This window comes from Panicum virgatum, chromosome 9K, assembly GCF_016808335.1.
Source record: "Panicum virgatum strain AP13 chromosome 9K, P.virgatum_v5, whole genome shotgun sequence".
Lineage (NCBI taxonomy): Eukaryota > Viridiplantae > Streptophyta > Magnoliopsida > Poales > Poaceae > Panicum > Panicum virgatum.
The window spans coordinates 32,108,939-32,179,569 of record NC_053144.1 but is presented as its reverse complement, the minus strand read 5'-3'; the positions used below and the strand labels follow the sequence as shown (position 1 = coordinate 32,179,569).

The 70,631-nt window shown below is 45.6% G+C and overlaps 3 protein-coding genes across 10 annotated transcripts; 2 read left to right on the top strand and 1 right to left on the bottom strand.

Annotated features, from left to right (window-relative positions):
* The first annotated feature begins 33,921 nt into the window (after positions 1-33,921).
* LOC120651268 (zinc finger protein-like 1 homolog) lies at positions 33,922-39,578 on the top strand. Of its 2 annotated transcripts, none has more exons than XM_039928728.1 (9): positions 33,922-34,076; positions 34,486-34,566; positions 35,411-35,528; positions 35,626-35,720; positions 35,830-35,901; positions 36,469-36,798; positions 36,885-36,993; positions 38,085-38,256; positions 39,178-39,578. In XM_039928728.1, exons 1-9 carry the CDS (start codon positions 34,053-34,055, stop codon positions 39,263-39,265), a joined length of 1,089 nt encoding a protein of 362 aa, XP_039784662.1. In that variant the 5' UTR covers positions 33,922-34,052; the 3' UTR covers positions 39,266-39,578. The 2 variants fall into 2 exon arrangements, with proteins under 2 accessions (XP_039784662.1, XP_039784661.1); XM_039928727.1 differs by lacking the exon at positions 33,922-34,076 and adding an exon at positions 34,264-34,398.
* Positions 39,579-42,181: 2,603 nt separating this feature from the next.
* LOC120651264 (vacuolar-sorting receptor 3-like) lies at positions 42,182-51,472 on the bottom strand. Its single transcript, XM_039928718.1, has 12 exons — positions 51,009-51,472; positions 49,172-49,864; positions 48,856-48,944; positions 48,586-48,655; positions 48,430-48,513; positions 48,263-48,339; positions 48,093-48,174; positions 46,096-46,178; positions 45,591-45,657; positions 44,863-44,991; positions 44,675-44,784; positions 42,182-42,704 (listed from the first exon to the last, which is right to left on the bottom strand). The coding sequence occupies exons 1-12, from the start codon at positions 51,304-51,306 to the stop codon at positions 42,603-42,605; spliced, it is 1,884 nt and encodes a 627-aa protein (XP_039784652.1). The 5' UTR covers positions 51,307-51,472; the 3' UTR covers positions 42,182-42,602.
* A 237-nt stretch (positions 51,473-51,709) lies between these two features.
* Positions 51,710-62,745, top strand: LOC120651265 (protein VAC14 homolog). Of its 7 annotated transcripts, none has more exons than XM_039928725.1 (6): positions 51,710-52,476; positions 52,566-52,679; positions 52,764-52,839; positions 53,152-53,354; positions 54,145-54,255; positions 62,547-62,745. In XM_039928725.1, exons 1-4 carry the CDS (start codon positions 52,384-52,386, stop codon positions 53,202-53,204), a joined length of 336 nt encoding a protein of 111 aa, XP_039784659.1. In that variant the 5' UTR covers positions 51,710-52,383; the 3' UTR covers positions 53,205-53,354; positions 54,145-54,255; positions 62,547-62,745. The 7 variants fall into 7 exon arrangements, with proteins under 7 accessions (XP_039784659.1, XP_039784657.1, XP_039784655.1 ...); XM_039928721.1 differs by having other exon boundaries at positions 51,778-52,476; positions 52,761-52,839; positions 53,241-53,354; XM_039928719.1 differs by having other exon boundaries at positions 51,778-52,476; positions 52,761-52,839; positions 53,241-53,354; positions 54,145-54,586; positions 62,547-62,743.
* The last annotated feature ends 7,886 nt before the right edge of the window (positions 62,746-70,631 follow it).

The following is a 70,631-nucleotide window of genomic DNA, read 5'->3' as shown; positions in this document are numbered from 1 at the left end:
CACACATCCTCCAGATTCCGTTCTTTTTCTTCACTAATACAGGATTAGCTAGCCACTCGGGATGGAATACCTCCTTGATGAACCCGGCCACCAGGAGTTTCTGCAACTCCTCGCCGATTGCCCGGCGCTTGAGCTCGTCGAAGCGTCGTAGGCGCTGTTTCACCGGCTTGGAGTTGGGTCGGATATCAAGGGAGTGCTCGGCGACCTCCCTCGGTATGCCAGGCATGTCCGAGGGGCTCCATGCAAAGATGTCAGCATTGGCGCGGAGAAAGTCGATGAGCACCACTTCCTATTTGCTGTCGAGGGTGGCGCTGATCTGCAATGCCTTGTCGTCGGGGTGGCTCGGGTCGAGGGGCACTTTCTTGATACCCTCGGCGGGTTCAAAACTCCCTGCATATCGGTGCGTGGAGTCCAAGGCCTCGCTTGCCATCTTGTCGAGGGTGGCTGTGAGGGCCTCATCCTCCGCTTGAGCCTTCGCGTGCTCAACGCACTCGACGTCACATTCGTAGGTGTACTCGAACGAAGAGCCGACGGTGATGACGCCCTTCGGACCCGGCATCGTCAGCTTGAGGTAGGTGTAGTTGGGGATGGCCATGAACTTGGCGTAGCAAGGATGGCATGATAGGATCCTCGAAACCCCACCACCTCAAAGATGAGTACTCTCTTGCGGAAGTTGGCTGCCGTGCCGAAGCAGACAGGCAGATCAATCTGGCCGAGGGGTTGGACGCGCTTCCCCGGTGCAACGCCATGAAATGGCGACTTGCTGGGGCGGAGCTTGCTCAATCCAATCCCCATTAGCTCCAAGGTGTGGGCGTACATGATGTTTAGGCTGCTGCCTCCATCCATGAGCACTTTGGAGAAGCGGGTATTGCCGATGATGGGGTCGACAACAAGCGGATAGCGTCCCGGGTGCGGGACGTAGTCGGGGTGGTCCTCGCGGCCAAAGGAAATGGTATCCTTCGACCAATCGAGGTAGGATGACATGGCCTTGGTGACGGAGAAAACTTCCTGGCGCTCACGCTTGCGCTGCCGAGAGGTCATGTTCGTCATTGGTCCTCCAAAGATGAAGAAGGCGTTCTCCACTGGGGGGAACTCGTCGTCTCCACCTTTGTCGCCAGCATCCTTTTTCCTGTCTTTGTCGCGATGCGCGATGCGGTTGTAGTATTTCTTGAGCATTTCGCACTGCTAGAGGGTATGATTGACCGAACCCTTGTGATAAGGACACGGCTTCTTAAGCATGTCGTTGAACAGGCCACCACCGCCTCGAGGGGGGCCTCGAGGTCCTTTGCGGTCCGGGGCGGCAGCGAAGGCCTCCTCGGAGTCCTCTGCCCACTCCGATCCACGCTGGTTCGGTGGGATCAGCTTCTTTCCCTTCCTCCCCCGCTTTTGTTTCTTGGTGGGGGCATTGGGCTTGGCGTTGTTGCCCTCCGCGGACGCATCGTCCGTGCGCTTGTTCGGCTTGTCGTCGAAGATGGCACCAACAGCCTCCTCGCCGGCGGCGTAGTTGGTGGCAGCATCGAACAACTCGTTGGTGTTGGCTGGTCGGCTTTTCACAAGCTTGTGCACCAAGTTCCTACACGTCGTACCCTCGAGGAAGGCGTTGATGACCTCGACGTGGGTGACGCTAGGGAGCTCAGTGCATTGCTTGGAGAAGCGCCTCACGTAGTCGCGCAGGGACTCGTTGGGCTTCTGGCGACACCCTTTGAGGTCCCAAGAGTTCCCAGGGCGAACGTATGTGCCTTGGAAGTTGCCCACGAAGATCTTGACTAAGTCATCCCAGTTGTGGATCTGGTCCGCGGGCAAGTGCTCGAGCCACGTTCGTGTGGCATCAGCAAGGTGAAGAGGAAGGTTGTGGATGATGACCGCGTCTTCCGTCGCACCGCCTAGCTAACACGCTAGGCAGTAATCGTTGAGCCAGGCTGCAGGATCGGTCTCGCCCGAGTACTTGACGAGAGTGGTGGGTTGTCGAAAGCGCGGGGGAAAAGAAGTGGCACGAATCTCCCGACTGAACACACTGGTGCCCGGAGGCTCCGGTGATTCACCCCTGTCGTGCTCGGGGTCGAAGCGTCCACCCCGTCGAGGGGTGTACTTCCTGCCGCCGACGATGTAGCGGGCATCGCCGTCTTCGGCGTGCCCGCGTGTGTCATAGAGCCGTTCCCTCACGGGAGGCCTTCCGATGCGGTCGTGCACCGAGGGGGCCTTCGCACCGGGTGCTACGGCTGCCTTGCCCTTCTCTGCCGGTGGAGTGTGCACCGAAGCCTCGCGGTCCTGGTGTGCAGTCCCACCGGGCTGCTCCAGGGCTTTCGAGCGCATTCGAGACGCAGAGCTCTCGGCCTGCTGCACGGCAGCTTGCTCGATGAGCGCCTGTGCCTCGCGGCGCAGGTTACGGCCCGAAGGCGTCGATGGCTCGGGCATGGCTTGGAGTAGGTAGGCCGCAGCGATGAGTTTTTTGCCGGCCGTCTTCAGTTCCGGAGGTTTGTCGACATTGTCGTCCGCCAGGATGCGCTCCCGGGCAACGCGTCCCGCTGCCTGGGCATGTGCACCACGCGCGGTGCGCTGCTGCTCGAGTGCGGTGCGCAACTCCTGTGTCTGCCGATGTTGCTCGTCGAGCTTGGCTTGGAGCTCCTTGAGCTGCGCTAGCTGTGCTTGTCGCGCCGCCGAGCTTGACGAAGAACAAGGGGCTGCAGGCGGCTCCACCGGTTGGTTCGCCTGCGCGCCCGCCTCAATGTTCCCGTCATCACCCGGAGCGTTGTCGCCTTGCCCGTCTGCAATCTGGACCATGAAGCACTCCCAGGCGGGATCGTAATCCCCGTCACTGGAGTCTTCGGAGCAGGTGAGGCAATAAGCCGTCGCCAGCTGGAACGAGCGGAAAGAGTTGGCGTCACGGACCCCAGTGTAGTCCTCGGCCTCCTCGGCCTGAAGTTGTTCATGAAGAAGTTGATGTCATCGGCGATTGAACTCGCCGTCTCGGGGTAGGATTCGTCAGTAGACGACGCGATGAGGTTGCGGATCGACAGAAGATGATGACCTGGCAAATCCTCATATTCGGCGAAGTTGGCACTGGACGAAGAAGCGTAGGATGCAGCGCTGCGCATCCCGAAGGGGAAGGGCGACGGCGAGGTCAAGCCCCCCTAGGAGACACTGGTGCTGCAACAGGTGATGATGCCGGCGCAGACGACGCCGAGGCGTGTGATGACGAGGCGGTGGCTGCGACACTGAGCCGTGACATGGCAAGCTCAATCCACGTAGGGTGGGTGAGCCGTGGTGCCCGGCGCCGCTCTGCGCGTGCTTGTCGCGAATGCTGGCCCGAGCGCCTGTTGCGCTGGGCTGGTGAAGTCGGAGTGACGGGGTTGCGTCTAGGCGAGAGGAGCTGCATGAGGTAACCATTGCCAGTTGCTCTGAACTCGAGACTCCCGAACCAGATCACGTATCCTGCTGGGAGCGGATCCGAGATGCCCATGGGGTATGGGTTGGATCTGTCCGCCATTCCCGGAGATCAAATGGGAGCAAGAGAGAAAATGTCACGCAGCCGAGCCCCTACCTGGCGCGCCAACTGTCGGTGTCCCGACCCGGGGGTCCGGATCCCAACTTGTAAATGCTGCGCGTTTCCTCGCCCCAGATGATGATGCAAGAGGCAACACAGTAACGCACGGGTGTACCCTGGTTCCGGCCGCGGGGCCGCATGTCCAGCAAAGAGGATGTGCGAGGGCACTGTATTATCTTGCACCCGGAGTGCTTGTAGTAGGGGGTACAAGCAAGGCGAGAGAGGGAGGAAGGCTCCCAAGTCTCTGCTAGAAGTGGAGTCGGTTGAGGCGAGTGCTCAGTGGTGCTAAGAGTGTGATGACGATCGCGAGTGTGGGTGACCGTGGTTGCTGATGTCCAGAACATCCGAACCCCGCTTAAAGGAAGCACGCCTCCTCCTTTTATAGTCACAAGGAGGGGTGGGGTACATGTGCAGGGGAACGTGGAAGTCGTCGTATTCCCCCGAATCGAAGGGGGGGCAGTGGTCGAACACTGTAGGAAGTACACTATGGGGCATGACGTCAGGCGTGGCGGTCGTCCTGGATATCTACCTTGGTCTTGCAGAGAATGCGCCGGCGTCCTGCCAGCTCCAGCAGGCGGCGTGGTCGTCGCTGTAGGGTGTACTGTCCTCCAGACGTGGCGTGATGGCATTCCGTGGGCCCCGTAGGCCAAGGTCTTACATGCCCCAGCGGTGGCGGGGCACGCGGCGGTCCCGGACCCCCCTGGATAATGTGCTGGTGCGCGCACTAAGGGGGTCCGAGGGTTGCGTGGAGGTCCCGAACCCCTCGAAGGGGGAGGTCCGGGACTCCAGCTACGTGTGCTGTGCGCCCATCTTGGAAGGGCACGTGGCATCACCGGACCCCTTCCCAGGCAGGAGGTGGGTCCGGGGCCATACGTGTGATGAAGTGGAGTCCGGACGGCCGGAGTTGGCAGAATAGTACGGGGGTAGTGCCGGGCATGCTTCGTCCCGCGTCATAGGTCCCACAGTGCGCCACAGTGCCCGGGATGGTGGAGCAGTGACCAGAGTTGGCGGATGGGACTCCGGTCACAGCCACTATGGGGGATGGCTTCCTGACGCCGTCTGTCCTGAGCACTGTGGAGGAGTAGTTGGCATTCAATGCCTCCGTACGACAGGCGGTTGAGCAGCGGGGCCGTTTGTCCCTTACGCCGAGGGGTGGCCTCGAGCGAGGCGGAGACGAGTTACCTGCTCGAGGGAGGTTCGCTGCCCTCGAGCGAGGCGGAGCTGAGTTGCCCGCTCGAGGGTAAATTCGCTACCCTCGAGCGAGGCGGAGATGAGTTGCCCGCTCGAGGGTAGATTCGCTACCCTCGAGCGAGGCGGAGGTCGTCCCGAAGGCCCGAGAGGGGTGCGAATGGACCACACGCTGGGCTTCATTGAGTCCTTTGCTTTCTTCCAGATTGGAAGGAGGCCGTGGGCCCTCACAGGCCCAGTTGCCCAATGGGTGTTTTGTGTTTTTTAGGGTGATCTTAGTACCCCGATTAGGGTGTCCCTAATCGCGGTACCCGACAAATTTGAAGTTGGAGATCACGTATATTTACGAGTATCTCCAACCAAAGGTGTTCAGCGGTTCAGCTTAAAGGGAAAGTTAGCGCCTCGCTATATTGGACCCTTTGAGATCCTTGAAATATGTGGACCAGTGGCTTATCGAATTTGACTTCCTTCTCGGTAAGCAGTTGTCCATGACGTCTTTCACATCTCCCAGCTTAAGAAATGTTTTAAAGTCCCTGAAGAAATTATTGAGCAACAAGACCTAGAAGTAGAACTAGATTTATCCTACGCAGAATATCCAATGAAAATCCTTGACAGTAAGGAAAGAAGTACCCGAAGGGAAAAGGTTAGAATGTACAAGATCCAATGGAACCATCACACCGAGGAAGAAGCTACTTGGGAAACTGAGCACTATCTCCAACGAAATTTTCCCGACTTCCTTAGGACGAATCCAGGTACCTAACTTCCCAGTCCATTTCTAATCTGGAATCTCGGGGTGAGATTCTTTTTAGGGGGGGGATGTTGTGACACTTCAGGTGTCTAGTTTTTAAAACATAAGATAATGTGTGAACGTGGTGTTTATCCTTGTTTGATAGTTAAAAATTTTCAGTGCAAAATCAAGGGTATATTTGTAATTATGAAAAATTATCAGTCCAGGGCTTTCTTGTAAATGTGCTAGTAATCATTACTTTCGTAGCTTTATTGCAATTTAGTCCAAAATTGTTGTGATTTTGCTATCAAAAAGTGTTTTTCTTTTATTAATTAGAGTTCATTTGAATTTTTGAAATTATCTTCAAATCCTTTGATCTAGTGAAACTTTTCACAACATGAAAGTTGTAGATCTTGAAAAACTGAACAACTTTTATTTTGGGCACTTTTTCATTTGAGCCCTAGTTCAGTGGCAAATTTTACTTTACTTCTAGGCCCCTAGACTTTTCCCAATTTACAACCAGATCCTCCACAACCTTCTTCAAGCTCCAGCTTCTCCGGAGCCTCTGTAGCGCCGTCGCCACTGGTTTTCCCTGCCCACCTGCCGCCCTTGCCGCCGTTTGGAGCGTCAACCGACCTCCCCGGCTCCCCCTAGCCCCACTCCTCTCCTCGCTAGCGCCTCTCCCTCCCTCCACACCGCACCGTAGCTCGCCGCCTCTGTTTCTTTTTCCGGCGAGCTCGACCGCCACTGGAACCGCCTCCCCGAACTGCCTCACCGCCCCCACACGTCAAGTACAAGGCCCCTGCCGCCCTAGAACCACCTCTGCCTGGCGCCAATGGCCTGCGCCACGCTGCCCAGGGAGATCCCCTCATGCCACTTCGCCGGCCACCCATGGAGAAGCTGCTCCGCCGCCGCCTCTTGCCCACAGCTCGGCGTAGCTTATCTCTCGCATCTTCCCTTCGCTTATCCCGTCTTCTTGCGCCTATATATAGCCCCGGCCGAGCCCTATCGCCAGCATTCTCCACCACCGCTCACCGCCACCACAGTGCCACCCCAGCCACCACGACCCCCTAATTAGCTTCACCTTGATCCCGTGAAGCTAACCAGCCCCTCAATTATGCCATTTCTCTATCGGAGCACCCTCCCTGTCATTCACCTTCGCTGTTGATCCACCCCTTCAAGCACCCCAATAGGCTCGCCATGGCCCACTGATCCTCCCTGGCCCCTTAGCCCTCGCCGCCGGCGACTCCCCTCATCGAAATCTGGCCGACCCCCTCCCCTGTCTTCTTCTTCCTTGAGCCAAGGACCTGATTGTAATGATTGCAATCTTTCTAGGGTCCTTTCTGCAAAAAGTTCAACCCCCTTTCAATTCTTTTTCAGTGAAATTCAAAAATTCCTAGGAAATTGTGGAAAAATCAGAAAAAATGTCAAACCAAATTTGTTGTTTTCCTTGTTATTAGCCCTACAAGTTTGATGTTGTGAGGTTGAGTTGAATTCTTGTGTAACTAGCTCCAAAAATAAGATTAAATTTAATCCTTTTTAATTGTATCTCAAGTTCTAAAGTTATTTTGCTTGTGAGCTTTGAATCATGTATAGTATAGGGTATGAGTACCCTTGTATAATTTTTTGTAGGCCTTTTAAACTTGTACTTTTGCACATTTTTGCTATGTGTGGCTTATGTCCTTAAATATTTATTTAAATCCTTTCTATGGATTGTTTATATGAAATAAAAACCTTTCTCCATGTTATTTCATGAAGTTAGTGAAGAGAGTACTTGACATAATTAACCTAGATTGTTTGATTAGTTGAATTACAACTTTATAGTGAAGGAAAGCTATACTCAAGCACCTCACTATTTCCAACTATTGCATTTCATATAGACACAACCTCGCTAGCAGACGGAACATACGAACTCATCCAGGAACCAAACGGGAATTTTTCTGAAGCCTAGGCTAATATTATTGAATTAACTGAAGTCCCAAACTCCGATTCGGAAGAGCCAAAGCCTACTGACCCTATAGACGCCATTGAAGGCATGCCCCGGTGCATAATCCTATTATTTTAAATTATGCAAATTATTGTTACTATTTATTTATGCATTTAAGTTATTGGAGTTGAATGAAAACCTTAGATGGATAATTCTAGGTTCCTATTGATTGAATACTAGAAATTTGAGTCTGAATAGATGCTATGCTAATAGGACCGGTAAAAGTCGAGTGATTGCCTGTAACTCGCGAGCTTTATAGGAGTTGACTGTTTACATTCTTTCAATCACTATAAGGATCATGGAAGAATTTGGTTACTAGATTCATGGTTGAAATCCGTCTGTGTTGATGAATTGTTAAGGCTGCAGTGTGTGGTAGCGGTGGTTAGGCGTTTGAAAGTAGCCACATGCCATAAATATGGTACGCGGTAAGCCTAGTAACTGATCGGCCCGGCAAATGGACATAACTCCCACTCTCTCTTAGAGATAGGAAGTTAAATTATGTTGCAACACCATGGGTGCAGGGATGTGGTCTGTTCCCTGTAGTCGGGGAGAGTGGCACTGATCCATGAACCGGAATGAAAAGCCAACGGTTGCTTGGAAGTGACTCGACAGTACTCCAAGCATGTGTGTTAGGTTTACCCTTGCAAGGTTGGAAATTCAATTCAGAATTGTCTGTTTCTCGCGGAAATTGAGACTGCTTGATCCCTTTGCCACATAGAGTAAGAAGTGGAACACTTATGATACTCAATCATGTTGGATGCAATTAATTTCCTCTACCATGTTTGTATAGATAGGTGCTTACCTAGAATGGTTAATAAAGCTAGAATCTGAAAGCTAAAACTTGAAATTAAGGACCTACTCTTTGTTGCTTTTCAGCTAAAGAAACCCCAGAGCCTTCACAAGCCTTGCATGTCTAGTTAAAGGGCTACTACATACCCTTAGTCGGATCAATCTTGCTGAGTATTAGTATACTCAGTCTTGTTGGTAACATTGTTTTCAGGAATGACTTTGGAAGACCAAAACACTAGTTTGAGTTGGCCTAGTGTTTTACCTCCTGGCTGGTCTATGGAGTGGGAATCATCTCTGACCAGCAATGACGTGGCTGAATGATGTCATGCTCGGGCTTACCATGGCATCTACCCTACGACGTTTGTGTATAGTCGTGTTTTTAAATTTCCACTGCAGAACTTCTAAAGTAAGCGTAACTTACTTTTAACTCTTTTAGAATCTTCTAAATAAGTTTGTAAAATGTAGAACTTCAGTCTACTAGCTTCAAAAACTCTGATGTAAAATATTTTGTTATCTATGTGATGTAAAATATTATGGAATGTTGTATCTCTGACTCGTCTTCGTGCGGGACCTATACTTGTGTTACGATCGGATATTCAGTGGTTACATCGGGATGCTACCCGACAGATCAATGATTATACCGATTGAGGTACGCTTAGATGTTTCGTGCACTCGAACTGGTGTAATTCAAATTGGTTCTGCCACAATAAAGTTCACAAGTACAAGGTATGGTTTGGAATATCTGTTATGCTTGCTTCATACCTTTGGAAGTTATATTTCACCTTAGTCCTTTCTCCTTCACTCGAGGACGAGAAAATTCTAAGTGTGGGGGTGTTGTTGACGGCCCTTAAGTCCTAAAATCAGCCATCAACTCCTGCAGCTTTTCATAACATTTCGTCACCAAACTTAGTTGTAGGGCTTCTATCTAATCAAGTTCCACGAGTTTTGGTGAATCATGGTCTGCAGGCACTCACAGTTGAAATGCAATGGAAAACACAAGTGAACGCAGAAGAAAAGAACACATGATCTAGTCCTGTGTTGCACATACAAGAAGGGCCCACAAACCATAGGAAACGAGCGCCAAGCAAGATGCACCCAAGGGATAAGGTTAGGGCCCACCTGCCAGCCAGCCAGAGGAAGGAAGACTCGGGGGAGTGCCACTAGGGTCGCCCGAACCTAGACTGGCTCTCATCCAGGTGCGGCTAGGCGGGAGATTTTATCTTATCCTCTAGAAGTCGGTGCCCAGGTATTTCCTTATTAAAAATGGCGGGAACCAACATCCTTGGGCTATAAAAGGGCACCTCCCTCACCCCTCATTTCACACATCATCCAAGGGAGTAGAGTAGTGCCACATTGCAAAGGTGATGGGCTAGTTCGCTAGTGTTTAGAATAAAGGAGGAGAGTGAGGAGTAGTTCAGGGAAGCGTCGGGCCTGTCGGTGTTCTTCTCCAAGCTTGTACCTCTATAGATACTGGCTTCTTTCGGAGTAAAGTAAGTTAGTATTTGTGATTTCCTGTTCTTGCATATTACTAATCTTTGAGTGAGATCAGTTCTCTTACTCGCGGGTTCATCGCTTTGTTTTATACAGAGTGCCGTAGTTTGCTATGGGGTACCAAACGTAGTTAGATTGCGGTAGTAATTAGTAGCATAGACGTGGTGTCTAGGCTAAGGGTTACCTTCGTTTGCCTTATATCTCACAGTCTATGAGGTAGTCCACAGGTGGTGATAGCTCTGTTGGTCCTTAGTAGCCCTCCACGTTCGGATATAGCGTAGAGCCGTTGGCCGGAGTCTCCTGACCATTTCAGGGGTAAGCTGGAGTCTCCTGACCATTTTAGGGATAAGCCGGTGCCCGAAGCGAGTATCTAACCCGAGAGATCGACCTTAACTCATCATTAGTACTACCTCAAGAATCCTCTCTATCCCCTCCACTTATCTTGGTGTGTCCTTGGACCGACTTAGTAAGAAATTAGTGCACACACGTTCCCTATGGATACGATACCCTTGAATACTCACGGGTGAAAGCTACAATAGTATCCGTATGCTTGCAGATTTATTCGCATCGTTAAAATACCCAACATAGAGTTGACGATCAGATATGACACTTAAGGACCGTCAACACCCAGGAGCGTAATACCCTACATCCTGTGTTCTGTGTATTAGGGCTGATGAGTTGTGTGGAGTTGGATGAATTGAATTGTTTTCTATGGGTTCCCTCATGACCCCTTTATAGACCAGTGTCGCGGGTTACAAGTAAAGAAGGAAATCTACTCGGGTTGTTTCAAGGAATCAGGTCGGTTGAGATCCCTAAATATTTGGGAGCCTACTTCGAGCCTTGATCCTGATCCTTGGAGGAACCTTCCGGCGTCCAGCCGAGCACTTGTCCGCCGGGTAGTCATGCAGAGTAGTTTGGCAGAGTAGGTGCCCCGACATGGGATAACTACTCGGCCGGGAGGTACCCTGGTCTACCTCCGTCATGGGGGAACTACTGGGTTTGTCGGCACTCTTCTTTGCTTGTACCTCGACGGATGCTTATTCGGTTGTAAGTGTTCAAGACTTTCTTATTTAGAATTAGAATTTAGGTGCAAGTTATTTCTTCTGCCTTTTATTGAATTGAGTGTATTCTTAGAGTAACATTTGATCCTAGCTTAAGACTCTGAATAGAGAAGGATAATCTTGGCCAGGGTTAGGATTAGTACGGAATATCGTAGACGTGGTGTATAGGCTAGACTTTACCACTTAGTTGTCTTATATTCCCACGGTTTGTAGAGGTAGCCGGCAGGTGGTGATAGCCCTGTTCGAGCCCTAGTAACTCTCCACGTTCGGGTAAAGGATAGAGCATTATTAATGGAGCAACTGTTTGTTTAAGCCTGGGGAAACCAGCAGCTCAAAGTACAAGGCGAAGTTATCTATTCTTCTGAACATAGATTCTGGATCCTAGGAAGTCCTCTGTCTTATCCCTCCTACACCAGTGTGTGTGTGTCCTTGGATGAGCCTGAACCTGTATATAGTGTGCTCACTTTTCTCAGTGGATGCGATACCCTGGAATACTCTTGGGTGAAAGCTACAACGGCATCCGTGCGCTTAAGGATTTTATTCATGACATTACAAAGTACCAACAGTTACAAAATACCAACAAGCTTTCTAGCACCATTGCTGGGGAACGGTAGCTACATTATCTTCGGACTCAGTCGTCCTCGTATCTTTTTCATTTTCTTTCCTTCTATCTCAAGCCCCACCACTCATGGAGCAGCTATCCCTTCAATAGCTCTCTTCTCCCAAGGGCAAGTTCTATGAGCCAGCATCCCCCACTGACCCAATTCTTTCCACCAGCTATGAACTGAGCACATGCTTCATAGCCTTAGTTTAGGAAAATTCCTTTCCAGGAAGGGATTGTGAAAATCCCTACAACCATCTGTGCGAATTTGAGCAAGTGTGCTCATGCTTGAAAAAATTCAGGCATGAAACATGAAACTCTTAAATGGAAATTGTTTCCTTTCTCCCTTTTGGAGTAAGTGAAGCAATGGTACATTCGTGTCGTAGGATGCATAAACAGAAGTTGGACTGAGCTTTGGAACATATTATGTTCTACGTTCTTTCCACTCTCTCGAATATGCGCTCTATGAACAGAAGTCTTAACCTTCCATCACAATGACAAGGAATTAATCGGTGTATCTTGGGCTCAATTTACATTATTGGTTCAATCAGGCCCTGACTTGTCATTACCCGAGTATTTATTGTTCCAGCATTTTTATACTGGTCTTGACAAGGAGTTTGCACACCACCTCAATCTCACTTCTAGAGGATCTTTCAGTCATCTTACCCCAACCGAAGGCAGAGAAGTCCTCAATAGAATTTTGGAAAAAAAACTTCTTTCATTTGTATCCACAAGCAAACTCTAGTAGAACCCAAGATGCATCAAAAGGAAACTTCAGATATCGAATCGGAACCTACAGAAAGCCAATCACTAGATTCGACCCCTGAATCCTCTCCTGAACTTAAACTTGAAACACCAGAGGAAGAGGACCCTCTACCTCTAGAGTTTCTCCGAAGTATCGAGTGTGATCTCTTTGAAGATTTCGATACACCTCGAAGTACTTCTACCGAAAGGGACCATTAGTCCGTGTCACTCCATTGGATTATGGCAGAACCAGTTCAAATTATACCAGTTTGAGTGCACTAAACACCTAAACGCACCTCAATCAATATAATCACTGGTCTGTCGGGTAACATCCCGATGAAACCACTGAATATCGGATCGTAACACAAGTATACATCCCGCACGAAGGTGAGTCAGAGATACAACAATTACATAATATTTCACATTATATTGATAACGAAATATGTTACATCAGAGTTTGAAGCTAGAGAGTTGAAGTTCTAGCTTTTACAAACTTATTCCAAGAAAACATAGAGAAGTTTGACAGAAAATACGTGTAAAAGAAAAGTTCTGTAGCGGAAAAGCAAAACACAACTATGCACAAATGTCGAAGGGTAGATGTCATGGTAAGCCCAAACATTACATCATTCAGCTGAGTCATAGCTGGTCGAAGATGGTTCCCATTCCATAGATCAGACAGGAGGTAAAACACTAGGCCAAGTTAAACTAGTGTTTGGGTCTTCCAAAGTTATTCCTGAAAACAAGGTCACAAGCAAGACTGAGTATGCTAATACTCAGCAAGACTGACCCGTCTAAGGGTATAACATAGCCCTTTAACTAGACATGCAAGGTTTGTGAAGGCTCTGGGGTTTCTTTTGCTGAAAAGCAACAAAGAGTAGATCCTTAATTTCAAGTTTTTAGCTTTCAGATTCTAGTTGGATTAACCATTCTAGATTTGCACATGTCTATACAAGCATGGTAGAGAAAATTATTTGCATCCAACAAGATTGAGAATCATCTTGGTTCCACTTCTTACTCTATGTAACAAAGAGATTAAGCAGTCTCAATATCCGTGAGAGGCGAAACAGTTCGAACCGAATTTCAATCCATGCAAGGTAAACCTAACACACACGCTTGGAGTACCGTTGAGTCACTCTCAAGCAACCTTTTGCCTTTCATTCCGGGTCGTGGATCAGTGCCACTCTCCCTGACTATAGGGCACCACACCTCGTCCCTCATAGCCATAGTTGTAGCGCTACATTGTTTACTAGGGTACCAACCTCGCCCCTCATCCATTTTATTCATCCTATCCCTAAGAGAGAGTGGGAGGTATGTCCACTTGCCGGGCCGATTGGTTACTAGGCTTGCCGCATACCATATTTACGGCATGTGGCTAGTACTTTCAAACGCTTAATCAACACTACCACACATTGTGGCCTTATCAAGTTTATCAACACAGACGGATTTCAATATGAAGCTTGTAACCAAATCCGTCCATGATCCTTATAGTGATTGCAGAAAGTAAACAATCAACTCCTATAAGCTCGCGAGTGACAGGCAATCACTCGACTTTTACCGGTGTTATTAGCATAGCAGCTATTCGAACTCTGTTTCTAGTGTTCAATCAATAGGAACCTAGAATTATGCATCTAAAGTTTTCAATCAACTCCAATAACTTAAATGAACAAGTAAAAGTAACAATAAGTTGGATAATTCAAAATAATAGGATTATGCACCGGGGCTTTCCTGGAGTGGTGTTTATAAAGTCAGTGGACTTGGGTTCTTCCGAATCAGAGTTCAGGGCTTCAGTTAATTCAACACTGTTGGCCTGATCTTTGGAGAAATCCTCGTCTGGTTCCTTGATGAACTCGTATATTCCGTCTACTAATGAAGTTGTTTCTATATGCAATGCAATATATAGAATTTAGTGAAGTGCTTGAGTAAAGCTTTCCTTCACTAAAGAGTTGAAAACCAATAAAGTAAACATTTAATATTAGACTTAAAGTTTTACTTTACTGGGCAATGGTTTATAGAGTAAAAAGGAATACAAAGAATTCCATGAAAAAGGGGTTTTTATTTTAACCAAAAAGGATTTTTACTTCAATAAAAAGAAAGTTTGAAACAAACTTTTAAAGATATAAACAAAACATAGAGAAGAAAAATTTAAAAGCATGAGTTAAAGTCCACAAACGGTTTTTGAAAATATTTTGCAAGGCTTGACATGTTTTAAAGCATACATGGTTTAAGGTTCATTTAAAACATGGCTCTAGAATAAAAGTTATAAATAAAAAGAGCCATATTCTAACCCTATTTTTAGAATTAAAAACACAAAGATTCAGCAAAACTTCATAACATCAAACTTGTAAAGCTAATTACAAGGAAAACAACGAAATTGGTTTGGCATTTTTCTGATTTTTTCTACATTATTATAGAAATTTTTGAAGTTCACTGCAAAAAAAATAAAAGAATAAAGAGCTTTTTTTAGAAAGGACCCTGGAATGTTTTAAAAGAATGCAATCGAGTCCTTGGTCGGATTTGGAAGGGAAGCAGGGAAGGGCGGCTGGATTCCGGCGAGATGGCTCGCCGTCGGCGAAGGGTAAGTGGCCAGGGAGGATCAGGGGGTCGAGGTGAACCTGTTGAGCGGCTTGGTGGGGCGCGGGACGGTCGGAGCAGTGCTGCCCATGACGAGCAGAGAGGCGGCGGCGGGGCTGAACGGTGGCGAGGATGTCCCAGCAGGGGATGGGCAGGATCGAGTGGCTAGCGAGCTGCGCCGGAGCTAGGTGAAGCTATTGCCAAGCTCAGCTGGGGCGGAGCAGTAGCGAGGCGGCGGGTCAACGGCGGAGTCAAGCTCGCCGGAGAAGGAAATGGTGTGGCCGTGGTGTACATCGGCGAAGAAGCCCAGATGTGGAGGGGGTTAGCACGAAAGGAGGTTCAGGGATGAGTTCGGACTAAGTAGAGGTTAAATCGTCAACGGCGGTGGTCTTTCCACGGGTGCCAGCGAGGTGGCACGCAGGGGAGGTGCTCGGGCGGCGTGGCAGGGTGCATTGGCGCCAGTAGAGGCAGCAGAGTGGCGGCGGGGTTCTTGTGCGCGACGCATGGAGGTGGTGGAGGTAGAAACAGGAGCAGGGGGCAGCTTCCCACGGCGGTGTTCTCACCGGAAAGGCAGAGTAGAGGCGGCGATCCAGCGGCGTGGCGTGGCGAGGGGAGGGAGAGCCAATAGAGGAAAGGGGTGGGGCCAAGAGAGGGCCAGGGAGGCCGGGTGGCACTCCTGAGGCGGCAAGACTAAGCCACGGCGGGGGAAAACCGGCGGCGGCGGCGGCCTGCCGAGTTCCCAGTTGGCTGGAGGTAGGAGATGAAGTGGAGGCTTTTTTGTAAAATGAAAAAAGTTCAGGGGGCTATCTGTAAACTAAAAATTCCCGTTGATCTTGGGCTTAAATGAAAAAGTGCCCAAAATGAAAATTATTCAGTTTTTCAAGACCTACAACTTTCATGTTGTGCAAATTTTCACTAGATCAAAGGATTTTGAAATATTTTGAAAAGTTTAAAAGAACTCTATTTAATAAAGGAAAAGTATTTTTTTGGTAGCAAATTTCAACAAATTTGGGACTTATTTGCAATAGAGCTGCCAAGTAATGATTACTAGCATATTTTCAAGAATGCCCTTTACAAAGTTGATTTTGCGCCCTAAGTTAAAAACTTCTGCAAAAAGGGAATTGTAATTTTTCAAAATTACAGAAATACCCCTAACTTTGCATTGAAAACTTTTAAACTTGCACACAAAAACTTTCTCACATTATTTTATGTCCTAATAGGATAGACACCTGAGGTGTCACATGGATCCCTCCGAGGAGAATCATCTTCGGGAAATGATTCAAGAGCTGATAAACTTGCTGAGCGACGAATGAATGCAAGAAGGAGAATCGTACTTGATCCCAATTTAATTTGATTCCCCTTCCTCCTCATTCTGTTGCCGTCTACAAGATCACTACATGGACGCTCTCTATAGCCCCACTGTCAGAGCTAACCTCATGTCAGATGAGTTCGCATTAGCATTTCTGGATAACTGGACACTCACTCTGACAGACAGAAAGCTCAAGAGACCTTCTGGTTCTCTTATGAGCAGCTACGGGGTACTTACAGACATGTCTTTTTGGCACGATGATGTCAAGGTACGCCTAAATTTCTATGTCTTCGAAGACCTCAACTTCGATTTCCTGATAGGACATCCCATTAAGTCTCTCCTTAAGGATGTACCTAAGACGGGGTGCCTAAACATCAATTTAGGGAAGGACTCTCTCCACATTCCAATAGATCGAGCAAAAAACTTCTGTTGGTGTTTCTTATGCTCAATAGAATATAGATTCCGCAAGCGCACAGAATCACCGTTGTAGCACTTCACCTTGGAGTATTCCAGGGTATCATAATTTTCCTCAGAGAAGCACTATGGATAAAGAGTATCGAAGAATCGAATGACAAACTTTACTATAGATATCAACCAACTAACTTAGTGGGGGTAAGCCTGATAGATAAGATAAGATAATGGCCAACAAAGACTGTCTGACACAGGAGACACTAATCCTTAGAGAGGTAAGTAGCTGGGACGACAACGAGCGAGAAAGACTCCTAAAACACTTCTAAACTATCGAGCTAGCCTGTCTAGACTAAACCTTGCTTCTAACTAGGTATCGGGAACCTAGAGCTTACTTTGGCGGCATCAGGGAAGGACTAAGACTGGGGTGAGAAGGGAGTCCAACGGCAGTCGGCACTATTACTATGAAAGCACCCGAACGTGGTGGACTACGAGGGACGGACAGGGCTGTCACCACCTGCCGCCTACCACAATGGTACCGTAGGGTTGAACACACTTTCTAGCCAACACTAAGCTCGGACACCATGTCCGTACTCGGTGTTAGGATTTCTGTTGTCGCGAATAAGAGAAATCCCCCTCAACCTAGGGACCTAACTTGAGTTCCCTAGTCTGGGCGAGAAAACACGTAAGGTAAGATCCCGATAAACAAGAAAGATACAAAGCCGAAGCTAGAGGAATTACTTCCGCACTAAAGCAAGATAACTTGAGAAGATAAATAAATGAGAAAAGTAAAGCTGACTCGAAAAGATAAAGAAGATAACTTATATTGATAAATGTCAAAGAAAAAGATACAAGAGCTTATACCCGACTTCTGATGACGACTCCGGAATCCCGAGACAAGCTCGACTCGACTCTAACTCCCAACTACCTAACCTACTCTAGAAAGGAAAAGTGAGAAGAGAACTCCTTTGATGTGTGTCACAAGTGAGGGTGGAAGCCTATTTATACTAGCTAGAGGTCGGTATTTGGCCGAGGCGTCGGGTGTACGCGAGAGGATCGGTTGACGTAGCTTCCACGCGAAGATGAGCTCAAGACGCTGCAAAGTGGGGCTAACCGGACTCTCCTAGGCCGTCCGGCCTGGGATTTCCTCCATTTGGCGCTGACCTTCTCGTGGACGCTCCTGATCTCCTCCTGGTGTCAGTGTAGGTTGTGTTGGTTCAAAGCTGAAAATTGTAGGCCGGCCTGGAGTTGGAACATTTTGGCCCTCTGTTTCACCAACATCTTGATCAAAGGGTGCATGAAGTCCATAGTGGTGCTCTGGTCCAAAAGATCTCGGCAAGTTCTGAAAATGGGTCCTTTAATCCATGTGCTAGGCCTTTCGGTCATAACTTTTGTATTTGCTTGTATATGCAGTGCATAGGGGTCCATTGGAGGGTCCCTAGTGGTCTTGTGGCAAGGCAAGATGTGTTTGGCCAAGGTGTCGGACCGGCCGGCCTAGGCGAGGCTGGCCGGCCTGCAGCCTCTGCGCAACACGAGTCTAAAACTTGTGATTTGCATAACTTTTGCGTCCGGACTCCGAATTGGATGATCCAAGTGTCCAATTCGATCATCTCGATGATCTCTTCAACATGGTAATGTCAAATTTGTCATTTGACAATGTTTATAATGGTGTCATCTTATATCCATGTTTCACCATCCTTGTAGATGCTCCATTTAGTGTTGTTTCTTGCATATTCTAAGTATAATCCTGCAAAACCTCTCAAACCGCCAAAACTTGTGGAATTTGTTAGGATTAGGTAAAATAAGTATGGAACATGGTGCACGGCTCAATTTATTCCCGAGAAGTTGACGGTCAAAATGGGAAATAATGGCCGTCAACACTCCCCTCCAAGCTTGAACTTTTGCTCGTCCTCGAGCAAAGCTAAAGCTGAGGCTCGGTGGATCAGGAGTTGCATCAATGTTCATCCCCCGTAAATACCTTGCGCACAACATATTACTCTAACCCATATGTATTGTGAATGAGTTGGCTCATACCTTGGATTCTGGTAGATGGTGCTTATTGGCATTTCATCCCTCGTCTTGGGTTGTTGAGAGACTGAATAACATTTACCGGAATATTTTCTACTTCCTATTCAGGTTCCTATCTCGGAATATTTTGCAAGTTTTCAAAAAGTGGTTTAAGATTCCCCAATGGTGCTCTCAAATCGCTCAAGGTGTATGATCCTCACCATGGTCGGAAATTTTGACCATCTTCTTCCTACTCTAAAGCTGATATGTGGAGTTTTGGGTAGGAGGAGTGTAGCATACCTTGGTTACCTGTGTTGCCGAGCCAAAGAGTGGTTTGCAAGAGGTTGGTAATCGATCAAATCCCAATCTTATGGAAGGTAAAATGTTCAGGGGAGAGGGAGGAAATGGACTTACACTTAGAAAACATTTGGTCTTTTTATTTGAGCTCCTTATTTCAACTCTTTTGAGTGGAGGTATGGGTCTTGTCTCTCTTTCTTTTTTTTTTGCTTCAGTTTTTTTTAAGGAAGATAACCCATACTCCATGAGGATAGAGTTATTGGAAGGGAGCATTGCTTGGATAGACCATTTGAGATGGATATTCTCACTATGGAGATTTTGGGTTTTGTTGTGAGGGGAATCGTCTGGCGAAGGTGGATATCAATACCCGGAGTAGGTGATTGATAAGCCAGACATATTGAGGCTAGCAAAACAATGGGTACGCAAAGGAGAAAGATCAGTAGATGACAACTACCTTCCTCGAACGGACTCACCATTCGGCAAAGCTCAAAATAACTCAAGATAACTTATATCGGTTCAAATGATAAAACATTATGGCTCTGGTTAGGACATGTAAACCATTGGGGAAATCTTTACCATGTTTCATTTTAAAGAAATTCCGAGAGGTTTCCTACTAGAGAAAGCAGTTTTATTCTGATTCGGGTTATCTCAAATCTCACAACAACTTAGACTGGGAAATCAAGCTCATGCTCCCACTCAAACCAGAATTTTAATGATATTTCTATGAGCCAACATTTCAAGTACTAGGAGAGTAAAAAGTTGTAAATGAGGAACTTGCAAAGCATGAACAGACCAACTATTCATCATCTCCATGATAAGAGCTTACACGGATTTCCACACATATGTATTGGGAGTTTTATTCAAAGCATGAAACATTTTTTGTGTTTTATTTATTTATTTTGTCTTTGTTTTCATTTTATTTTATTCTCTCATTTTTTTGAATGACACAAACTATTTTTTTTAGGACACAAGATGAAAGGACAGGTTGGATGACTTACCTCGATACATTGGCACCTCCCCGAAGCTTGAATGAAGCTCAGTAGGTCTGCCATCTTGGCCGATTTTTTTTTGTATGCAATGTAAAATGAAAAGAATGCATTTGCGAAAATTTAAACATGCCATGATGTGGAATGGGAAAACTATGCAAGAAGATAAACTATCCTATATGCAAATGCAAGAATGGATAACTACCACGTACCTCATGGCAAGGACTCGAGTTTTTCATCCTGAGCGAGACTATCCATACCTTGGGTTTGGTCATCGTCACCTGATGGAGATGTTGGTGGCGACACTTTCTTTCGCCATAGGCAGTGTTATTTCGATCTCTTTCTTCCCAAATTCCAAAATTTTCTTACGTTGGATATTCCGCTCCGCGTTCCGTTGGTTATACACCTTGATCTCCTCTCGAGTTCGAAGATTCTCCACAAATTCGATGAGGGTATAGTTGGATGGGGTATATGGCTTCTCTAGCTCTTTCACAGATTCCTTCCGGTTGATACTTTTGATCTGTGAGCATTGTTCATCCTTCGGTCTGAAGCTGAATCTCTCCTTCTGCCCATTGATGTTGAGTTGGATTACTCCAACTCCCGCATCAATGTATGCATTTGTCATACTCAAGAATCGCCTTCCCACTATGAGAGGGGTCTTGGTGTCAACTTCCATGTCGAGAATGACAAAATCAATGGGGACAAAGAAATTTTGTATTTTCACCAAAATATTCTTGGCAATCCCCATGGGATAATGAACCAATTGGTCCTCCATCTGCAAACATATGGCAGTAGGAGCAAGCGCATGATGATCAAGTTTATCATAAATTACCTTTGGCATAATGCTAATGCTTGCTCGCAGATCGCAAAGAGCGTGCTTAAAGTGTTGAGCTCCGATGGAACATGTGATGTGGGGCATCCTGGTTTCCAGGAGAGGGTTGAGTATAGTTGTGCTACACTCACTTGTGAGCTGCACGACCTCGGTTGTCGGCACGACCCTCTTATTGCCAAGGATATCCTTGAGATACTTGGCATACGTGGGAACCTACATAGTATCAAGAAGTGGCATGTTGCCATAAAGCTTCTTAATTACCTCGACAAACTTGCCGAATTGCTCGTTGGCCATCGGCCTCCTTTTCCGCTCTAGAAACAGTAAGGCAGCTGTATCGTGACAGCCCTGTGAAGTTCTAGGGGGTTCCACGAGGTCTTCCTGGGTAGCAATGGTGTTGGATTCTTTGGCCTCCTCCAGCACCCCGTCTTCAGCATCGGTATTCCTGACGGTTATGGTCTCCAGCCGTGTACCTACATCCTGTAGAAGAGGTGGTTTATGTGCGGATCATCTTGCCCGCATAGTTACCGCATTCACACTTTCTTATGGGTTCACTTCCGATTGCTCAGGTAGCTCCCTCATGTTATGGTTACGACAGGATGAGGCCAGTTGAGTTACTTTAGATTCTATCAATTCATTGAAACTCAACTGATTTTTAATAACAAAGTTAAACCCATCTAGTTGCACAGCCAAAGACTCAAGAATTTTATCATTAGCAAGAAACTTCTCACTAATGTTGTCATTAATTTGCTTTTGGCTGTACATGAAGTCTTTAAGGGAGGGCTAAAAACTGTTATTAAAATTGTTACCTTGCTGTTTGCCGAAGGGGAGGTCAGGCTTAGAATTCCAACCTTGCTGAGGACGGCAGTCTGAGTCATTGGAGTGCTGTTCCCAATGGAGTTCTCATCCTCTTGAGTGAATGGGCAAGATTTGCCCGAGTGTCCAGGATTGCCACATTTCTCACATGTCATCTGAGGCTTAGTCTGATTAACCTCTTGGTGTGAAGATTCCAGCTTTTTCATGAGAAGATCCATCTTGGCTACCAGCATATCGACACTGTCCATTTTATGTATTCCTTTTGCATGGTCTAGCTACCTATCTTCCTTCCAATTCTGGTTGGAAGCAACCTTGTCGATGAGCACTTTAGCACCTGCAACATCGAGGGTGAGGAATGTTCCTCCCGCTGCTGCGTCCATGTGATCTTGCAATCGCTGGTTCAGGCCATGGAAGAAGTTCTGAATGATAAGCCATTGTTCCATGCCGTCGTGTGGGCAAGCTGCAATGTATTCCTAAAGACGTTCCCAGGCTTTCGAGACTGTTTCATCCTGGAGTTGTTGAAATTGGTAATCCTGTTCCAAAGGGTGTTGGTTTTGCCCACCGGAAAGTACTTGACCAGAAAAGCATTGGCACACGCATCCCAAGTGTCGAATCCTTCCTTGTAGGCGTAGAACCACGTCTTTGCTTTCTAAGCAAAGAGAATGGGAATAGCCGAACACGAATATTATCCATCGTAGTGCCTTTTTGGGTTGATTATGCTGCTCACTTCCAGAAAATTCTGAAGATGAGCATTGGAATCCTCTGATGCCTTTCCGCAGAAGGGACTTGATCGGACCATGTTGACAAGACCAGTCTTTATCTCAAAGCCATCAGTGCCTTGGTCATTGGTCAGTCCAGTAGGGATATGGCTATTGGTCGGGGCTGAAAATTGACAGAGTGTCTTCTGAGCCATGGGTATTGAAGCTGGTGTTGTCAAACCTTGATCCTAAGAAAATTCCTTCTAGTAGGATGACTCTACGTCAAACAATTCACCCAATTCTTCAGGATCTGAGTTGAAGTGATATGGTAGATCGAAACTGGTCCTGCACTGCTCTGCAGAAATCACAAAGATACCGATAGCAATGGTAATCCCGCTAAAATTAGTGGTGATATATTAGTAAATTTTATCAAACAATTCAACGATATCTTTAGCAAATTGCTTCCCCTGCAACGGCGCCAGAAAAGCTTGTTGGTGTTTCTTATGCTCAATAGAATTGTTGACGACTGAATTTAGCAGGACCGGTTTGACCGGTACCTCTAAGCGGTCTGACCGGTCGGGGTTCCTGTAACCAGTCTGGCACGACCGACCGGTCTGACCGGTGGGTCTGACCGGTGGGTCTGACCGGTCTGACCGGTCCAAGTAGAGTCTGAGTACAACTAGAGCTTTTTACAGATTTAGATCTGTAAACAGGATTTCTTGTGGGATAAGTCCACCCCACCCTATAAATATAAAGGGTCATGGCCGATTGAGGTATCCAATCGATCAAAAACACATCTTCTTTATGTTCATTGCCTTTACTTTTATCTCCAAACCCTAGCTCCTTCCAACCCTTTTTTGATGTTCTTCCTTCGTCTCCGCGATGTCTGAAGGCGTTCTAGGTGACCTGCTGATCCTAGAACAACCCTACATGCGCCTGCCCTGACGGGGTCCTTCCCGGGCGAGTGTTCGTCAGACTTCGCTGTTCTTCGCCGGCGAACCGGTCTGACTGGTCACCCTAACCGGTTTGACCGCCCTAAGCATTGGCGCTGTGTTGACGGCCTTAATTTCACATCCTGACCGTCAACTTTTTAGAAATAAATCGAGCTTTACACTATATTCCATTCATATTTTATTTAATTCTAATAAGTTCCACAAGTTTTGGATGAGTTATGATTTCAGGTGAACATGTACCAAAATTGGGCAGAAATGGGCAGAAACCCAGGCCGACCAGCCTCTCCTAGGCCGACTGGCCTGGCACCTCCACACACCAAGCCACGTCTTCGATCCAGGAGCAATGTGACAAGTTCAAGTGCATCTAAGCCGAGGATTGGATGTCGGTTTGATCATATGGACCGAAAGGCTTGCACAAGGATCAAAGGACCCACAACTCAGTGCAAAGATATGTCCAAGTCAGTAATCCACCTTCCTGGAAGATCACGAGCGTCCACTTGCAACGTCAGTGCAATGGAGGGCCGAGGAGAGCTAGAGGGAGGCCGGCCAGCCTCCCCTAGGCCGGCCGGCCTAGCACGTGCAGACATTGAGGCTACGCAACTGTCACCGACACTAGGAGAACATCTGAGACGTCCAGGAGAAGGCGGTGGCCAAATGGCCACATCCCCAGCCGGCCGGCCCCAACTTGCAGCCACTCAAACCCCGGCTTTGCGTCGAAGTTAAGAACAACTGCCACAACCGCCTCCAACCGACGCCACGTGCTTCACTTGCTTAGAACCGACCCTGGAAGGCTATAAATAGATCACTCATCTCTCACTTGTAACACACACCTTGGAGCTCATTCTCTCTTCACTTTCCTAGAGTAGGATTAGTAGTATGGGAGTTAGAGTCGAGTCGAGCTTGCTCAGGATTCCGGAGTCCTCGAAAGTCTAGTATAGCTCTTGTATCCTTCTTTCGAAGTTATTAATATAAGTTATCTTCTCTACTTTCTGAGTCAGTTTTACTTTCCTCTTTCTTTTATCTTCTCGAGTCTGAGTGTTCAGTTAGAGCGCGGAAGTTGTATCCTTTAGTTTAGACTAAGTTATCTCTCTGATAGTCAGGAATTTATCTTACGGGTTTTCTTGCCCAGACTAGAGTAGCTCAAGTTAGTGCTCTAGGTTGAGGGGGATTTCTCTCAAAGGCCTCGAGAAAAATCCTAACACCGAGTGCAGACGTGGTGTCTGAGCTTAGTATTAGTAGTACCATTGTGGTAGGCGGCAGGTGGTGACAGCCCTGTCCGTCCCTCGTAGTCCACCACGTTCGAGTGCTTTCATAGCAGTAGTGCCGACTGCCGTTGGACTCCCTTCTCATCCCATTCTGAGTCCTTCGCTGAGGCCGCTGAAGTAAGCTCTACCTTCTCGAAGATTAGTTAGATAATTAGTCTGATCTAGAGAGGCTAGCTCGATAGTTCAGAAGTGTATCAGGTGTCTTATCTCGCTTGTTGTCCTCCCAGCTGCTACCTCTCTAAGGAGTTGAGCCTCCGTGTGTCACTCGGTCATAGACTGGCCATTTATCTTATCTCTGTATCTGGCTTACCCCCGTCTAGTTAGTCGGTTGATTAAGCTAGTATAGTTATCATTCGATTTACGATATTCTTTACCATAGTTCTTCCCTGAGGAAAAATACAATACCCTGGAATACTCCATGGTAAAGTACTACAGCGGTGATTTTGTGCACTTGCGGAATTAATCTTCTTTTGGGGCATAAGAAACGCCAACACACTGCATCTGTGTCGTCACTCGCTGCGTGTTCGTGTGATGGCCCTAGATTTGCGCCAACACATTTTGGCGACTCCGCTGGGGAAGAAAGATCTTGGTTGTAAAGCCGATCTAATCTACTCCATCTACTACCATGGTGAAGCTGTCGAATCCTAGTGAGATCGATCCCGATAACATCAGCAGACCATCTGTTGATGAGTTGCCGCCCGAGGATCATCAAGCTTATGAGGCCTTCATAAAGGAGTGTGAAGAGGAGAGCAAACGGTGCAAGGAAAAAGAACTTGAAGAAAAGCGTCGGTGGTTCTTGTCTCACTTTTCCAAGAATCGGAAGGGTGATATCTCCAAGGACAAGGAGGTGGTCATTCTTTCGGATGAAGAGGAGCAAGCCAAATCAAGTGCCACTGTAAGTACTACAACATCGCCTACTTTGGAGCAAATTACTCAATTGGTGGTTAGTGGTCAGGAAAAGATACTTGCCACTGTTCAGGGCATGATTGATAAATCGCTAGGAAAACAGCCTTTGACTGAGGATAGTAGTGCTCCTAATTTTAATGCTGATGGTACTTTTTAGTATAATACCATGCCTCCTGAATCATCGGCAGCATTTATGCCTCATTATGGTATGCCGATGAGTTTTTATAATGGTCAGAAAAGTCCAGATCAGTACCGAGCGCATGGAGCAGTCGGACCGGTCACTCCGACTAGTCAGACCGGTCATGGAGGACCGGTGCCAACCGGTTCTGGAGCTTTAGTTGCATATTCTTCTTCTTCTGAACCAATTACTAATTTACCTCATGTTTCGGCTGGCTTTAGCTGAATGAATAATTCATATACTATGCCTCCTCATGGTTCAGGTTATTCATATGGTACAATGCAAAATAATGGACATTTGCAGCAAATACCATATACACAACCGAACCATGCACCGCATGCGCCGAATAATTCTAGTGTTAATATGCAAAAGCCAAATGATTCTTATTTTAGTCAAATACTTGAGAAACATAAGAAAGATTTGGCTATTATGTTTAAAGAAACTTTCGGCGTAGAATTTAACACAAAAATCTTGTTTGTCAAAAGCCTTATCCTGAGAGTTTTGATTCTATTCCATATCCTCGGAATTTTAGAGTGCCAGAATTTATTAAATTCACTGGGGAGGATAGTAGAACTACATGGGAGCATGTTAGTCAGTTTAATGCACAAATGGGAATTTATGGGAGTCTTGATCATTTGAAAATTAGAATGTTCCCTTTGTCATTATCTAGTACTGCTTTCTCATGGTTTTCGTCTTTAGCTCCTAATTCTGTGCAAACATGGTCTCAATTAGAGCGTAAATTTCATAATCATTTTTATAATGGTGAGAATGAGTTGAGGCTATGTCATTTAACATCGGTTAAGCAAAAACATGATGAGTTTGTTGCTGAATCTATTAGAAGATTTAGAGATACAAAAAAATGATGTTATAGCTTGGTTATTTCTGAAAAGGATCTTGCCGAATTAGCTCTTAATGGTTTGAGATCTCATATTAAAGAAAAATTAGAAGGATATGAGTTTTTAACCATTAATCAAGTTTTGCAAAGGGCTTTGGCTCAAGAAAGCCGAAGTAAAGAGTCCAAGTTTAAATCTGATTGTCTTGGTATGCATATGCTACATGGTGATTCTTCGGACGATGAGAATAGTGAGGTTTATGCTGCTGAATTTGTATGGTCATCTAGTGATAAACCTAGCACATGTGCTTCTTTAAAGCCGATTCCCAAAAATCGGCATGATGAAATTAAATATATTTTCGATGTGTCTAAGTGTTACATTATTTTTGATGAGTTAGCAAAGCTTGGAAAGATTAAGTTCTCTCACACTATTCCATCGATAGATGAGTTGAAGAGGTGCGCCTATTGTAAATTGCGTAATACCTTCTTTCATGCTACAAATGATTGCAATGTTCTTCGTAGACAAATATAATCGGCCATAAATGAAGGACGATTGGTTATTTCTGAAATGCAAATCGATCAAAATCCTTTTCCAATGCATACACATGTGCTAGAATTGAAAAATCCTAAGGTTTTAATTCGGCCAAATCAAGCCGAATCAACAAACGGAAAAAATGTGATCATTGGAGAAGAGAAGCCTGAGAAGAAGATGCAGCAGAACAAAACCTCTCGAGATGCTTCAACGCTCGGGAGGCAAGACAAGAAGAAGGCCAACAACAAATCGACCGGTCTGACCGGCGCGTCCAATGAATCTGGGGGTTCCTCCAAAAGTAAGATAAGGCTGAGTTTTAATGAACTCTTGGCCAAATATGAGAAGCAAGGAACCACTTAGAAGAAGGAGAAGCAATCACGTGAAGCCAAGGATGTGAGTTCATCATCGAAACTTCAAGAGAAATCGGTTTGTTGTTCACATCTAAGTAATTATTATGGGCCGTTTACTCCCTGGTTTCACCCTTATTTTTATACGCCTATGGATTATAGTATGATGCATATGCAATAATATTACATTTTGTATCCTCCTATGTATCCAAATCATGCTTCATCACAAAGACTGATTGTTGCTAACAACAATCTGGCCAAAAAAGATTTTGATTGCAGCAAGGAGGGTAGAAAGGATACAAAGCAAGACTCAAAGTACTTACAGCCGAGGTGGTGTCCCTTAGGCTTGTCTTATACCCAGAAACGAAGGCTGCAACATTTGCGCAAACAAGAATCAATGGACCAACAAGTGGAGGTCAGGCCAATAAAATCAGTAGTCACAAAGAAAGTTTGGAGGCCGAAGAAAGTTGTTTCAAGTTGAGGAAAAACAAGTCATGGCCGATAATTTTTATCACCCTTAGTACAAAAAATGGCCGATGTATTGTTGATCATCGTCCTTAGACACTTTTGGTCCAGATGAATGTTCTTTGGCACGCAAGCTTTGCCAAAGAACAGGAGGGCATATGTTGATGACTGAATTTAGCAGGGACCGGTCTGACCAGTACATCTAAGCGGTCTAACCGGTTGGGGTTCCTGTAACCAGTTTGGCACGACCGACCGGTCTGACCGGTCCAAGCAGAGTTCGAGTACAACTAGAGTTTTTTATAGATTTAGATCTGTAAATAGGTTTCTTGCAGGATAAGTCCACCCCCACTGTATAAATATAAAGGGTCACGGCCGATTGAGGTATCCAATCGATCAAAAACACATCAATACATTATTTTTCTTTATGTTCATTGCCTTTACTTTTATCTCCAAACCCTAGCTCCTTCCAACCCTTTTCTGTTGTTCTTCCTTCGTCTTCGCTACGTTTGAAGGCATTCTAGGTGGCCTGCTGATCCTAGAAAAACCCTACGTGTGCCTGCCATAACGGGGTCCCTCTAGGGCGAGCGTTCGTTGGACTTCGCCGTTCTTCACCGGCGAACCGGTCTGACCACCTTGAGCATCGGCACTGCATCTGTGCTGTCGCTCGTTGCGCGTTCATGTGTTGTCCCTAGATTTGCACCAACAAGAATATAGATTCCGCAAGCGCACAGAATCACCGCTGTAGCACTTCACCTTGGAGTATTCCAGGGTATCGTAATTTTCCTTAGGGAAGCACTATGGATAAAGAGTATCAAAGAATCGAATGACAAACTTTACTAGAGATATCAATTGACAAACTTAGTGGGGGTAAGCCTGATAGATAAGATAAGATCATGACCAACAAAGACCGTCTGACACAGGAGACACTAATCCTTAGAGAGGTAAGCAGCTAGGAGGACAACGAGCGAGAAAGACTCCTAAAACACTTCTAAACTATTGAGCTAGCCTCTCTAGACTAAACCTTGCTTCTAACTAGGTATCGGGAACCTAGAGCTTACTTCGGCGGCCTCAGGGAAGGACTTAGACTGGGATGAGAAGGGAGTCCAACAGCAGTCGGCACTACTGCTATGAAAGCACCCGAACGTGGTGGACTACGAGGGACAGACAGGGCTGTCATCACCTGCCGCCTACCACAATGGTACCGTGGGGTGGAACACACTTTCTAACTAACACTAAGCTCAGACACCACGTCCGTACTCGGTGTTAGGATTTCTCTTGTCGCGTACAAGAGAAATCCCCCTCAACCTATTGACCTAACTTGAGTTCCCTAGTCCGGGTGAGAAAACCATAAGGTAAGATCCCTATAAATAAGAAATATACAAAGCCTAAGCTAGAGGAATTACTTCCGCACTCAAGCAACATAACTTGAGAAGATAAATAAATGCGGAAAGTAAAGCTGACTCCAAAAGATAAAGAAGATAACTTATATTGACAAATATCAAAGGAAAAGATACAAGAGCTTATATCCGACTTCCGATGATGACTCCGGAATCCCGATACAAGCTCGACTCGACTCTAACTCCTTTGGTGTGTGTCACAAGTGAGGGGTGGAGGCCTATTTATACTAGCTAGAGGTCGGTATTTGGCCGAGGCATCGGGTGTACGCAAGAGGGCTGGTTGACGTAGCTTCCACACAAAGATGAGCTCGAGACACTGCAAACTGGGGTCGGCCAGCCTCTCCTAGGCCGGCCCGTCGGCCTGGGATTTCCTCCATTTGGCGCCGACCTTCTTGTGGACGCTCCTGATCTCCTCCTGGTGTCGGTGTAGGTTGCGTTGGTTCAACGCTGAAAATTGTAGGCCAGCCGGCCAGGAGTTGGCACATCTCGGCCCTCCGTTTCACTAACATCTTGATCAAAGGGTGCATGAAGTCCATAGTGGTGCTCCGGTCCAAAAGATCTCGGCAAGTGCTGAAAATGGGTCCTTTAATCCATGTGCTAGGCCTTTCGGTCATAACTTTTGTATTTGGTTGTATATCCAGTGCATAGGGGTCCATTGGAGGGTCCCTAGTGGTCTTGTGGCAAGGCAAGATGTGTTTGGCAAAGGTGCCAGGCCGGCCGGCCGGCAGCCTCTGCGAAACACGAGTCCGAAACTTGTGATTTGCATAACTTTTGCGTTCGGACTCCGAATTGGGTGACCCAAGTGTCGAATTCGATCATCTCGATGAGCTCTTCAACATGGAAATGTCAAATTTGGCATTTGACAATGTTTATAATGGTGTCGTCTTATATCCTTGTTTCACCATACTTGTAGATGCTCCATTTAGTGTTGTTTCTTGCATATTCTAAGCATAATCCTGCAAAACCTCTCAAACCACCAAAACTTGTGGAATTTGTTAGGATTAGGTAAAATATGTATGGAACATGGTGCAAAGCTCAATTTATTTCCGAGAAGTTGACAGTCAAAATGGGAAATAATGGCCGTCAACAACTTCTCAGTGGAAGACTCCCCTATTCTCGAGCCAATCGAGGAAGTAATGGCCGCTTCCATTCTCGAGTCTTCTGACTCAAACCTCGAGGAGGATATCGAGGGAAACCCGGAAGAAGTCATCGAGGCAGACGAAGATTCCAACAAAATCTTTGAGTTTCCCGAGACTGAAAAGCCATCGGGACCCCGATTGAGCTGAAGCCTTTACCTTCTGGGTTTAGTATGCTTTCCTAAACAGCTATGTGGAGTCTCCTGTGATCATTAGCGATAAACTCTTAGAAGAGGAGACAACCAAACTCATCGCCATCTTGGAAAAGCACCGATCAGTCTTACACTACACCCTACAAGATCTCAAGGGCATCAGCCCTGCTCTTTGCACCCACCGGATTCCTCTGGATCCCGAAGTAACACCTTCTAGGGAACCCCAACAAAGGTCAAATAATGCCATGAGGGAAGTGGTGAAGAAAAAGGTCCTCAAGCTCCTAGATGCCAGAATCATCTATCCTGTTCTGCATAGTGAGTGAAGGAGGCATGACAGTAGTGGAAAATAGTAAGAATGAGCTAATTCCACAACGAACCATCACAGGATGGAGGATGTGTATAGATTACAGAAAACTCAACAAGGCCAGGAAGAAGGATCTCTTCCCGCTGCCTTTCATCGATGAGATGCTAGAGCGGCAGGCGAAGCACTTGTACTTTTGTTTCCTTGACGGTTATTTTGGTTACCATCAAATCCCCATCTATCCGAAAGATCAAAGCAAGACCACATGTTCACATGTCCCTACAGAACGTACGCCTATCGACGAATGTCGTTTGGGCTATGCAATGCAGCTGCATCGTTCCAAAGGTGCATGATGTCCATATTCTTAGACATGATCAAGGAAATTATGGAAGTCTTCATTGATGACTTCTCGGTCTATGGAATGACTTTCGATCATTGTCTAGAAAATTTGGACAAAGTCTGGCAGAGATGCCAAAAAAAGACCTAATACTCAACTAGGAGAAATGTCATTTCATGGTCCATGACACTTGGTGTCCGAGAGAGGGTTAGATGTGGACAAGGCAAAAATTGAAGTCATTAAGAGACTTCCACCTCCCACCAATGTGAAAGGAATCTGAAGCTTTCCTAGGCCATGCAGGGTTCTGCCGATAGTTCATCGCAAACTTCTCTCAAATCGCTAGACCCCTCACAAGCCTTCTATCTAAGGATGTGCCTTTCCAGTTCAATGATGAGTGCCACAAAGCCTTTGAAACTCTCAAAAAGGCACCCGTCTTAGCTCCAATCATGCATATAATCCCAGATTGGAAGTTTTCATTCGAGATCATGTGTGATGCTAGTGACTATGTGGTGGGGGTCGTACTCGGGCAAACCAAGGATAAGAAGCATCACGCGATCGTGTACACCAGCAAGACATTTACAGGAGCCTAGCTCAATTATGCCACAATGAAAAAGGAGCTCCTAGCAGTTGTCTTTGCAATCGACATGTTTAGATCCTATCTAGTGGGGGCAAAAGTCATAGTCTACACAGACCATGCTGCACTCAAGTACCTCCTCACTAAGAAGGATGCTAAACTAAGGCTAATCAGATGGATTCTTCTACTCCAAGAATTCGACTTAGAAATCAAGAACAAGAAAGGAGTAGAGAATTCAGTGGTGGATCATTTATCGCGTATGACTGTTACCAACACTCAAGAACCGCCGATAAATGACTTCCTACAAGATGATATGCTCCTCAAGGTAACAACTTCGCACCCATGGTACGCGAATATCATAAACTTTATTGTTTCAGGATATGTGCCCCTAGGGGAGAGCAAAAAGAAGTTGAGGCATGAGAACAAACGCCACTTATGGGATGCACTATATCTGTACCGAGTATGTGCAGATGGGTTGCTCAGACATTGTGTACCAACGGCAGAAGGACACAAGATTATAGAAAGATGCCATGCAGCACCATATGGTGCTCCCTATGGTGTGTTTCGCACTCAAGCAAAAATTTGGCAAAGAGGATTCTATTGGCCATCCGTGTATGACGATACCAAAGACTTCATTTGGAGGTGCCCAAATTGCCAGAAGCATGGAGGAATCACGGCTCGCAACGCGATGCCCATAACCTACAACTTCCAAGTCGAAGTATTCGATGTATAGGGCATCGATTATATGGGACCCTTCGCAAAATCCCATAATTGCAAGTATACCTTGGTCTTCGTGGATTACGTCTCCAAATGGGTCGAAGCCATGCCATGCAGGGCCACAGATGCAAAGTACGCCCGTAAGATGTTTCATGAGATTATCTTCCCAAGGTTTGGCACACCAAGGATGGCAATTACTGACATAGGGTCACACTTCATTGACTTGCCTTTCGGAACTTTCTCAAGGAACTAGGGACCAGGCACAACATCGCGACCCCGTATCAACCCAGACCAGCGGTCAGGTAGAAACATCGAACAAACAAATCGTCTATGGAAAAACTTGCCATTTACCCGTAGAATTGGAGCACAAAGCGCATTGGGCAATCCAGGGATGGAACATGGATTTAAAACAAGTCGAAGAGCACCGAAAGCGCTTTTGAGAGGCGGTAAATAATAAAACCACCTCGGTTAATATATTTTGAGAGGCGGTTTTTTTAACTGCCTTAGTTAATAAAAAATGACCGCCTCGATTAATGCCGAGCATTAACCGAGGCGGTTTTTTGACATGCCCGCCTCCGAGGCTTTTTCAAAGCGCCTCGGTTAATCAGTTTTTATAGTAGTGAGCACCAAATCTCGGAACTAGAGGAATGGAGGGACAAAGCTTATCATAGCGAAGGAGGACGGGCGCCGGAGGATGGAGAAGGCCGCGCGCGCCGGCGGCGGGGTGGAGGTGAGAGAGGAGGACCTCGCCGGCCATGGATGCCATGGATCCGAGCCGCCCAGGGAGGAAGTGGATCCACGCCGCCGCCCACTGTGGGGTGGGCGAGATCCGGAGCGCGGGGGCGCTGGCGAGATTGCACCGCGAGGACGCGCGGCAGGGGCGCCCACCACTTTGTCCCACTGGCGAGGGACCAAGCCGCGGGCCGCGCCTGCCGGAGCACCGCCACGCCGCCGCCCTGCCCCGCCTCTGAGCTCCGAGCCAGGCCGCCGCCTGTTGGTCGCGGCTGTTGTCCACGGCGCAGGGGAGGGCCCACGCCGCCGGAGCTTGGAGCTCGATCCGCCATCGCCCGGCCCCGATCCGCTTGAGGGAAGAGCGGATTTGCGGCGGAGCACCCGAGGCGAGGACTGTGGCGACACTCGGATGTCGGGGTGCCGGGGCCCCCGCGGCGGTGAAACTATCCTGGCAGGGCTGCGCGTCCCTCTGGCACGTGGATCTCCGGCCACGGACGGAGGCGTGGTGATGGCGGCCGGATCTACGGTGCGCTACGAGCGGCGGTCGGCTCTGCTGCGCGATGCGGACGACGGATGCGGCACGGTGGAGGGTAGACAGAGGGTTGGAGGGAGGTTTGCTTTTTTTCTCAATTGATTTTCTTCTAACCGCACCGGGTGGGATTCGAACCCTGGCGGAATGGCATTACGGGACCTGCATTCGGCGGTGGCGGGCATCAATGCGTTGAAGCTTTGATGGGGTGGCCGTCAGATCACATCGAGTGCCGATGTGTGGGGTAGATCTTCACAAACATAAATTATTGGGTGCAAATTTCCGAGTACATGAATCCGTGGCTTCTAGGGGGGGCACTGGGTGGACTGAGGGGGGAGGGGCGCAGCACTAGGTGGACTGAGCACAATTCGTCAATTCAATCGTTCCCTTTAGGGATGGATGGATGAGACGAAGGCACCAAACTTAAGCTACACGATCTCAACCGTACGATTCCCATCGGACCGCCTCCAGCCGCACACCGTCCTCCCGAACTTTCACCGAGACAAGGTATAGCGAGAGGGACACACTGCAGTCTCCGACTCTCCGTTCCAGCCTCCGCAAGATCTGCTCCTCGCGCTCCCCCTCCCTGGCGTGCCCCGCACGGCCCGATCCACCCCTCGAGCGCGGCCTCCGAAGTCCCCCGGCGATGGTCGTGTGCAAATGCCGCAAGGTAAGTAGGTAACTCCCTCCCTCTTTGCCGATCTGGCGATCCCCGCGTCGAAACCCCGAGGTTTCTCGCGTCGTCTTGTATTGCTCCGCCGGTAGCACAAGGCGGATTTGGGATCTGGGGTGCGGGGCGGGCGGGCCGGCCCAGCGCTGGCGTGGTCCGAATCCGACTAACTGACGCGAAAGGCGCGGATTTTGGGGGCTGTATGGGTTCACGGCGGGAGTTGGGGGTTTTCATGCTGGGTTCCACGCTTGGGCATTTCGTCGAACATCGCTCGTGCCTTCTTGTTGCCGACGTGCTGGCTGTGTTCTGGGATTTGTTTGGAGTGGGTTTGGTTGATGCTGTCATTGCTTTGACTGTTTGCGGTGGAGTTTGGAGCTGATGCGGTTGTGGGCTTTCTCTGCTGTTTCAGGCGACGAGGGTTTACTGCTTCGTCCACCAGGTTCCTGTCTGCGGCGAGTGCATATGCTTCCCGGAGCATCAGCTGTGCGTGGTGAGTGAGCTTCCCTATCTTTTACGGTCCTGGTTGCATGCGCACAAACAAGGAGCATGTAGGCTCACTGAGTTAGTGTTCTGTTATCACAATATTACCAGTTTGTTACATGCTGTTCCTGGATCTAGTCATTCACAATTATGTCTGTCAGTCTGTGCCATTGGCCTTATTGTACATTGTTTTTGTTTCCATTGAGACTTTCAATGAACAAGAGATAATCTGTTAATTGTTTACAGTTTTATAAGAAATGGGTGGATGTGGGTTCCATGATAATGAGTTTGTTGAGCAAGGTTTTCATTTCACTAGTGCCTCTGCTTGAGCATCAGCTTTTTCTTTGTATACATAATACGTTGAGCGCATTTTGATAACTGCACTTATGTCTCGGGTTTTTATTTCGAGAGCCATAAAACCTACAAAGTTTTCATTTTTTTTATCGAGTCTGTCCTATACCCACTGTTCCTCATTGGTAGAATGCTGATTTTCCCATGTGGTGTGATGAACTAAACTATGTGTAATATATTTTTAAAATTCGGAAACCAAAACTAAGAATAGGATGCTACTGGCATACTCAGTTTTTGTATGTATTGCCTCCTAGGTAAGTAAGAAGATTAACGTTGTTCATGCAATTAATTTTGGTCCAGTTTTTATTTGGTTTGCAGTATTAGATTGCAACATCAGATGCATACAATCACATATCCTTTCAGCTCAATTAGCGGAAAGTTCAGAATTTTATGTTACGGTGCTACTTACATCTTAGCTGCAAATTAGCATCTTTGCAAGTTTGGTCAGAATAAAAGACAGTGTTGCATTAATTTTGAAACTAACATCTGTCCTTATTCTGTAGGTAAAAAACTATGCTGAATGGGTTGTTAATTCGGATTATGATTGGCCACAACATTGTTCATCTTGCAATTCAGTTCTGAAAGCTGGAAGTGAAGAAACCACACGCTTGGGTTGCTTACGTATGCGCTTTTCTCAATAGGATGCTTAAATTCTTTCATTTCATGATGCCTTATTTCTTTGATGTAACTGGATGTTCGTTTCTTAACTTACTTATAGATGTGATGCACACAAAATGCTTGATATCACATATCCAAAGTTTTCCAACCCAAACAGCACCAGCTGGATATGTCTGCCCCTCGTGTTCCACGCCTGTAAGTTGAACTCAATCTCTCTCACCCTGCAAGCGCATGTGTAAATTCGCTGCTGCAACTCTTGAGGATCTCACAATCCTTTGATCTTTAACTATAACCTTCCTAACAGATATGGCCACCGTCAAGCATTAAAGATACAGGTTCTCGCCTTCATGCAAAACTGAAAGAAGCAATAATCCAGGTTAGATCCTTCAACCTATTTGGTGCTTACCCAGTCAAAACCACTGATTTTCTCTTTATAAGTTTGTCACAACATTTAAGCTCATTTTTACTCAAAAAAAAACATTTAAGCTCATTTTATTCAGATGTTAAGATATCTGCTATTGAAAAGTTCTTCGGTGCAATATTCTGCATTTGCTAAATACTAGTATTGATCAATAGCTCATTTTTCTGTATTTATCAGGGATCTATTTCATACATATCTTATTTCATTTTCTTTAATCATCCGAACTGCTGGTCCTGTCCATTTTCTGATTTTCTTTATTTGGTTCTTATGAATTATGAAATTTATGAAAATGCATTGTATCATGGAATTTAAAGTGCAGATCTGAAATTAACCTTCATGATTTTATAATTGATATTGACTATTAATTTTATAATCCTTTAACAACTTTAAGATTTCTGTATATACAACAAGCTTGTTATGATTGCTCAAGTACATTTAGACTTTAGTGTATGTTTACTGCAAGATATTTTCTGTCGAGACATTAGGTTGTGATAAAACTTGCACTTTTCTAATATGTTGCAGACTGGATTGGAGAAGAATGTATTTGGAAATCATTTTGTGACAATATCTAAAGCTGATACTCGGACCCCTCCTGCTTTTGCATCAGATCCTCTTAAACATTTATCCAGTTCTGGTGATAGAGAATCGAATGGTGCAAGCATAATTAGTTCAGCTCAAGATGCGTCTTTGCCATCAACACTGCATTCTGCAATGTACACTTCTGCTAGTTTAGGATCTGGGACACCTATCCATATTGAACCCGAAATTGTTGAAATAGAGGGTCCTAGTCCAGTGATAACACAATTCCCAGAACAGGAGTCCAACTTCATCAGAAGTCCGAGCCCACATGGGGTAAGCCTTGCGATATCCCTATATGTCTGTTTTCTTTTTAGCTTTGCTTATTCACAGAACAGCAATCCTATTTCTTCATTTTGTAGCCTGGTGCCATGACAAGAAAAGGTGTTACTAGCGTTGATAGACAAAATTCAGAGATTTCTTATTATGCTGATGACGAAGATGGAAATCGTAAAAAGTATACCAAAAGGGGTAAGCATGTTACCAGCGTTGATAGACAAAATTCAGAGATTTCTTTATTTGTGCTTATGGTTCCTTGTATTATGCTATGATTTTGTAAATGGGTGACCTGAAATAAATTAGTGGGAATGCTGCTATTCTACAAGTTTGTTACCATGCACTATCATATTGCTACCTTGCAAATAAGTATGATGATACTTTCAGTCTCTATTTGGTATGTTGAAGTTTTACCTGATTCTGCTGGCATTAAGATGTTCCTGTCAAATTCCTCAGTTCTAAAGATAGCTATTTTTAATGGCTTGTAACATATGTCATCTTCCTGATCTAAGCATATTTTAATTTAACTAACTGGACCTTACATTTTTTAAGCCCCAGTAGGGACTAGTTTACAGACTGTGCTCGAACTAATGTGTTTCACGTGTGCTGCAAACATGATCATTTTGTTATTGGCTATATTACTACACATACGCAACTGCCATTTTTTTATTGTATATGGCCTTACCTAAGCTAGATGTAGGCCTAACGAGATGTAATTTATTCTGATGAAAAGATGGATTGTGATTTCCGTATCAACCACTTTCTTTGTCTTAGGTCCTAAAAATATGCAAGCATTGGCTTCAGAAAATTCTTTGCATTCTTTTGGAATATTTCAATTAATCTCCGGATTGTTGGATGGTCAACTATGTTGGGCCAGCGGATCTAATACTTGCATATTCACGACCACTAGCAGCTGCAACACCTTAGATCTGAGCAGCATCGCCATAAAACTCGAGCAATGAAGTGTGTTAGATGAACTTAAATTTTTTGCCTGGGAGATATTTATGATTGATTATTTGAAGTACTGTCGTATGGTTGAAATACACTGAATTTGGAATTTAGATTCAGGTCATGCTTGAGCTTTACTCTATTCTTAGTCCTGTAATAAGCAAATGTAAGACCTACACCTTTTTGTAAACTCTGCATCTTACTTAAGCTTGATTTAAGACAAGATTGATGCTGCGATAGCCGATCAATATTGTTTTTTCCTAATCATCTTGCGGTCGTAAGCTACCTCAAATCCAACCTGGTACCATTTGGTGCTTATAGTTTTATCCCTTGTACAGGTACATTTCGTCATAGAATTCTAAGGATGCTGCTGCCTTTCTGGTCTAGTGCACTGCCAACACTACCAGTCACAGCACCTTCAAAAAAGGAGAGTGATGGCCCAGAGGGTCGCCCCCGGCAGAGATCATCAAGAATGGATCCCACAAAGATTTTACTTGCAATGGCTATATTGTAAGTCTTCGGGCATGCTTTAATTAGTTTCTCTTTTTTTCTTCTTAGATATTTGATCACCCTCCCTTAACCTCCATCTAAAGAATGGGCGCTTATTCTGTGATTAGCTGTAATGTAGGACAATAACCTTTTTTTAGTGTGCTCTAAGGAATGGGGCTTCCTTCTTACGAGTAAAATAGGCCAAGAATTGATTTACCCTGTAACATACTACATTTGGTGATGGCCTTGGGTGTGCAAGCGGCCTAGGCTGCTGAGTGGTACTTATATATCTCAGATCGATAGTGGCAATTTTTTGGAAGTCTGGCATATTTGACAGATTACAAGGAATTGGCATGCCACAATTGTGAGACATGTAAATAGCTGCCAGAAAAAAAGAAGTAAAACATGCCTAACTGGTTAACTTAAGGGTGGCAAAGTTTGGCACTGCTGCTGTAAAACAAAAAAGCTTATATTCTTCCCCAATGTTTGTACCACATTTCACACTTGTGTATGATCATGGGAGGGGGTGAGGGAGAACAGTCACTGATGGAAAATGATGCATTAGAGCAGGCATCAAACCACTATGCATCTTCTTCCTATCATGGCCTGTTTCCATTAGGGGCTTTCGATCCAAATTATTAGGGTTTTGTTGTCATTGTTTCGAACATTAACCAAAATCTAAATATTTATAGATTATTAGGATTTTGTTGTCATTGTTTCGAACATTAACCAAAATCTAAATATTTATAGATAACCCCCACACAAGCACACCGCTAATTTAAAAATCTAGAGAAATGATTTAGCCTACTATACAGACCCCTGATTAATATTTCATAGTCTCGCATTTCTCGTATCTTTCCATGTCTGGTTTTCAAGGCTACAATATCTTACTCTTGCTTATAGAAAGAATTTGGGCTAATGTACAAAACACTGTTGATGCAGGGCATGTATAGCAACGATGGGAATTCTCTATTACCGGTTGTCCCAGCGCAGTCTTTCTGAAAGCTTCGTTGAGGATGAGATTCAGTAGCACTCTGATATTTTCGACCTTGCAATCTTGTACTGCTCAGCTGCTGATTCGAAGGGTTTTACCCTCCTGTTTTTTTTTTCTTACCCCTTTCTGTGGGCCTTTTTGGTGGTTTGAGGGTGGGTAGTTATTTGTTACGTATAAGAGTTATAGTTGACTACTGCTATGTTCTTATTCGTGCTCATATTTATGTAACTATAATGCCATACAATATTGTATTATCTGCCTCTGGGGAGAAATCATAGAAAATATACCATCTACCCTTTGTTATTGGATGGGAACGGGAAATATTTATCCATTCAGGGACCGAAAACTACTCAGTTTGTCCAATTGACCCGTCACGTGCAAAAGTCTTAACATTTAATATCTAAACTGGGCTAATTTACTCAATACTTTTTTCATTTTAATTTTTTTTCTTTTTTGTAGTTGTGTTTAGGGTTAAATTTGGAAATAACCAACATCGTACCCTATGTTATGAAAATTTGTAGAGGTTTTTCATGAATGTCGTCGAATCTTGTGTTTGAAAATTTTGAACCCCGCCATGTATCTTAAAAACCTACTAGCTTGTTTCAAAGAAGAAAAAAAAGCTACCAGCTGACGTCGATATGCCATCAGGTTTCCTGCATTTTGCCTACGCCCCAATTCGTCAATCCAAAGATGCGATTAATAAAGTGTGTTGAAATGGTCCACTTCTCCCATGAAATACCCAACCCGGAAAGTCTTCCTTTTTCTAAAAGAAAATCCTATGCAAGCGTTGGAGCCATAACAGGGCAGGCGCTGTCCTTCAGGGTGGGCATAGGGCGCGTTTAGTTTCCAAAAATTTTCACCTCGAAATTTGTGACTTTTCTTTTAGATATATGCATGGAGCACTAAATATAATTAAATAACAAAACTAATTATACAGTTTGGATGTACACGACGAGACGAATCTTTTGAGCCTAATTAGTGCATGATTAGCCATAAGTGCTACAGTAACCCACATGTGCTAATGATGCGTCAAAGGCCTCAAAAGATTCGTCTCGCGGTTTCCAAGTGAGTTCTGGAATTAGTTTTTTAATTAGTGTCCGAAAAGCCCTCCCGACATTTGGTCAAACCGTTGACGTGACACCCAAAAAATTTTTGTTTGGGAAGTAAATGACCCCATAATTAATCGAGAATCGAACCGAAATACCCGAGAACCGAACTGATTATTTGGGTTGATTTAATGAATTTGATCTTTGATTCATCTGTAAAACTGATTATTTGGGTTGATTTCAGTTTTTTTATCTTTGATTCATCTGTAAAGGAATGACATGATTCCATTTTTTTAGATTTGTGCTTCTACTTTGATTTTTTCTGATGATTTGTGGTAACCTGTTATGAGGCGGGATGTTTAGTTCTGTTCCTAGTTTTTGTAGGAACTGATCGGTTCCTGTTTCTTCATATCCAAATTTTACTAACCTGTTATGAGGCGGCTGCATATAGATCGGTTCCTAGTTTTTGTAGTAATCGATCGGTTCGGTTCGGTTAAACCGAACGCCCAGACTAACCTGCACTGGGATCTATATGCAGCCGCCGCCCTGAAGCAAATAGCCTGTGTGCAGGGGCACGAGCAAATTGATCTCCGAAAGAAGCATTACAATGATGTGTTCGCCATTTTCGCGACAGGCTGCATGAAATTGTAGAACATTGACCCACTAAGAGCAACTCCAAGAATAGGCCTTAAAGTCCCTACTTTCTAAGCCGTGATTTCTACTATCAACTCTAGCAATACCCCCTAATCCTAGCCGCTACTTTTTTCTGATATGTAGGACCCACTTGTCAGATATTTTTCATTTTCTATTTTTCCCTCTTATTCCCGACACCATCTGAAGCATCTCCTGCTGGCGGACCAGCTCGGTGCGGTTGGGCTGTCATTGCCGGCGGGGTCGTGCAACCTCCGCAACCTGCTCAAGCTCCACGATAAGGATGACCTCGCAGCAGCACGTCGGGCGGAGGTCACGCTTGCCTCCGCCATGGCCATAGGTGACCCCGTCCTCTCTAGCGCTGCCAACCCCGTCCTCATCCGCCGCGAAGTGTCACTGCCCGCCCCGAGCACGACGGCCTCCTCGCAGGCGTCGATGTTCGCGCCCGCCGAGGCCGGCCCTTCTCCTGCCCCGCCTATCATCCCCCGCCACCACACCACCAACAGGAGCCCCTAGTCGGAGAGGAAGGTTCCAGCCGGAGCCAAGAACCTATGGCCGAAGGCGATGTGAGGTTAGGCCGGCGGCGGTGCAGAGGGCGAGCTGCGGTGGTGATGCGTAGAGGGAGGAGTGTGCGGAGGTGGCCGTGGGGACCTCATCGGCGCAGAGGAGCACGAGCTGCGATGGCAGTGCAGAGAGGAGGTGCATAGGGCGAGCTGCGGTGGTGTTGCGCAGAGGGAGGAGTGTGCGGAGGTGGCCGTGGGGACCTCACCGGTGCAGAGGAGCGCGAGCTGCGATGGCCGTGCTGAGAGGGAGGAGCGAGCACAAGCGGTCGTGGGGACCTTGTCGATGCAAAGGAGGGCGAGTTGCTATGGTAGTGCAGAGAGAGTAGCTGCGAGGAAAGCGGCAGAGGAGACAGGCGGAAGGGAAGGGGGGCGGTGCAGGAGGAGCACCATCGCGTGGAGGCGCTTGAGGGGACATGGCGGAAAAAGCGAAGAGCGCAGAGTAGGGGACTCCCCAGGCACCTGCGGAAGAAGGGGTTGGGAGGGTGAATATAGGGGCATCCCTAGCTTAGGACCTTGGATAGAGATCCTATTGGAATAAGTTTTTTTGCCCTAGGTCCGTAGATCTTGAGTAAGAGCTAGAATAAGCACTCTGCTGGAGTTGCTCTAAACGACTACACCGTGCATTTTTTTTTTTCCAATCCCATTCTTAATGATATAGAAGACACAAGGAATCAAACAAATTTTTGGCAAAAAAAACAAAATGGTTACATGCATCACCTCTTGAGATACTATTGTAATGTTATATCCAATAAAAATGGTTGTCCAAAGAGCCTTCCCGTGCGCCATTGCGTGGAAACTCGAAGCTACTATTGCATGGATCAGCAACAAGCCAACAACACATCCATAGGCTAAAAATCTATGAATACTGAACTGCACAACAAAAACCTACAGATGTACACGCACAAATGGAGCTTACAATGACATACAAGATGCAACTGCTCCCAATAAATTAGCAGGCAAATAAGATCAACATTCACTCCAAGTCAAACCATTATCACCTGCATAATCAGTTTGTGCACGTTGTCACTGCTCAAACATCACATCTCCACCTTGCTGTCAATTTGGTCATATGGGCCTACAAAGCAACAGTGTGTGCAAGTAAAGCAGACTTTTTTATGAACGATCTTCTTCGTGTGTATGATTTGGAATCTCTCCTTGATTGTCCAGTGGCATATATTGTGCCATGATAGCTCTGATCTCAGAGTCCATGTATGACTGAAAGAACAAACAAATGGAATTCAGTTAATCAGTTTGCACTGGTGAGTAAAAACGAGAGAAACAAAAATGAAGTTGGAGTAACTTTAGAATACCATGAATCATCAGTAGTAAAATATTTTATCAATTAATTTACGAACTACAATTCAACAGAAAGAAAATACTTTTAACATACTGGCACAACTGTACTCACGACCATTCAATTGGGAACTAAGAAGCACAAAATTAGCACACAAAGCTGTCACATTTGATATGTACATTAAATAAGATCCTTTGGTTGGAAATGTGTGCGTGATAAAGTAATACCGCCCATAGTATTGAAACATGCAGCTTGTAACCAGGTACAAAATCAAGATATATGATTTATGAATAATGGCACAGCATTTCTGCCTTCTTATCAGAAGAATTTCATAAACTCTATGAAGAACACCACTAGTTCTCAGTCTTCCAGGTTTAGCAAGCAGCATGAGAGTGGGAAAAGGTAAAATGTATTTGTTGTGACACAAAGAAGAAAAATTATGAAATTGCAACTGAACTTTCTAGACAGTAATTCCAAGGAGTGGCTTGTCACAACCACATACAACTATGCATGTATAACAAGCAAGAGTGGCATGTGTTACATGGACACATGGTTCGACCTGTTCATGGTCCGGTTTTAACGGTCTCCGGTTTGTTTCCAGCCCAAGCCAACAAAAACATACCGGTCTGGTGCGGTTTGGTTTTACATGGGTTGGTGACAGCTTGAAAACTATACTGGGCTGGGTTGGGCTGGCTGGTCCAAGCGGTTAACACGGGTTGGACGTACACGTGAGCACCCTGGTTGTCGGCGCAAGGTGGCTTCGTGAAGTATAGCGTGAGCGATAAGAGAGTCGAGAGGAAACTTGAGACTACAGAGGCGTCATCTTCCTTTACAAGGCAACAGCGCTCGAGATTGGAGAGGCGTCATCTTCCTTGGCAAGGCAACGGCGCTCGCAACGAACGGCCAGGTCGACTGTGACTACACTTGCCGCGGTGGCGCGATGAAGAGAGCGTGAAGAGCTCGAGGTTGCAGAGCCCATCGCGTCAGACTCCTAGAACATGATTGATGTGCTTGTAGGCGGCGACGCGCTGCCGCAGCCGGCCGGACAGAAGCTCCGCCGCGATGGCTTACTGCTCTGCATCCTCCGCCGGAGCCAAATCGATGAGAAATAGTCAAATAGACCGAGGGAAGGGAAGGCAAGCATGGTTCATGCCTTCGTGGCTTGCCAGCGCCAGAATATTATAGAGAATGGAGGGAATGGAACGATTGGTGGAATGGTGGTTTCTTCGTCACCAGGTTGGACGGGTTTCTCGGGTAAACCTGCAAACCGGTTAATGGGACCCTGTTTTCTCCGGGTTTAGAGTGGTTCTGATCCAACCCGTGTTAGACATGCATGACGGCAGTTCTAATCGGTTTGGGCACGGTCCGGCAGCCGGTTTCGTGAAACCGATGAACAGGGCGACACATGGTAAAGCAAAACTGACTAATTTGAAGGTGAAAACGTGGTAAAGTAAAACTGACTAAAATTTCTGCAGACCAAGTACAAGGAAGTGAATGACAAACAGTAGCAACCAGAGACATCTATTTTGCAGCCATGTGTGAGGTCTTACTTCCATCATTGTGTTTTAGATGCAGCATTGGTCAAATCCTAACTGATGGTAAAATAGCACAGATTTATAGATCAAATTAATTATGGATGTACCAATTTTGCATGTAAATTTGACTAGCCGGATATGTCTACACATGAAAGCACAAATCTAAGCATCTTCTCAACATAAAAGGGACAATCAATCAACCTAAAAGGGTGCACATTTAGGAAATGGAATCTATTAATGAATAGAGCTACTCCTATGTCAGGAACAGGCTCAAATGTAGTAAAACCATTCATCGTTAAACAAGGTCACAATGAAACTGTAAGAACGAAAGCATGGCTGTGCATGTTGTAGCTTACCCTTAGTCTGTATTTGTACACAATGTAACTTCCCGCAGCCACAACAACGATAACTATCAAGATACCCCACACTGCAGCCCATGCTGCTTTAGCCTGAACTGCTGTCTTGTCTACAGATTAGCCATCCATATAACAGTTAACTGATACAGTAAAGATCAGTAAAAAATATCAATTGAGTTGGAAATTACTTATGCATGTGTCATGGTCTTTGATGTATAAAAGGTCGCCGCTGCAAGTACAGTCATAGCCACCCCATGTATCTCTGCAGTTGCATTCAGGACACTGACAAGCTTTTCGCTCCTTGCACTCATCAATGTCTGTAAAGGTGAATGAAAAGAAAATATGGTTTAAGGCATATTGTATATTTTGCACTGCACCAAATATATACTTCATTAACAAAATAAATATTGCCAGAAATCGAAAATGGATGAGTAGCAAGTTGGTTTAGGGTGCAGATATTTTGTGCTTTGGTTTCTCAAGACAAAATATTGCACCCAATGCCCCTACCACCCTAAGGATAGCTTGTTACTAGTGCTAATTAGATGGATGGATTCACAATTATAGGAGGATCGTGTCAAGAAAAAAGAAGGCATTGACTCGTCATTCCATGATGAAACAACAAGTGCACGATATTGCAGAAAATGTTTTGAAAGATAACAAGTCTGCTGTTGCAGATCTTTGAAACAAAACAAGTCAAATACTTAATAAGCATATATCTACCAATGCATACTTCCTAGTTTTATGTATACATTTACAAAAGCAGATAACTGTTAGATCACAGAAACCATATAATGTCACTAGCACAATAATGAAAGAATTTTTAGGATCACCAAAATAACTATCATTAGTCATTAGAACCATAAGAAAGGGATGAAAAAGTTGCTGCAGAGGCAACTTATAGTAGTAGGCACAGCACCTTCACACTTTTTAACACCGTCCCCTCGGAAACCAGCTGGACACTGGCATTTCCCATCTCCAGATTCCTGGAAAGATTTTTTTAAAGAGAATTTTTATTAATGCAATAACAGATCAATGTCCATTAGGCCCCGTTTGGAACCTTGGAATTGAATTCCATTCTAATAATCATAATTTAGGCACACATCTATTAAGCTAATATGATTATATATGGAATATTTGTATACTATTGTTGGCCATATGAGGGAGATACTTATGTGCTATATTTCTACTATAGAGGAGTGAGCCAAAGAGTGTGCTATAAGTTACAGAACAGAAACATAGCTTGATGGTGTATAGAATCAATTTCCAACTCCCACCCTATGAATTTAGGATAGGCTTATATCTAAACTTTGGAAAGTGGTGGAATGTCAAATTCTAAGCCAAATATACTAGTTTATTAAGTAGATTTCAATTCCTCCAAAATGAGAGGATCCAAACGGCCCCTTAATAAGCTCAAGACGTACCTGACAAGCAGAGAATGTTTTTCCATTGCGAGTTTCATGCCAACACCCTCCATGGTTTATCAAGCATTTTCCCGGCCCAGCAGCTACAAGAAACATAGATAATCATTATAAACTTCTTATATAAATTGTCTAACAAACCTGTGCATGTTTCGGAGTGCTGTAAAAGGCATGCATATTCCAAAATCAGAAGAAGGCAACAGCATACAAGCTGTGCAAGTTCAGAATACTAAAACACAATTCAATTCCAGAATTACAATGATAAAAACTGTTACTGCCAATTGTTATCTAGTCGTCCAACTAATCGCGATTAGTCGGGCTTATCGGTCCATTGACCTCGATAAGGGACACCGAGTAGGTTTGAGTGACTAGTTTTCTAGTTGTCCGACTAGTCATCGCCTAATCACTATTAGTCATACCAATCAGGTAAGAAAATGATCAGACTCAGAATTGTTTACTTGGATGTTTGAGTTATGGGCCTTGGTCGGTAGTGGGCTGGCGAGGTGGCACATTAGGTTTATGGTATGTAAAGCCATAGAGGAGACACACAGCAGCTGCCATCCACCCTCCAAAACACGCGCTGCCCGACATGCCCGCCAAAATCATGCCGCCCCCGCCCAAAATCACGCTGCCCCGCCCAAAATCACACCGCCCCATGGTTCGTCGCCGCCTGCTGCACGTCCAATGGCACAGCTGCTGGCCTGCTGCCCAGGAACTCGCGGTAGGAACCGGCGACCCTCTTCCTTCCGCTGCCTGACTCTACCTCCGCCTCCACCAGGCCTTGGGCGTGTCCACCTCTGCCTCCACTAGGCCTTGGGTGCCGGCATTCCCCAAGGCTGGCACCACCAGCAGCACCTAAAGATGAGCTCCTCTTCGTCCGACAGTATAGGTGCCATGCTTCTGTTCTGTGTTCTCCCCTCCCTTGCTCCACTATCTACTCATGCTCGAGCTCTGCTTTATATGTTCTCCCCTACCCTGCTCTAGTGTCTACTCATCATCCGATAGGGATACCGAGTTCTGGGCAGTGCACAAATCATCTCACAAGTGAAAAATTGACCATCATTGTTGTCTTCATGCGTGCTTTATATTAAGTACTATATAGCATATATATCATATCGGTCCTGATATACATAGGACGGCTATACATACGACTAGGACCGACTAGGCTCGACTATTCGGCCTGATCAACAACTAATCGCGACTAGTCGTCGGATCGGTCAAATGGTGACTAGGTCCAACTAGACGATTTGAAAACAGTATACTGCTCAATAGACCATTAGTACAAAACAAATATTTTTGTGAACCTAATCAATAGTGCAATTGTAAGTTTCTTATCGGTGTTACTGGATCCCATTTGACCTGTTTACATGCATCACCTCGAGTGTGGACATAACCATGCAGATTTGTCTGGACTATCTGGATACACTAAGGAAAACGAAGCTAGCGAGTGGAACAGACACTTCCAAGTCCAAACACTTTTCTGCCGCCAACTCTTCAAATTTTTAGGAGGTGCTCTCTATTTAAATGGAACAACTTATGCATGAGATAATTCCCTCCAAGTCTAATGTTTTCCCTTTACTTGACCACACTTCTCTTCAAGTTGCTGACATCTAGCATCCCTTCTATGGTACTCCCTCTGTTCCAAATTTTAGGTCATTTTAGCAACCAAAACGAACTACAATTTGGAATGAAGGGAGTTTTACTCCATTATGCTATATGGTACATAACAGGGTGAAAGGAACATCTTCCCAAAGAAAACAAATCCTACTTAATATGGTGTTTAGCAGATTTAGATGTCCTATTGATGATGGTTTACCATCTCAAACAAAAACAAATCCTCCACATTTCTTGGGTGTCAAAGCTAACACAATTTTACGCTGTAAGCTTTTTCTTTCAAAATGTCAATTCCTATATGCAAGCTGTTAATATAGCTGATACCGAGGTTATATTGTTAAACAAGTCAAAGTTACGACGTGAGCAATGAGAACAGAAGATATTACGTTCACAATTGCTGTAGCCATCGCCTTTGAACTGTACACCATTGAACATGGGGCATTCACACACTCTGCCACGGAAAGTGTCCTGGATATGAATTGACACCGAAGTGAGCAAATTGAAGAACTATTCAGACAGCAAAGTCAATGAATATCTTCTAGTCATGCACACATACCCTGCAGGCTGTTACATTAGCAGCCTTGTCTCGCCAGCAACCCCCATTGTCATTCAGGCACTCATTAGTTTCTATATCTGTTTTGAAACAGCTCAAGAATCAGTAGCCTGTACATAATAAGACCTGCTCATGGTAGATTTTGGGTTGAATAATTTATTTGTTCTTACCATCACTGAGGCAAACATTTGGTTCAGTAGTTTCCTCAAAACCAGCACAAATAGCTTTGAGGACAGCTTTCCTCTCAAGCTTCCCTGTATTCCTTTTTAAGGTTAAAACCATACAGAATAAATGTAAATTTGTAATAATTGCTATGGAATTTATACCTCGATATTGTCGGTTGTTCACAACAAGAGTAGGCAATATAGTAACATCTCCTCTTGAACCTTTCCCAATCTACGGAACATAACAGCACAAATCAACCCATATATAATTGATAAGGTAAATGTTCAATGAAAATAGACGGCATTGACTATTCACAAAATAAAAACTCTATGTTGCTTTACTTTACAAATAAAAATTCACAACAAATTATGTAATAGTATGTCCCAAAAAAAACAAATTATGTAATAGTAAGTCATTTAACCTGAGCATACCTGAGCATCTTGCTCCATTTTAAGCAATGGGTGGTCAGAATCAGCATTTGGGTCTCCCATGCACTTATCAACCTTCTTCACATCCAGACCTGTTTCAAGTGTAAAAACATTAATGCAATTACAGTATGCTGAAGTAGTAGAACCATTACATCTGCAAGTTGCATGTTCGATGATTTGTCATGCTATGAACTGTGTTCATTAGTACACTATTTTAAGTGTGTAGTAAATAGAGACTAGCAGGTGATTCAAGCATGTTAAAAACTTGCAACCAAGTATAATGTGGATTCTTCAATAAGGGAAAAAACAGAGAGCAAACCTAGTGATTTGATGACAGTTTCAGCACATTTTTTGTTGTATTTCTTCTCCTTCATTGGGCACCTTATGTGAAAATCAGTGACATAATCCCACCAGACCCATGGTTTCTTATGTTCATTTGCAACTTTATACACGCATAACTGTCTGAGGTTCTCTACCACCACATCCTTTCCTTCATAGCCTGAGCTAAAATCTTGTTCCGGATCAGGTGCGCAGTATCTCCCATGGTTTATGCATTGGGACTTGCATTGTTTACTGATCACAAATGCTTGAGGGCAGTACCAAGTAATATAATGGGGTGTGAACTGGCTATAGCCGCCTTTCTCAAGTAGTTGAGCAGCTCCTTTAAATTCTTTCAGAAAATTCATCAGCATATCACATTTAGGTCCACATTCATCATTGCTGTTCGTCCATAACTCATACTCAACACGATCATCTGGATGTGGAACAGCCTCCCTCCAATCAAGATTCACATTAACCAGTTCTCCATCTTTAACAGCCTTCTTCAGCTGCTCACCAAATTTTTTATCTATTAGTGCAGAAGGAATGGTTATGTTCTGTATATACTTTGCAGCCTCATCATCTTCCCGAGGTAAATCCATTGTTATCAATGGTTCATCCTTGTCATCAACTACAAGTACTGCAGAGGCACCAGCATTTTGCGCATTCCAAACCTTTTTCGCAAATAGGCAATCTGGAAAACATATGTGGAGGAGTAGGTTATCATGATGCTTGAGAAAACATATATGGTGGTGCAATTTATATTGTGCAATACAATTGGTTGCCCACAGGAATAAGATCTCAAAAGAACACAGTCAACACACAACCCGCACAACCAACCGAGTTCACAAATAATCTGTGGTAGGGCAGAAGATGTATAACTTTATGACAGTAAGACAGTTACTTAAGAGTTTACAATTTGGAGCAGAATGATTTTTTTTTATGGATGGAGACAGAAGTTAGCACCACAATAAGGTAGGGCATGGACTGATGGACTACAATATGTCAATATTAAGGCCATAAATATAATTTCAGCTATCAAAGTTGGCCAGGACATATATTGAATTATAATGAAGAAGAAATCATCATGATCAGCACAGTATCTGGAAAGAGCATTATATGAGTATATCACTAACCACTTAACGAGTCGTCCCAACCTACCACAACCTAAAAATTAAGAGAGGGAGAGGAGAAAACCCATGTGGCAATTTAATAAGTTACTAAGAAGGATCGAAGCAACAGCTAATGTAGTTAGAGAGTCAGATGGATCAGAGTCAAACATGGCAGAATTTGTACAATAGAAACATTTGCCAAAATATGCCAGAGAATCAATAGTCCATTCAGTTCAGTTGGCATTGGAAAACAACAATCGTAGCATACAAAGGCCAATTCAGCAACATGCCAACATGGATTGCAGCGCTCTTCACTCATACTTAGACTAATGCATCACATCATCATTCAGTTTATTCAGTAGCAGCATAAACCTCCATACAAATTGACATAATCAGCCCAAACCACCAATTTAGGCATTGTGGCTACAGCAGCCCATACTCAATAGCCAATACATGGATGATCCACTGATTTACTTGTTTAATAACAAAATGGAGATGATCAAAACCGAATTCCGTGTTACTATTTATAGCGGTGCTAACTTCCTTGCCAGACAGAATGCTTACAACATGGTAAAGTAGCCACCACCTTTTATACCCCGTTGCTGGCAAATTAACCAATTAATCTGCAGCTACGTCGCAATCTCCCCCGCTCCATGTCTCAAAGCACGACTACACAACAGAGCGCACCGCGCAAGGACAGAGAAATCGAGGGACCGGGGCGCTCACCCCCGCGGTCGACGAGGACGAAGGTTGGCATCGCGCCGGGCTTGGCACGGAAGGGGTGCTTGCCGTCGAAATCGTCGCAGGCGTTGGCGTTGCCCTTGGGGTAGACGACGGCGCCCGCCATGCTCCCGCCGTACTGCGGGATGCCGAAGTTGCCGATGGCGCTGTCGCGGCGCCCCCGCAGCGACGTCGGCGACGTGACCATCAGGCTGTTCTTCTCCACCACGAAGCGCGCCTCCACCGACGCGGCGAGCAGCGCCAGCAGCAGCGGCAGAGGTCGCCGAAAACCTAGCGCGCCCATCTCGTGCGAGCTCCAGCGGCGGCGAGGGTTTAGATCGAAAGCGAGGCTCAACGGAATCGAAGCGGAAGCAGCTTTTTTTTTTTGACCTTTTTCCTTAGCTTTAATGGCCACTGCTATCCTTTTCTCTCGTACTAGCGCTCTAGCGTGGGGGGAGCGGCGCGAGTCCATCCCCTAAAACACCGAATGAATTATTCTACAGCCACCCATAAAAGTGTCCCACGCTGAGAGTCAGGAAGGAGCCAACCAAAGAAATTGTACCCAGATTGTTCACTCCATTGAAATCGATGGCCCAGACTGCCTCTAGCAAAGCTTCAACGCGATCCAAGGGTCCATGTTATATGGATCCGCGGCTTCAACGCTCATCCGGCCATCTCTCCTCCAGGCGCGCGCAACCCCTCGCTTGCGCACGGCAGCCGCCCAGGTTCGAACCCCAGGCGCTACTCAATTTTCATTTTTCCTCCAAATCGGTGCTCCTATCCCCTCCTAGGCTGCCCTGCCCTGCCGCCGCCGCCGCCTGGACGCGCGCCGTCTACGGCCTCCGCCCTCGCACCGCCTGCAAGCTCCTGTCGCCGCCGGGACGCGCGCACCCTGCGGGCTTCGGCCGCACTCCGCCGCCTGCTGGATCCGGCCGCCGCCACCTGGACGCGCGCCGTCTCCGGCCTCCACCCGCGCGCCGCCTCCACCGCCTGCTGGGTCCGGCCTTCGCCCACCCTCGCCCGCACGCCCGCGCATGCCGCCACCGCTCACCCGCGTAGGCCACCGCCGCGCACTCGCCCGTGCCGGCTGACACCACGCGCTCCGACCTGCATTGCTCTCTCCCTCAGCCCCGAAACCTAGGTCGTCTTCTCCGCCCTCTCCCTCACCGGATCTACGCCTCCCTTTGACTGGATCTGCATCGACGAAGCGTTCTTCCGGTTGGTCGTGGTCCTGTTCTCATCGCCTTGGAGCTTGGCCCGTACGTCGGGTTAGGGTTGGCTCGGGCTTCGTGGTCCGTGGGGTGGGGGTGCGGCCGATGCGGCGATCGGGAGGCTGTAGCAACGGCGGGGGAGGGGGATCTTCAGGGAGGATTCTCCAGCGATGGTCACAGACGCGCTCTGCGTCATCCATGGCGCCATGCTGCGGAACCTCTCCAACAAGCTCTACGAGAAGCGGAAGAACGCTGTGCTTGAGGTCAGGGGTTTCAATTCCTCGGGCCATGGTTTTCGAACAATCGCAAGGGATTTAAGGTGTAATTTTTGTTGTCGTGTGATCTTGTACAGATTGAGGGGATCGTGAAGCAGCTCGCAACTGCTGGGGAGCACGAGAAGATTTCAGTGGTCATCTCGCTGCTCATCAACGATTTCACCTACTCGCCACAAGCGACCCATCGGAAGGTTTTGCTTAGACAGCTGTGTTTCATGCTTCTGGTGTTGACAGGGTCAGATTTGTTGAGATCAGTGGTGCTTTGATGTTAGCAGGGTGGGTTGATTGGCTTCGCAGCAGTTACTGTCGGACTCACCAGTGATGCAGCTCAACAAGCTTGCTGCTGCCTCGGTGAGCTCTTCCCTTTTCCTTTCTTTTGGTTCCGTTTTTTTGTTCATGTACTCTGTGTAACTTGGTATTATACATCTCGGTTAAGCTTTGCAATAGTTCATAGCTCTGAATTGCTTAAAAATGAATCTGGCACTTGTGCTGCTGATTGCTTCATTGATTTTTTTCCCCAATTTCACCACTTCACCGAAGGCTTGCTATTTTATACTCCGATAAACTTAAAAATTATACAGAGATACTGAACAATTCAAGGCAGCATAATTGCGTTATTCAGTGTTTCAAAGACAAGAGAATAACCTAGCTACATGCTTTCAGGGAAATGCAAAGATTTTGGTGCACCTTTGGCGGCCTCTGCTTTGATATTTTGAAGGCATATTCATACCCCTTGTTCCAAATGTTTGCAGAGGAAATCCATGTGAAGGATATAGAACAATCAAATTTCCAGGAGAAAAATCAGAGCTGAGTTATGCTTTCGAATGGAGGAGGATATATCCACAATAAACTAGCAAACACACAAGGTGAGCATCTATTCCCCCAAATTGCCTTTGCTATATCATGCCATGCGCTGCTGCAAATTATATTTCATGCCAATGTTTTTTATGGTATTGATATCATTGTGTTCGATCAACAACTTTGTATTACTTCGGGTGATGGTTCATGGTAAAAAATTTACATGTATTACTTTGCTGAATTCTGAATGATTAATGGTTGGTAGAATCTTAAGTGATCAAAATGATTAAACTTAATGTCATCCTGCTCATAACTTGCTGACTTTTGCAACTGCAATACCTTTATAGCATGGATAAATACATGCTTCTTGTATCCTAAATACAATCTTTATCCTGCATTTGAGGAGTGCCTAAACGTTGATTTATTAGTATCCTAAAACCGTTCAGATTCCGCCCTGTTAGTCAGTAGTGGAACTACATGTGGCTGCTCTATGGTGAAGAAGCATAGCTATTTTTTAATGTTTTATGCATGCTTTATTGAGAAGTGTGATGCTGGTTATTTTTTTGGATTTGGTCAGGTTATGAAAATTCTCAGCCACATCCTAAGCCTTGAATTGTGTTTATGCAAGCTGAGTAGAATTTCAGGATGTCTAAAGGATGAGAGATATTGTAATTTTGGAAAAAAAAACTCTATATATGTTTCCATGTCCTTTGAATTGTTTGGCTGATCCAAAAATTAATCTCCCCAAATTGTGCATACATTTGAAGCCACTTTGTAATACTTGCCTTTGCATTTGAATGAAATGTTAAATTGCATTATGTGTCCCTAAGTACCTCCTCATTGTGGATGGTTCTGCAGAGCAATGCCAAACAGATGTTGGGAAGGCTGTGAAGGTGGGCCTTCAGTGGCCTTCAAAGCTCAGAGTACATGACCCGAGACAAAAGATGCTTGCATAAGCAATGTCAACAAGTACAACACTATTGAGATCTCTCTTCTGCTTTGTGATGATAATTGAAGCATGTTCAGTTACATACACGAGTTGTTCATAGCTTTCCTGAATTAATCATTTTACTTTTTGTAATAGAGTAATAGATTATAGCAGAGCTGTAGTTACAGTGATCTCAATAATTTCTTTCCTTGCTTTACAGGACTGAACTGTGCTGTTTTAGTGGCTAAAAGATTTACCCACCGAAGGGCATTAGGTTCATTTATGCTGATTCCCAGATAATTCCATTCCGATATGGATGTTATTGACATATATGTAGAATTTTTGTGTACTGTTTGATCAATATACATGCTGGTGAGCAATGAATACCTATGTCTCTTGTTTTGTCAGGAAAGTAGAGCATTTTTTCAGTTTTAAATGGGTAAAAACACGTCAGACCTATTTGAATGTGATTGGAGCTGAGCAACTCAGAAACTATATTTTTTTTAGCTTCAGATTGTGGATTCAGCGTCAAAATGCTAATAAATGGGGTGGTTTTTAAATCAGATTGGTAGAACCCAACCTCTTCTACACCACAATACGCAAGCCACATACCACCAACTTTTAGTTTTTTTAACAAACAACGGCCTTGGGGATCTTGATCTGGAAAAAATATGATCAAATATAGATCTTAATGGTACCAATTTGCATGAAAAACTTTACAAATGCATATAGAGATTAAGGGTTGGATATTTGGTTTGTGAAAAACTGTTGGTGATATGCCCAAGAGCCCATCATCACAATACGGTTTAAAGACCCAAGTGGATATGGATCCAAGAGGGATTAGGGTTACTAATGGGCCTATGAGATAGAAGCCCATTAGTATGCCCTATATATATGAGGGAGGGGCTAGGAGGGTGATGACCTGAGCCGCGCCACCTCCCTAGCCGCCGTCCCTCCCTCTCTCTCGGCCGCCGCCCTTGCCGTGCGTGCGGTGCTAGCACACCGACGCCCGGCGTTTCATCCCCGTACGTGTGGACTCCGTGGAGGCGCTGCTGCGACTGCTGCGCTGATCGGCTGCTGGGATCAAGTACGAGGAGCTCGGTTCGTGGGACGTGATCGACTACTTCCTCTACATCGACGCGCGACTTCTTCCGCTGCGCTGCGCGTCTAGTGGTAACGATCTATGATCTTCTACTCGCAAGTATCTTGGGTTTATGCGGTAGTGATGCTAGCATAGCCTACCCGTTTCTCTACAGTGGTACCAGAGCCATCTTGCGTAGTTTTTGGTCTGGATCTTTTGCATATAGGTGATATGTTGTTATAGTTGATTGCGCGGCATGTGACAAAAGATTAGTTTGTGTTCTTTTTCTGTTATGCATACGACATGTCCCTACCGGCTGGAATCACCATCGGGACTAACTGTGTGCATAGTCAGCAGATTGAACCAACAGATCAAGGTCATGTGTAGATGCAGTCTTCTCAAGTGCAAAGTTTGCACGGTCAAGGTGATTGACCTAGTGAAAATTGAGGCATTATGAATGGCTCGGATTTGAGGTGATGCGATCACTCTGATGAGATTTTCATAGGGATTCCATAGATGGGACCGCCGTTGCTTTCTCGCTGTAGCGGCTTCCCAAGCGCTACTTTGGTAGAACACGTCGTACGCCTAACTTGTTTTTGCAGCGTGTGATGTGAATGGTATGGCCTCAATGTCATGTGATGATCTATGTGATGATTTGTGCGGCCTGCATGTCGCAAGTTAACACAACCGGGTTGAGGTTGCACCATTATTGTATAACGACCTGCGTGTCGACTTGTGATGTTTGAATCCTCATGTAATTATTTCACTAGCTATTAGATGTAGTAGCTTAGTATCTTTTCATGGAGGTTTCAATCATGATGGCGATGATGATCACCACAAGACAGGACGCATGGCAATGGAGGTCACCTTGGAGCCATGGCGATGGAGCCCATTGTGATGCAAGAGGCCATACTATTCACAATATAATATGATTATATGCCTGTGATGTTTATTTTCCTGTCATACTATTCTTTCATACTTTTACATATGGTGGATGCTTTAATCATGATAGAATAGCTTCCCTCAGAAAAGTTTGAGTTTTTGATGCCTTTTACCAATAGCTGCACCTATAAATTTTGATTGTTGTGTGGTAGGTTTACCAAAGTAGAGTACCCTCAGCTATCACTTTTGTATAGGGTGGATGTCGGACATTCACAAGCATAGTATTGGTTTACTCAGCAAAGCTATCAAAACAGTTTTGGGCTTTAAGGCATAGGGTTGGGGCCGGGGCATTGGATGCCACCCAACAAACAAGAGTCGCATAGAGATGTGATTATTAATTTGTTACTTACCTGTATCACTACTTTTCTAGCCGTGATGCTAAAGCTCACTAGAATTTTAGTGATTATGGATCTTGAACTACTATATGTCATTAGAGGGAAGATGACTTTGATATAGTAGGTTGTCTTTTATTAAATCAGTTAATGAAAGTCTTTACATAAACTTAGTGCTGAAATCTTGCTTTACTTTAATGTTGTAGATCATGTCTGCCAGTAACAATTCCGCTTTCAATTTGCGTTTTGTTCTTGAGAAAGAAAAGTTCAATGGAACAAACTTTATTGATTGGTACCGCAATCTGAGAATTGTTCTCAGACAAGAGAAAAAGGAGTATGTTCTTGAGCAGCCATATCCTGATGATCTCCCTGACAATGCAACTGCTGCTGATCGCAGAGCTTATGAGAAGCACTGCAATGACTCACTTGATGTCAGCTGTCTGATGCTCGCCACCATGTCCCCTGATCTGCAGAAGCAGTATGAGCATGCAGATGCTCATACCATGATCGAGGGGCTGCGTGGGATGTTTCAGAACCAAGCCAGGACTGAGAGGTTCAATATCTCAAAGTCCTTGTTTGCGTGCAAGCTAGCAGAAGGTAGCCCAGTCAGTCCTCATGTGATCAAAATGATTGGTTACATTGAGACTTTGGATAGACTTGGTTCTGAACTTCACCAAGACTTGGCTACTGATGTTATTCTCCAGTCGCTCCCGGCGAGCTATGAGCCTTTTATCATGAACTTTCAGATGAATGGCTTGGATAAAACATTGAGTGAGTTGCATGGGATGCTAAAAACAGCAGAGGAGAGCATTAAGAAGAATCCCAATCATGTGATGATGATTCAGAAGGGGAACAAAAAGAGGAAGCGTTGGACGCCTCCTAATCCCAAAGGTAAAGGCAAGGAAAAGAGTTCCGGTGGTGAGTCCTCGGGCTCTAAGCTAAAGCCAGCACCTAAGGCCAAATCTGGCCCTACTTCTGAAGATGAATGCTTCCACTGTCATGAAAAGGGACATTGGTCTAGGAACTGCAAGAAGTACTTGGAAGAAAAGAAGAAGAAGAAGGGAAGTGAGACTTCCACTTCAGGTATAAATGTTATAGAAATAAATATTGCATTATCTTCTAGTGAATCATGGGTATTTGATACTGGATCGATGATTCACACTTGCAAATCGTTGCAGGGTCTAAGTGAGACTAGAAGATTTGCAAGAGGCGAGTTGGACGTTCGGGTCGGCAATGGCGCAAAGGTTGCGGTGTTGGCGGTCGGCACCTACCACTTGTCTCTACCCTCCGGATTAGTTTTGGAATTAAATAATTGTTATTGCATTCCTGCTTTGAGCAAGAACATTATTTCTTCTTCATGTTTGGAAGAAGTTGGTGATTTTAAGATTCTAATTGAGAACAAACGTTGTTCTATCTTTTGCAATGGTATTTTTTATGCTCATTGTCCATTGGTGAATGGATTATATGTTCTTGATCTTGAGGATAAATCTGTCTGTAACATTAATACTAAGAGGCTTAGACCAAATGATTTGAATCCCACTTTTATTTGGCATTGTCGCTTAGGTCATATAAATGAGAAGCGCATTGAACAACTCCATAAAGATGGATTGTTAAGTTCATTTGATTTTGAATCATTTGACACATGTGAGTCTTGTTTGCTTGGAAAGATGACCAAAGCGCCTTTCACTGGTCAGAGTGAGAGGGCGAGTGACTTGTTGGGACTTGTACATACCGATGTATGTGGACCAATGAGCTCAATAGCCAGAGGTGGTTTTCAGTACTTCATTACTTTCACTGATGACTTTAGTAGATATGGCTATATCTACTTAATGAGGCACAAGTCTGAATCGTTTGAAAAGTTCAAAGAATTTCAGAATGAAGTACAAAATCAATTAGGCAAGACAATTAAATTTCTGCGATCTGATCGTGGAGGAGAATATTTGAGCCTTGAATTTGGTGATCATTTGAAGCAATGTGGAATTATTCCGCAGCTAACTCCGCCCGAAACGCCTCAATGGAATGGGGTATCCGAACGGAGGAACCGAACCTTGTTGGACATGGTTAGGTCCATGATGAGCCAAGCTGATCTTCCATTGTCATTTTGGGGTTATGATCTTGAAACTGCTGCGTTCACACTAAACAGGGTTCCAAGTAAGTCTGTTGAGAAGACACCATATGAGATATGGACTGGGAAGCGTCCCGGATTATCTTTTCTCAAAGTTTGGGGATGTGAGGCTTATGTCAAACGTTTGATGTCAGATAAGCTCACTCCAAAGTCAGACAAATGTTTCTTTGTGGGGTATCCTAGGGAAACCAAAGGATATTATTTTTACAATAAGGCGGAAGGCAAAGTGTTTGTCGCTCGCAATGGTGTTTTCTTAGAAAAGGAGTTTCTCTCAAAAGGATTTAGTGGGAGCAAGGTGCAACTTGAAGAAATTCAGGAAACACCCGAAACTATTTCAGCACCCACTGAAGATCCACGGGATGTGCAAGATGTTGCACAACCCGTAGTTGAGGCACCAACCCCACGAAGGTCTATAAGGGCATGTCGCGCTACTGACAAGCTCAACCTCCTCATTACGAAGGAGCGCCATGTATTATTGATGGAAAATGATGAGCCCTTGACCTACAAAGAAGCAATGATGGGACCCGACTCCGACAAATGGCTTGAAGCCATGGAATCCGAGTTAAAATCCATGCATGATAATCAAGTTTGGAACTTGGTCGATCAGATTGACAGTGTAAGACCTGTCGACTGTAAGTGGATTTTTAAAAAAAAATTAGACATGGATGGAAATGTTCACATCTATAAGGCACGATTGGTGGCGAAAGGTTTCCGACAAATTCAAGGTGTTGACTATGAGGAAACCTTTTCGCCCGTCGCAATGCTAAAGTCTGTTCGGATTCTCCTAGCAATTGCCGCATATTATGACTATGAGATATGGCAAATGGATGTCAAAACCGCTTTCCTTAATGGACATCTAAGTGAGGATGTGTATATGACACAGCCTGAAGGTTTTGTCGATCCTAAAAATGCTGGGAAAATATGTAAGCTTCAGAGGTCCATCTATGGATTGAAGCAAGCATCTCAGAGTTGGAATATTCGTTTTGATGAAGTAGTCAAAGGGTTTGGCTTCATCAAGAATGAAGATGAGCCTTGTGTTTACAAAAAGGCTAGTGGGAGCGCACTTGTGTTTCTGGTCCTATATGTGGATGACATATTACTGATCGGAAATGATATTCCAATGTTTGAAGCCGTTAAAACCTCATTGAAAAAGAGTTTTTCGATGAAGGATTTAGGAGAGGCGGCTTATATTCTGGGTATTAGGATCTATAGAGATAGATCAAAAAGGCTAATTGGATTGAGCCAAGACACGTACATTGACAAGATACTGAATCGGTTCAATATGCAAGATTCCAAGAAAGGTTTCTTGCCAATGTCACATGGCATTACTCTAAGCAAGAGTCAGTGTGCTACAACACCTGATGAGCAAAAGAGGATGAGTACGATTCCTTATGCTTCAGCCATAGGGTCGATCATGTATGCTATGCTTTGCACGCGCCCAGATGTTTCCTTTGCTCTAAGTGTTACGAGCAGGTATCAGTCAGATTTCGGTGAACCTCACTGGACAATTGTAAAGAGTATCCTTAAGTACTTGAGAAGAACTAAGGATATGTTCCTAATATTTGGAGGTGAAGATGAGCTCCTTGTAAAGGGTTACACCGATGCTAGTTTTCAAACAGACAAAGATGACTCCAAATCGCAATCCGGTTTTGTTTTCTGCCTCAATGGTGGGGCAGTGAGCTGGAAGAGTTCCAAGCAAGATACGGTGGCTGATTCGACGACAGAGGCCGAGTATATTGCAGCTTCCGAAGCTGCAAAAGAAGCTGTTTGGATCAGAAAGTTTGTTTCTGACTTGGGTGTTGTTCCTAGTGCGTCCAGTCCAGTGGACCTCTATTGTGATAATAGTGGTGCCGTTGCACTAGCAAAGGAGCCTAGAACAACTAAGAAGTCCAGACATATACTGCGAAAGTATCACCTCATCCGTAACTTTGTTGAGAGAGGTGATGTGAAGGTTTGCAAGGTGCACACGGATTCAAACGTTGCTGATCCGTTGACGAAGCCTCTCCCACAATCAAAGCATGAGACGCACATGAGATCTATGGGTATTAGATACTTACATCAGTGATTCTAGTGTGCGTGGGAGATTTTGTGTCATGAGTATGTTTATGTAATGATAAATAATTGTTATTTGTTCCATGGATGATTATTTTACATTGATTATCAAGTATGTGACTTGTTCGTGAAACTCTTTGTTGAAAATGATATGATTCTAAATTATCCCTAGTTTATGTCGTTGTGTGGGACAACAACGACGTTGAGACTAGCACATGCATTAATTGATGATCATGTTTCACGGATCATGGATATGGAGATATCGGATTAATGATGTGGACACATGTTGGTGAACATGGTGTTGGATTGACCCACTCCAAGACAATGTTGGGATTGTTATTTTGTATGTGCCATCAGTTGTTCTTGAGTGTTATACCTACTGAATCCTTAGACCTGAGATCGCCATTGTTTCTCACTGTGTGTAGTGGTGCATCTTGGGGCTGCTAAACGCTACTCCGTGACTGGGTAGTTACAAAAGCAGCTTACAGGTATGTCATGAAACATGGAATGGGATGTGAGCGGATCAAGATGGAATTTGCCCCTCCTAGATAACGGGAGAGATATCTCTGGGCCCCTCGAGATAGTTGGATTTGAAAGTGCATGGCCATGCCAAAGTGATTAAAGAGTTAATCATGATGACTAAAGGTTAGTTATGAATAGAATCCACTATTAGATCGAGAGAATGGTCGAGCTATCACAAAGGTGTCACGCATCTCGCTTTGAGCTTGACTGGTATCGTGTGGCAAAGGTATCGGTGTATGAGTATATCTATGGTTCGGCCGATATGATCTTTATGTGTATTTGTGAGTCACTATGCCCTGCTAGGTGCCGCTATTGACTTGTGATTCGGAAATGATTTCCGATCACGACCACCTACACATGAACCTAACGGGTCACACACTTAAGGGGTTTGGAATGTTGGAAAGCTTGCATGTATGATTGTCTCTAGTGCAAGTGGGAGATTGTTGGTGATATGCCCAAGAGCCCATCATCACAATACGGTTTAAAGGCCCAAGTGGATATTGATCCAAGAGGGATTAGGGTTACTAATGGGCCTATGAGATAGAAGCCCATTAGTATGCCCTATATATATGAGGGAGGGGCTAGGGGGGCGATGACCTGAGCCGCGCCACCTCCCTAGCCGCCGCCCCTCCCTCTCTCTCGGCCGCCGCCCTTGCCGTGCGTGCGGTGCTAGCACACCGACGCCCGGCATTTCATCCCCGTACGTGTGGACTCCGTGGAGGCGCTGCTGCGACTGCTGCACTGATCGGTTGCTGGGATCAAGTACGAGGAGCTCGGTTCGTGGGACGTGATCGACTACTTCCTCTACATCGACGCGCGACTTCTTCCGCTGCGCTGCGCGTCTAGTGGTAACGATCTATGATCTTCTACTCGCAAGTATCTTGGGTTTATGCGGTAGTGATGCTAGCGTAGCCTACCCGTTTCCCTACAAAAACAGCTATAGTAGAATAGTTTTGTTGTTAGTTTGGTTGTTTAAACCGTCCTGCTGAAATGTTCGTCATTGCGGCAATCATTCATCCTGACATGTGCACCGCAGTATCATGACATAATTTCAAAGTATCATCTATACTTCTATAGGCGTGAAAGTATCACCCGTAGCGTTAGCACGGGCAAGCTAACTATCAAGCAATAGTACCCTTTTTACGAGGATGTTTTATATATTAATGTTTATGGTGCTTATATTGAACATACTGGTGCAGCGGTGCTTATTTGTATCATCCCAGATAAGAGATGGGCAACCAAAATTAACTGGATGATGTGTTCTGTGCCCCATTGCAGGGATGTTGAGGAAGCAGAAGCTGCAGCATGCTTGGAAGGGATGCTGCCACAGCTAGTGACCATCTCAATATGGACATTCCAATGGAGGAAGGAAATTTTACTCTATGGATGTGTTTGTGTAATCAAAATAATAACTCTATCCTTTGTGTGAAACACATATTTCTCAGTTTGGACTATGGATCATGTATTTTTTGGTGTACGTTTGAAATTTACCCGTGTCGTTAGCACGGGCACCTTACTAGTGGTGTGAAACTGTGAATGCTGGGTGCGTGCACCGTGGGCTATACTTTCGGGGTGCGTCTCACTGACAGGAGCACCGGGCTCTCAGGTGGGACGTGAAATCCGTCTGCCCCGGGTGCCCGGAGTACATGGACAAGAAACATATATCCCGCTGGGGTGCTGACATGTGGGGCGCTTTGCTTGTGGGCCCCGACGGTTAGTGAGCGGGCAATCGCGTAATTCCCGGTCCCGGGTCGTGGCGTGGACTAGCGAGTCACTGGCCACTTGCGCGTGGTCGCTTTGGTAATTTTGGCGGATTCAAATTGTTTGCCCATTTTGTTTCTATATATGAACCGCGCGAGGTTCCTCGAGCTCTCAGCCGTTCACGACCACAAAAAAAACTACTACGTTCGATCTTGTTTTTACGACGAGGATACCTTGTTTTTTCACTGAGTGTCTGATCTCTGATCTCCGCTTTCATATGGTGTGGCTTCTGCGAAACTTCTCTGCCCCGTCCTTTCTTTTCATCTTCATCTATTCTTCCTGCCTTCCTACACTGCCGCGTCTTCTTTGCCTGCCGGCTGCCTTGCCTCCCTCCACCCAACCACCGCTCGTCTCGGTCGGCTCGTGCCTCGCCTCCCTCCGCTCCCTGCCGCCCCTCTCCGTCTGACCACGCGCTCGCTTGCAAGCCAATTGCAGAGGAGATAGTAAAAAGCTTAGAGCAAGATAAAGAGAGTTAGAATCTCTTTCTTGGACTCTGATTGTGTATATGTATGCAACTGCCCTTGTGATCTATGTAGAGTATATGGTTCCAGTATCTACAATCGTGGTTGGTTGTCATGACATGATGTGTTCCATACAATATTTCTTTCTGTAGTACTCGATTCTCCTTCCTTTCCTTTGAAAGGCTGGGAATTCAAGAAGACCTTTTGCAGAGGGAAAGATGATCGTTTACGATCAGAGAGTGGATGATTGACAGACTAGACATTTTGAGGCAAGCAAACAATGGGTACGTGAAGGAGAAAGACCAGTAGATGGCAAGTTCCATTTCCTAGGCGGACACACTGTTCGGCAAGGCTCATGATAACACAAGATAGGTCATTTCGGTTTATGTAACATGAAAGGCTCTGGATGGGTCATTATAACCATGTGGGAAAGATTTACCGAGATTCACTCGCTTTAGCTTAATTTTCAAAAGAACTCCAAGAGGTTCCCAACTGGAGCAAGCAGTTTTAGATCTGGTTTGGGCTATCTCGAATCCCGTGACAACTTAGACTTTAGAAATTAAACTCATGCCTCCACACAACCATGTTTCAGTGGAACTAAAATAATGTGCCAACTAGCTCATGTACTAGGAGAGTAAAAAGCTGTAAACGAGGTACATACGGGGCATGAACAGAACAACTATTCATCATTTCCAAAGCAAGAGCTTACACGGATTTCCACTCATATTTTTATTCAAGCATGGGAATTTTTTTTGGGGTTTTGTTATTTATATTTATATTTTATTTATTATTATTATTATTTTAACATGGCCGCTGAAAAAGGACAGTCGGGATGTGATGACTTACCTGGCGATACGACCCCCCAAGCTTCGATGAAGCTCAGTCCTCCTCATTGGAGTCCTGCTGGGGAGTTGACATGTGCGGCAAGCGTGCCACGACGGAGTTCTAGGCCCTAGACTTGCAGGTGCTGGTGCTCTTTTCGGTGGTGAAGGGACAGGAACGGAGGAGAGGAGCCGGCCGGCCTTGATGGGGCCGGTCGGCTTGCCCCTTCACGTTCTGCACTTCGTCTTTTGCACCTTGCTCCATGCGCACTCAAGCATCCTGTCCCCTGCTGCTCCTGGACAACATGAGACAAAGTGGGGTCGGCCGGCCTAACATTCGGCCAAAATTTTTTGCAAATTTTTGTGAAGTCCTTTTGAATGCAGAGTTTTGGAATTCAAATATGCTTTGGTTTAAAACAATTATGCTTATGTAAGGATGAAATGGAAAATTATGCAAGGAAATTTAAACTATCCTATATGCAATGTAGTGATGAATACATACCATGAACCTCATGGCACAGGCTCGGGTTTTGAGTCTGGAGCAGGACTCTCCATACCTTTGGTTTGTTTGTCGTCACTGGATGGAGTTCCTGGTGACGACACTTTCTTCCGCCACACTTTCTTGGGTGTGGGTGTTATTTCGACCTCTTTCTTTTCCAATTCCAAAACCTCATGTAAGACTTGCTCGTACTGACTTGTTGAGCATGGCAACAAATAGAAATTACATGTACAAACGTCAATCAAGTTAGATAAATCCTGGAAGAGAAAATAAGCATGTGCTGGGACTTACAACTGCTTCCCTAGCCGCGTCGCTCATACCCTTCTTGCAGCTGGTATGGCAAACCTTGAAGGCTTCCACGGCATCGATTTCTTCGTCAGCTTCACCAACTTGCTCTGGGGTTCCTCATCGTTGAATTCAGTGGCATTTAAAGAGTTCTCCTTGTTCTTGTTCTGATGGATGCACCAAAATGGTGGTCAGACAAATAGCAAAACCAAGAATAGCTGATAATGGGACTTGCTTCGAGAGACATCTGAGGTGCATGTGTGTACTCATTTAAGTAAGCAGAAGAGTGGAGAGATTACATCACAAGAGTGCTGATATTTACATATGAATGCAACTAAGTAACATAGCAGCGAGATCCTATTGCTGAAGGCCACTTAACTCTAGCACGGTTTCGCTTTGTTCTGGTTTGAAACTCTCTGCAAAAGATGCAAGTGTTGGTATACATCATAAGTACATACTTGAAAGCACACAAAGAGAAAATACCTTGTTCTCTGGAGATGACCACATGTTAACAAGTTGACGCCACTGTCCATCATTCATGGTGGGGAGAGGAGAGGTTGCATGGATCTCATTAGCAGGGACGCCAACAAAGTAATCTTGCTTCAACCTATACCGGTTCTGCCGTATGGCTGCCTCGAATACGCTAGCACAAGCATTTGCCGTTGCCTTGTCACTTGTGTTCATTGCTAACCTCCCCTGGTGACCAGAAATAAAATCCGAGTTGCACAACTGCCATAGGAAAAAGAGTTGAATGTAAAACAACTAGTATGTAGGCACTCACAGATAGCCTTCCCATGAAGCCATCAAAATGCTCAGTCTGTTCCATGTATCGATTCCAATGGGTCAATGTAGGAACTTGAGACCTAATGATAACACCAGCCTCTGATGCAAACTTGGCAGCTTACACCGGTTCCTGCGGCCTTAGGTTCCCCTCAGCAACAGAGATGGGCATCCTTCTCCCCATAGCTTTGGTCATCTTGTCAAGCAAAACTCCCCTGGTTGCCTTCCTCCGGCCACCTCTTTGCGGAGGTACTATAGTGATTTCATTCAAATTCCCATTATTCATCAAATTAAAAACCAACAGCTCTAAAACACTTGATTGAAACACAACAATAAACCTTCAGAGCGGGAACCAGTCTGCCCAGAGTTGGTATTCCGTCCAGTCTCAATTTCGTTGACGCCATTAGCACCATCTAGATTGTTCAAGTTCTCAAGACAGCTAGTGTTGTCCGCAGCTGCTGCCAATTCTTCCTGCACAACATTTTCACCTCCACTTCTATTTTCTGCATTGGGTGAAAACTGTTCAGGCAAAGGGTGCTGATGTGCTGATGATGACCGCAGTACCCGTGTTGAAGCTGCAGGAACGATTGACCTCTTCCTCTTTGATTGCCTACCTCCTGGCGCCATGGCAGCACCTCTTGTCCTCCTTCCACAGACCTTACTAGGAATCTGTACACTTCGAAAGGGAGAATTCGCAAGCATTCGATAAATTAAGCAAGAAGGAAATAGTGCGGCTTCTAATAAGCATTGCAAACATATTAGCTGATAAGAACCCACTAATGTCAATATCGTTCATTATTCGTACTTGTATCAGATCCGGTGAGGAGGTACTGGCCGACGAGAGTGTAGTAGATCCGGTGCTACGGGATTCGTCGAAGGGGTAGCAGATCCAATGAGCCTGTCGTTGTTGACGTTGTAGCAAAGCCGGTGCGATGGGATTCGTCGAAGGAGTGGCAGATCCGGTGAGCGGGCCGTCGTCGACGTTGTAGCAGATCCGGTGGGATGGGATTCGTCGAAGGGGTAGCAGATCTGGTGCGCCGCTCGTCGTCGACGTTGTAGCAGACCCGGTGTGACGAGCGTCGTCGAAGGGGAAGTGTTGACGCTCACTAATGACCATTTTCAGGCGTCAACTTGATCAGAAAATCATCAGAGTTTGCATTTCTTACACGCATATTTATCCAATAAAGTCCCTAAACCACACTTCACCTTCTAGAAAATGCAAGTTGTGTTTTTGAGCTAATATGCAGGTTGCAAGCACACTTTGGCCCGATATAAAATCATAGAAATTATCAGAGCACCAATTCAGGCTCAGATGGACCAAAAGTGGCTCAAGAACCCAGCTCAGACAAGACAAGACAGACCAAGACCAACATGGATCAGACAAGGAGGCTCAGGACAGCCTGCTGGATGAAGCTGGGGCGGTTGGCGCCACTGGCAAGACGGCCGACTAGCCTGGTCGGCCGACCTGGCCCGTGGGCCCCACCGCCTTAACCAAGCCACGTGTCATCTCCTGGTTGGTGCCTTATGTTGGTTTGGAGAGTGTCACCCCGTGGATCCCTGCTATAAATACAAGGGGGGGGGGTTGGAGAATAGAACACACACACACCCCACACTTACCTCTCCTCTCTTGCTCATCTTGCATAGTCTTTAGGCTTAGTGGAATTTAGGAGAAGTCTAGGAGTCTTTTAGTCGCCGGAGTTGCTCGAGAGTTCTGGTATGGGTTCATCTCTAGCTCTCTCTTGTAATATTCGGTTGTTTGTAATAGAATTAGACTATGGTTACCGATATCTACTTGAAGTATGTTCTGAGTTATCAGATATATGATTCTTGATCTCGTTGCGTTATTGTTCAATGCTTGCATTGCATGATCGTCCTGTGCTTGCGATGGTTAACATATCGGCCTTAGAACTCTATCAACTGCTCCAATATTCATATGTTTGCTCTAGTGTGATGTCTGTCCATCCGGAGGGTGGGGGCTCCGCGCGGGATACTAGAGTATCGCTTACTAGTGTAGAAATGGTGTCTAGATTAGCTAAGAGTTGCTGGATGTTAACTATACTCACGGTTTGTAGAGGTAGCCGGCAGATGATGACAGCCCTGTTCGAGCCCTAGTAGTCCTCCACGTTCGGTATGGGGGGTAGGAGGTGCATAAAGCCGCCGGGGTATACGGGCTCCTCCTGTTGCTTCGATAGCGGTCTCCCTGTTGTGTAGTTTAATCTCTGATGATCTAACCATAAGATGGCATAGATATAGCTAGCCTAGCACAGTTGACTCGAGCTCTAACTTCTGCCTTGCTCCCGGCCTAAAGCATCTTTTCTTTTCTTTTATTTATTTATTTATCTAGAGGGTAGTTTAAGTGTGTGTCACACTACCTCCTACCATGTTATATATCTTACCCCTGTTTATGCATGAGAATATCCAATCTAGATAAAGTTCATCAACTAGTCTATATCCCTTCATTCACCGCCTTCCCTGCGCAAATATAAATGACACCCCGGTATACTCCCGGGTAAAATACTACAGCGGTATTCCGTGCGCTTGCGGATTTATTTGTGGTCCATGAAATACTGCCACCCCAATTGGCGTCTGCGGGCGTCATCGCTGTTTTCCCGATGGTGACGCTGGTAGGCGCCAACAGGAAGCAGCTCCGATGCCCTCAGCATCGTCGACGAGGTGGTAGCTTTGGGTCGGTGGCCTTCGGTGGAGACGAGGGGCAGAGAGGAAAGACGAGAGGTGGTCTGGAGGGGAAATGCGCAACTATTCCAAGCGCTAGAGAAGGGCCCATGGATATGGGGAGCTGGGGGGAGATTCTCACAAATACCCTGGAGAGATGGGGTAGCGGGTGCCGGTGGGCCTTTTGCCCGAGGGGTAGGAGGGACATTTCACGCAATTGCTTTCGGCTTCGGCGACAGAATTGGCACCCGGTAAAATTCGAAACCGCAGCGCGAGTGTCGCATTGACCAATGGACCCCACACATCAGTGTTAGTGGAATCCCTTTATGAATGCTGCGACCATTTGTTGGGAACATGACTGTTTCTCTTTATTATGTCCAATTTGAAATTTGGATTATCCTTTCTCCCTCGTAAAACCTCGAAATTACTTGATTCTTTTTGTAAACTGCATATAAAATCAAAGTCTTTTACTATGGAAATGCACTATATTTTTTTTTTTGAAATTGACATTGTTCTTCTAGTCAAGCAAAAGATGATGCTAGGAATGTGGAAACCAACACCTAATCATGACATTCTACTTCAACAAATAACCAACTCCCATGGCAACAAGGGCTAAAGCAAACACACCGCAGAAAATCATAGCTTGGGTTATTCTCTCAACCTTTGCTTCCAATTCGTTGCTCTTCACGAAACCGTCACCGAGGGGTCCCATGGCAACAGAGCTCCCAGCAGCATGGATCTGCTCCACGGACTGGACTTCTTGAATCCCATCTTGATCATCTAAACGTAGCTGGACCTTCTTTGCTTTAATCAAATCGCCCAAGTAACACCTCTGCCATTTGAAGTCACCACAGGACTGCATGAACAAGAAACCCTTGGTTACACACTATCAGCGATCTGAAAGCACAAAAACCAAATCAAAGCTTAATTCACTGACCAGGCATTTCATATACACATGACCGATGTTCAAATTCTCCTTCTGCGACCGGGCCTCATACACCCTTGCCCTCGAGCACTTCAGGCAAATCACCATGGGCAACCTAGTTTCCTCGCCAAGAAGCTCTGCCATCTGCCTCCGTCCAAATGAGGAATCTACAACACGTGACATCCTTTTGTGCCAGCGGCAATTGCTAGTGGTGAGCAGGGGCAGATTCCGGCGGCAATGGCTGGCGGCAAGCAGAGTAGCGGCAGGGAGGCACATCTGGCTCGGGTCCGGGCTCTCGGGTTGTCCTAAAGGATAAGGTAGGAACAAAAGGGTCCTTTGTCATGGGATGTGGCGACACACATCAACAACCTACTAGTCTTAAACACATGGTCACGCCTAACCTGAATGGATGGATATTACTTACATGCCCCTCAGCATCTCCCCCTTCTTCCCCTTTTCCCCCACCTCCCTGAATGGATATGTATCCAGCACAAGCGCCAGCACTAGCCACCAGCCACCAGCCCGGCGAGCGGTATGGTTCTGATCGAGGTAAACAGCGACTCCGGCTCCGATTCCAGCATGGGTTTCCCCGTGCCGGCGGCCGATCTGATGGCGGCCTTGCAACTGTTGGAGCCAGCCAAGCGGCCCCACGGTCTCGCACCGACGTCGAAGGACATCTCCACGGCCTCGCCAGTGGCCAAGCGCCCCCGCGGACACCCGCGGAAGGCTACATCGACACCCTCGGCCTTGCCGGTGGTCAAGCGACCCCGTGGGCGCCTGCGAAAGGATGCGGCGACCTCTTCGGACTTGGCGCCCTGCACGGCCTTGTTGCCAAAAAAGCGACCCAGCGTAGCTCCGTTGAGGGCCTCGCCGCCGGCTAAACGGCCCCGCAGCAAGCCACCGAAGAAGGCGGCATCCGGGGGCTCAAGGCCGGCCTCCTGCGACTACGTCTCCTCCGGCGATGATGACTCATCTAACTCCTTCGACGAACTGGAGTTCATGAGGAAGCACATGCATCAAATGGGTGATGAACTGTATAAGAAGAGCAAGATGCTTGCAAAAGCGCAAGCCAAGATTGCTGCCCTCGAAGATGAAGTTGAGATTTGGAAATCGAGAGCAAAAACTGGGTGTGGGTATTAGTGTTTTTTTTAAATCACT

Excerpts from the sequence above, each read along its gene's own strand:
- LOC120651268 (XM_039928727.1), top strand. The coding sequence starts at position 34,279 with ATGGGTTCACGGCGGGAGTTGGGGGTTTTCATGCTGGGTTCCACGCTT. Across the intron at positions 36,994-38,084 it reads TAAAAAGTATACCAAAAGGG|GTACATTTCGTCATAGAATT; the intron begins GTAAGCATGTTA and ends TCCCTTGTACAG. Across the intron at positions 38,257-39,177 it reads TTACTTGCAATGGCTATATT|GGCATGTATAGCAACGATGG; the intron begins GTAAGTCTTCGG and ends CTGTTGATGCAG.
- LOC120651265 (XM_039928721.1), top strand. The coding sequence starts at position 52,384 with ATGGTCACAGACGCGCTCTGCGTCATCCATGGCGCCATGCTGCGGAAC. Across the intron at positions 52,477-52,565 it reads GGAAGAACGCTGTGCTTGAG|ATTGAGGGGATCGTGAAGCA; the intron begins GTCAGGGGTTTC and ends GATCTTGTACAG. Across the intron at positions 52,840-53,240 it reads ACAAGCTTGCTGCTGCCTCG|AGGAAATCCATGTGAAGGAT; the intron begins GTGAGCTCTTCC and ends AAATGTTTGCAG.
- LOC120651264 (XM_039928718.1), bottom strand. The coding sequence starts at position 51,306 with ATGGGCGCGCTAGGTTTTCGGCGACCTCTGCCGCTGCTGCTGGCGCTG. Across the intron at positions 48,656-48,855 it reads AAATGGAGCAAGATGCTCAG|ATTGGGAAAGGTTCAAGAGG; the intron begins GTATGCTCAGGT and ends TATGTTCCGTAG. Across the intron at positions 44,992-45,590 it reads CGGTGTTAAAAAGTGTGAAG|ACATTGATGAGTGCAAGGAG; the intron begins GTGCTGTGCCTA and ends TCACCTTTACAG.